This window comes from Phycodurus eques, chromosome 2 (genome assembly GCF_024500275.1).
Source record: "Phycodurus eques isolate BA_2022a chromosome 2, UOR_Pequ_1.1, whole genome shotgun sequence".
In the NCBI taxonomy this organism is placed as follows: Eukaryota; Metazoa; Chordata; class Actinopteri; order Syngnathiformes; family Syngnathidae; genus Phycodurus; species Phycodurus eques.
Window position 1 is genome coordinate 9,390,650 of NC_084526.1, and position 64,642 is coordinate 9,455,291.

At 40.3% G+C, this 64,642-nt stretch overlaps 3 protein-coding genes and 1 pseudogene across 7 annotated transcripts in view; 1 reads left to right on the forward strand and 3 right to left on the reverse strand.

Annotated features, from left to right (window-relative positions):
• Positions 1-929: 929 nt before the first annotated feature.
• Positions 930-10,316, reverse strand: eif3m (eukaryotic translation initiation factor 3, subunit M). The gene is made up of 11 exons (XM_061666224.1): positions 10,203-10,316; positions 8,802-8,934; positions 8,507-8,645; positions 7,522-7,645; positions 7,348-7,442; positions 7,056-7,139; positions 6,873-6,972; positions 4,181-4,262; positions 2,805-2,948; positions 2,478-2,538; positions 930-1,161 (listed from the first exon to the last, which is right to left on the reverse strand). The coding sequence occupies exons 1-11, from the start codon at positions 10,242-10,244 to the stop codon at positions 1,038-1,040; spliced, it is 1,128 nt and encodes a 375-aa protein (XP_061522208.1). The 5' UTR covers positions 10,245-10,316; the 3' UTR covers positions 930-1,037.
• A 3,075-nt stretch (positions 10,317-13,391) lies between these two features.
• Positions 13,392-14,220, reverse strand: LOC133399420 (solute carrier family 35 member D2-like protein; annotated as a pseudogene).
• A 15,127-nt stretch (positions 14,221-29,347) lies between these two features.
• On the forward strand, positions 29,348-47,779 carry wt1b (WT1 transcription factor b). Of its 5 annotated transcripts, none has more exons than XM_061666238.1 (9): positions 29,348-30,008; positions 31,985-32,125; positions 35,785-35,899; positions 38,595-38,675; positions 40,794-40,899; positions 40,983-41,130; positions 45,678-45,767; positions 46,920-47,012; positions 47,157-47,779. In XM_061666238.1, the coding sequence occupies exons 1-9, from the start codon at positions 29,609-29,611 to the stop codon at positions 47,276-47,278; spliced, it is 1,296 nt and encodes a 431-aa protein (XP_061522222.1). In that variant the 5' UTR covers positions 29,348-29,608; the 3' UTR covers positions 47,279-47,779. The 5 variants fall into 5 exon arrangements, with proteins under 5 accessions (XP_061522222.1, XP_061522231.1, XP_061522260.1 ...); XM_061666247.1 differs by having other exon boundaries at positions 46,920-47,003; XM_061666276.1 differs by having other exon boundaries at positions 40,794-40,848.
• Positions 47,780-63,440: 15,661 nt separating this feature from the next.
• rcn1 (reticulocalbin 1, EF-hand calcium binding domain) overlaps positions 63,441-64,642 on the reverse strand; it is a 5,118-nt gene continuing 3,916 nt past the window's right edge. Inside the window, 3 exon segments of the mRNA XM_061701349.1 lie at positions 63,441-64,312; positions 64,401-64,430; positions 64,432-64,601. Of these exon segments, the coding sequence (XP_061557333.1) occupies positions 64,205-64,312; positions 64,401-64,430; positions 64,432-64,601 (308 nt within the window). The 3' untranslated portion in view covers positions 63,441-64,204.

Sequence of the window (64,642 nt, forward strand, 5' to 3'; positions counted from 1 at the left end):
AAAATGTTTATTCGAAGAAATAATTCCTACTATTTTTTTTACATTTTATTAATAAAAGTAATACAGAATTGTATTTAAATGTATTATTTACAATCAATGGAGTTATGACAAGATACAAAATGTTATATATACAAAATTGTTTATTTTACTAATACTTAATTTTCAACAAATAAACTCTAAGAAACATACCTAATACAATATTTTATTTCACTTAAACAGATTAATACATTTGAACTAACCAATTTTTAGGGAAAAAAAACCCAACTAAATTAATGCAACAAATATTACACGACTAACTATTAAAGAACGCAGGTCCTACTTTTCCCACCCATGACCCATGTGTTTTAATTAAATGTGCAAATTATATTTAGTTTTAGTGGTCATATTTGTACAGTTCAGCCAAACCTTTTCCTGTTCTATAGTTTTCCTTTGGTGTCACAAAAAAGTAGAACATGTACTTCAGTTTTTTGAGTTTTGGTGTTCCGCATAGTTCACATCAGACCAGACGTTGAGAACATATTTTTGAAAGATTAAATCAAACATAGTGAATCACGCTGACCACAGTTGGACATTGCCGAGCAACTGTGTGAATCATCCCCCACAAGCTCCATGTGTAGATAATACAGTGATACACGCCACTGACCTTCAGGTTCATCGTAGTTCATATTAACGTCGACACCTCTCGCGTGGTTCCCCGACAAGTGACCTCATCATTACAGCCAATTTCTCAACGCAAGTCACAGGTCATATAATACTGGCATGTTGTCCTTTCACTGAAACCAGATGTCAGGAGATGCCTTAATGACGAAGCCCCCCCCAAAAGAGCCGCACTTAAAGGACGAAGACGCTGCCCATTTGGCAAGACTGATTAAAACAATTCAAAATAAACCTGTACAACACCTTAAAACAAATTTAAAAAAAGAATTGCATTGATCTCCACTGTACTTTTATTGGATGTGTATAAAAGCCACAGGAACAGTTGTTTAAAGAATAAAACCCAAGGGTCAGGCAGTTGATGGATGTGGCGAAGGTGGAATCTAGGCGGAAGGTGACAGAGTTTGCAGGCTGGATTTGACGGTCGCTAGGTTGGCTTTCCAGGATGTGAGGCTGTCGAACAGCTGCTGCCACTGCTGCTTGCCGAAGGTGCGGTGCGTGCTGTGGCTGATGGATGGGGAGGACGACGGAGAACATTTTTAAGTCATATAAAAAGAATTCAGCATATTGTTCATTTGCATATCATAAACATTACAAAAATATGGCCTCCAAAATTATGTTACGAAATAAAAACAATTGTTACAGTGGAGAGTGACATGAGTGATGCTTTTCATCAAGATTTGGGTATAAAAGCGGTTGAAACGGTAAACTATATTAAATGCTGATTATTGTTCTTATCAATGACAGTAAAAGTGTTGAGATGATTCACTTGTTAGATAAAAATCCTCAAGAAGGATTTTAAGGACTTTATCTAGTTCAGGAAATGGGAGAATTTTCTGAAATGCACACTTTTTATTGATGATAAACATGTAATACAATATTTATAACAACTCATAATTTATTAGTAGGCTACTTTAACCTGTAAGATAACTAACAGATTTCAAAAGCAGGACAAACTGTCTTAAATCACATAACTCACCTTTTGAAAATCGAACTAAAGTACTGGGGGCGGGGCTTGATTGTGTGGCCCTCAAAGGACTAGCTACGGGCCGCGGGCTGAGCCAGCGACGTCGCCCGCCAGCCCAACACAACCGAAGTGGGATGAGCGGCTCGTTCATTGATGAAGAAGGCAGCTAACTAGCTGCGAGAACTAACGTAAATTGCAGGTCACACTGAACAGCGAAACTTCAAACGTACGGCGCGGTAAAATGCTTCAATACAGCGCCAAGCGGCGGCTTGGCCGCTGCAGGCTGCGCAGAGACGCAGGATCCCCCAGTATCAGTTAGGGTTGGACATCGAGAATCAATTGGAACCGGGACTAACGTTCCGGTTCTCCTGGAATCGTTCAAATGGTTCCCAGTGTCGATGCCAAGACCACCGACCCAGTATAAGAAGTGGCGATAACCAATGAAGAACAACACGCACGAAGACGTGCTTGTGCCCAATGACGCCGAACAAAAGTGTGTCTTAACTTTGTTAAAATCAATGACCACTTACTGTGCGAAAATGCCGCGCACACACGCCAGAATGAGCGCGCACAGGCAAGGCTTTTTATGCAGGCGAACAACGCCGCGTCTGCAAATGGCGTGTTGCCAGCTATACATCTCAATTATCTAACAAAATTGTTTTGGGTTTTCAACCTGATTCAACAATGCAAGACGCAAAACTTTTTAAATATCCGGAACGACCAGTGTTACGGGTGTAATGAGTTAGCGTTCAGTGATTTCCTTACAAAATAGGGATGAGCTGTTATATTTGACTGCTCTATACACAGAGTTTATCAAACAACCTTTTACGGGCAATTATTATTATTTTTTTCTTACCTGACAACAACTTTTTGCTGTGTCTGGTCGATTTTGCAGTACACCATCTTTGTCCGAACGGCTACAAGGTAAAGGAGAAAATAAAATTAATTGCGAGCAAAAGTCAACAGTTTCATACTTGAATGACTTAACTCATTCACTGCCAGCCTTACCAGTTAACATGGATATTTGACTTCTAAAGCCGTCAATGGCAGTGAATGCGTTAATTAGAAAATTCACTCGACAATGCAGAAAGTTAATCAATGTCGGAGTCTACTCAGTCTCTCGTTGTTGTGAGACACATCATAGTGAATGAAAGCTGGCCTGTTCTATGTAAACGTTCTTTACCATCAATGACAAAAGCTTCGACATCATCAGCTCCAAGCAGCAGCTCCTGTTGCATGGTGTCAAAGGAGATCTCCTTGAATTCCACCGCCATGCCCATGAATGTGAGCAGCCGCATCTTGGCCATGTTTTGCTCGTGGGACAGGCCTGTGGGGAGTGACACGCAGGAATCATTAAGCCGTCGCAGACCATTACACTTCCCACGGGGACTTTCACCTGTGATCACGTTTACATTGAAGAGCAACACAGTTAGGGATTCCACTCATTAAAACTGCTACACACTAATTTTGGGGAGTCCATACTACATGTGTGTAATTACAACTGATCCTTTCGTTGTGAGGGACAACCCCAAAGCTGACACATGCACATTCCTCTTCTGAGGAGAGTACGCTCAAACGCTGGCTTTCAATGTCAACAAACCGCCCCTTATCAGATGTAATGCATTAGTTTGTAATTTGTATAAACAGTAATGGAATATTTAAATTTCAGTTGCTATGGGTTAATTAAACAGGCAACCACCATTCTCTCTTTAGTCATCTCTTAAAATGCTAACTTGGATCACCTCCCCTACAGCAGACTCTCCAGAGCAGTCGTTCTCAAACCTTTTACAAAAAATACCATCTTTAAAAATACTTAGCTCTTCAAGCATCATCGTAATGGCCAACATTAAAATACAGTTGTTTAGTAGGCCTAACTGTTCATAGGCTTTATCCAAAAATATGTATTTAAAATAGCCACTGTAACATTATGCAGTCAGAACATTAAGACTGCACTATAATTTTTTTAAAAAAAGTACTTATAATAATTACATTAAAATGTATTGTACATAACAATTAAATAAAAAAATGCACCAAAATAAATGTTTGAAAACAAACAGCTCTGAAAGATTAAATGCAAATGTACTGAACTTAAAATTTAAACAACTGAACTGTACTTAGGCAGTGATTCATTCGCATAGCAATAGAGGGAGCCAACGTACCACTGGTGGTACTTGTACCACACTGAGAATCTTTGCTCTAGAGGCCTGCTATATACTGTATTACCCGAGTAATATCATTAACTATTTCTTAAAAAACACTTCTGGTTGATAAGAGCAAAAAACTCAACGAAGAACACAATTTGTTTTCTTATATTCTCATATAATTATGAATTTTGTCTTGTAACATTTTGATTTTGTTGTAGTAATTCTATTAGTTTATTATTACAGTACAGTCGAACCTCGGTTCACAAACTTGATAGGTTTTCAGTCTATTTTGCAAACTAAAGCATACAGTAGTTTGTGAACTGAAGCAATTAAAATTTTGTCCGTAAACCGATTTGTTCGTGAGCGGAGGTTCCACTGTATTCTTCAGTGTGTATGACGTGTCAAATGTACTTACCGAGCGAGTCAATGAAGTCTTTGTTATTCTGGTAAAACTTGACATATGCAGCAAGCTTGGCACTCACAAAGATAGTTAACAGCTGTAAAATGCAGAGAAAAGAAGAGGCTTAATCTTGTTCAATGCTGCACAATTGCCTGTAATTTCTCGTGTATAATGCACACCCCCAAAGTTGACCTCAAAATTCTGGAAAACCCTTCTACCGATGTACAATGCATTTTTACACTGCATGATTTTGCTTCTACCCCTATGATCAAAACATGAAGTATTATCTGTATTTTGTTATTTTTTTCAAAGAATTATTCGGAAGTTAAACACCTTATTAGAACCCACAATACTTTCTTTGCATTTACTTGCTCTTATTTTGAAATTCACAGTTCTACTTTTATTCAGTAAATGAGAAAACACACAGTTGTGCTCATATGTTTGATTACCCAGGTAGGATTTGTAAGATGTGTACAATTCTTTTAAGAAAACATGAAGGACCAGGCGAAACACATTTCATTTTATTTGAATAGGATTCAAATTAAACTCAGGCATTTCAGAAAAGCATTATCATTAAACAAAACATAACCATAAAGAAATTAATGATGTTTTTTGTTAAGTCATCAGTCGTATTAAAAAAATATATATACCGTATTTTCACGACCATAGGGCTCACCGTATTAAAAGGCGCAGTCGCAGTTACGGGGTCTATTTCTTTATTTAACACATACATAAGGTGCACCGTATTATTGGGCGCAGGCATGGTAAAACATACGCTAGCTTAAAACATACGGTAGCCTGCATGCACGCTAACATTTTTTTTTAAAAAGGCAGCGGGAGCAAAGCTCAGTTCGGTTGTACTTTATTGAAGTATTTAACAATGTACTCACGTTATTTATTTTTAATCAATCCTCATCTACAAATCTATCAAAGTCCTCATCTTCTGTATCCAAAATGAACAGTCGGGCAAGTTCTCAATCAAACACGGCAGGTTCGAGTCAGTCTCGTTGCCGTGGGAAAGCTTGAACAACAGTGCAAGCAGATACCTTAGCCCAGCATCCACAATCCATTCACAAATTGTGGCGCAACTCGCCCGGCGCTGTCTCCTAGTCTTAGTAAAGCTGTGTTCGCCATCTGTCATCCACGGCTCCCACGCCCCTCACTTCACTTTGAACACCCTGTTTACACGGATGTCCAGCGGTTCGTCAAGCCTCCCGGAATGATGGCAAGCCCCGAATTATTGCACTATTATTGTTGAATGGTGACTTGAGACGCTTCTCCCGGCTGTTCTTTGCTGATAAATCCATTGCTCGAGTTGGTCTTCCAACTCGAGCCACCTCGCCTTGTTTCCGCGTTTTGTTTTTCTTTTTTTCCCTGCGGAAACTCAGCTTCGTCTTCTTGACTTGGCGAAGCTCGTTTTACTGCATCCTCCACTTGCGAACCATGGATTCGTTGATCTTGAATTCTCTCGTGGCTGCTCGATCCCCATGTTGCTCCGTGTAACTGATAGCTTGCAGTTTAAACTGTGCTTCGTAAGCGTGTCTCTTCGTAGGTGACATTTTCGGGGTCGTTAGCCAATATTTACCTACTGAGGGCGTGCCTTAAGCGTCCTCTTTCACACGCACCCGTCCCCCTTTAACGTCCGCATGCTGTCCTCAATTACGTCCGCCTTTCTTCTATATAAGCAGCGTGTCGGCAGGAAATGCTCCCAGTCAGTCAAGCGGAGCGCTCATCAAAGTCACACAACAACATTTACAGATTTTGGAACTCGGTGCACACATAAGGCGCGCATTATAAGTGCGCCTTTTGGTCGTGAAAATACAGTATGCTTTGACAGAAAGACGCCTTCTCTGTGATGTACCGATGACGCACTACCTTCTCTCGCTGTTTTTATTTGTAGAGCAGACAAGGTACATTTTGTACACTGTCATTATCTGACTTGAATGTTGAATATATGAATGTGGAAAAACAGCAGACCTTTGCAACACAATGTGACGGTGGATTATTATATTATTATATGGTGCATAAGGAAATGATCCCAGTCAGTCAAGCAGTAAAAAAAAAAACAAAAAAAAACAAAACAAAAAAAAAAACACACACCGGCGCGGGGCTTTAGCGTCCTACTTCACGCACCCTCCCCTGTCCTCAGCCACGTCCGCTTTTCCTCTGTGTAAGCAGCAGTCGGCAGGAAGTGTTCAAATTTAAGACTTTTAAGTGCGCTTTATGGTTGTGAAAATACAGTATATACATATATATATATATATATATACAAATTCTCCCTGGGTATGTAAACTTATGAGCACAATTGTACATATATGCAGTCATATGTACCCCTGTCATATTGGAATTAAAGTATAGTCTACACCTCTAGGTGGCATAGTAGAATGAAAGTGTACAACTTTTTCATAACCTCTAGGGGGCGGTGGCATAGTGGAATGAAAGTGTACAGCGTTTTCATAACCTCTAGATGGCGGCATACATTGATAAAATCTGAAAGTCTTTCATTTTCTCCTATACCTGTGTATAATGCGCACTATTGACTTTTGACTATTTTGGGGGTAAAAATTATACACGAGAAATTACGATAAGTCAAAAGTGTTTGTCGCAATCATCGATATGATGCAAGTTCACTTTAACAAGCTCTGTTTGAAGAGTACTTTGCAGACTACAGAAGGAAAGGCGACATTTTCCTCATCTCAACACTCACGTCATGGATGAGCTCTCCCTCCAGGAAGCGTACTGGTTTGAGAGTGAGCAGGTGATCAAACAGGAAGGTGTTGGGGTCTTTTAGAGCACGGACAATGCATCTAAACAGCAGAGAGGGAGCGCAATATGGAGGACGTGTAGTGAAGATGAATGCGACCGCAAGGAGGAAGTGCTGCAAGTTTACCTGTGTGCGTCAACGCGTGCTTGAGACGCATTGTCTTCTGTGTAACTTCCCAGTAACTCTACCATCACTTTTGCTGCAGCCTCACTGTCAAGTAAAACACAGAAATTAGTTTTTATATTGATAGCTCTTAATAGTGTCTAACTTAACATTATCTTTGTAACGCTTGATTTTTTTTTTTTGTATGCGTATAATGCATCTTATAAGCTTGTAGCGATGTACATAATAGAAAGTCTAGTGATTGAATATGGACAAAGTGACTTACTCTAATCTTTAAGGCTAAATACATAGGTACCTTTTCTTACAGTCCACCAGTGCTTCATACACCAGCCTCAAAAGAATGTGCTTCTTCTCTGTATTAAGGTTCCAATCAACAATCCACTTGGCTACCTAATCGACGTGATAAATAGGATTTGAAAGTCAGTTTTACCGAGATGGCAAATATATCGACGAGTCGGCTTGAATTTACCTGATCGAGGTCAGTCGGGATGAAGGTGATGGCGTTGCAGGCAGCTGCCACCTTGATGAGGCTGCATAAGACTGTGTATCTGACTGGAGCATTCTCATCCATGCCATGGAAGAGGTTACTCAGCCTAAAATATGGAAACAATATTTTAAATGCACTGGTGGCGGAAGCTAAGGTCTTATAGAGGACTATAGATGATTTTCAGAAGGCAGAGCAGAGAGTAGTGGAGGATCCAAAACAAGATGCCCTTCCGCACATTGGTTTAGTGCATTCCATTGCGTTAGATTATTAAAGTTGAATGCTGTATTTCCTCAAACAGTGTCCTCTGCTCTAGAAGACGCCGTGCCTCAATGTATCATTCGTCACTGGTACAAATAAACAACACCTCAAATAAACTCCCAGGAAAATAAATTACGGGTGGTGTCACGAGGTGGCTGTTAAGTATCTTTACTATGATTAATAAACCCATGTGTCACACTAGACATCTTCACCACAAAACAAAATGGGCCTGATTTACTATAGGTTTGCATGTGTATAAACTTGGTTGTGCACGAAAACAAACGTGGAAGCTGATCTACTACCCGGACGCAACCAAGATTGCATCTGTCAAATGCACTAAATTGCCACGGAATTCATTTTGTGGGAGGAGTATATTTAGTTAATTTAGCACACACAATGTATTTATCAACCCCGAGACAAATGGTGGTGGTTGATTTTGCGTCTTTAAATATTGTCTCTTCACCAATGCAATTTTGGAGCTTCTGAATGATCTAAGGGCTGACTTGGAGCCAGTCACAAGAAAGAGTCATGCCATATCATCTATGGCAAAACCTTTCAACTCTGCATTTCCATACAGCTGGGTAATTTCATGGCACTGTGACAATTGGTGCTGGTTTCTATACATCTAAGAATGATTGTTTTAGTTTTATGAAGCGGCTAAGAACATGAGAGTGTGATTTCAGTAAGAAAAGTCCAGAAAACGACTCACAACTGCATCCTGAGGGAAGGTCTCTCTCCTTCACGGAACTTGACTAGTTTCTCACAGAGGCTCTCGATGAGAGCTTCTTGCTTCTCTGTGTCCAAGATCAACATCAACGATACAATGCTGTTCATCACACTCTCCACATCTGAGGAAGATTACAGCGAGACTGTGCAATGAAAGAGGCTCTATACACCCGTACGTTACTTACTGCACGGTGATTTATTTTTTTATACAGGTTTTATCCGAACAGAAATTGTTGACCGTGTTTAAAAAGATTAATGTGGCTTGGACTGTTGCTTACCTTTATCGTCTTCTTTGAGACAAACATCACAAGCCTCAATGATCTGAGCCAGATCTACGTGAAGTCCACTTTCAGAATTCTCCTCAGAGATTTCAGCTCCTTTGGACTTGATGTAGGCTCTCAACTCGGACGCCTTTGAAAAGTAAATTAGCTCAAATTAACGACCGACATTTGAGTAGGATTTAAACTAAACTGTGTGTTCTGTGTGTATCCGCCGCTGACTGGCTGTCAAAAGTGGTCACTCAACGAGCGACACTCTTGATCGCATAATATGAGTAGCGATGGAACCGCTGTTTTTCGCGTTTCACTCAGTTCGGATTATTTACCTTACCATCATACACCACTACTGATGACATGGAACATGTCCTAGTTTAAATCACAATTAATTCACAACTTTGAAATTTCTCAAAAGATCAAGTAGACGAGTTGTAAGACTCGGACAACAATTCCTGAATTGATTGTTGACAAATCCCCCTCAAAAACTTTTAGGTGAGTAAGATAATTTTTCAAATCCTTAAGCGCATCTTTATGATACATTTTTCTATGCTTCTGCCAAATGTGATGTGAACTGGTTGCTCTGTACACACACTTTTTGGACCCACCGCTGGCCAGGTACCAAATTGTGATACTCTGACCCGCCATGATGGCTTATATTTTCCATTGCTTCGAATCCAAATTCAATACATATAAATTACAATTGCCTTTTAAATGTGCTGTATTAATTTCTTCCTATGTATTTCAACTTGTGGAGTGTTTGTTCATTCTCGACTCATATTTTTTCTTTGCATATTTGAGTGCCAAATTAAACCACACATAACCTGACTGCCATCCGCGAACTCTGTTTGGCTCGTCACCATTATTATTGTTGTTATATGTTATATAACCTGGGCCCTTGGCTTTCTGTAATTATTTTAAGTTGACCATTATTATATGTCGTCTGTTCCTGCGTTTAGCAAGCTTTTAATGAAAGCTTGCAACTCTGATTCAGCAAAAAAAAAGTCACACCTTTTCTTTTACATATATTTCATGATGCTGCTCTCATCTGGTATATCAATTAACCTTTGAAATTTTATACCTACATTTATTAGCTCACCCAACAACGTTGATATATGTGACAGAGCATGACAAAACTACAATATGACAAATGACAACGCTTGTATTTAAAGGCAATGGGATATAACGATAATGTAGCAATACTCCATCGAAACATTCATAAGCAGTTATGTGCTTCTTTTTGTGATGCTCCACGCTATTGTTGTGGTTATAACTACCAATCCGCTTGTACCGAGTTACAATGTTAGCTTAGCTTGATTGCTAACCTTTCCGGCTCAATAGTAGTAACGAACAAAGTCAGCGGCAGCCAGAACTACAGAAAAATGGAGTATGAAAATAAGGTGAGACCTGGTCTTCTTCCGTTATATCGATGAATGCCGGGACGCTCATTTTGGTTGTTTTAGTGCACCTCGGTGGTGAGATCCACGCTCCTCACAGGGAACACCGAACCGGAAAAGAAAAGGCAACAGTGCCAATGAGAGTCTTTACTTCCGGGTCGTGTTCTTAAAGCGACAGTGCTCTTAAAAGCGTCATGCCCAAAGCCTTCTCTTTCAGCCTTCAGCCTTGGCGTTTTAAATTATGTCCCGCTTTTATTGCAGCGAATTGTTTCCACTTAATTTCATCCTTCCAAATTTATGGCCAAATCCCCGCATATCTCTGCTGGATAGCTTCAGCTAATGTAGCCTTAGCCTCAAAGGTCAGCCAACCTCTTAAATTTGATGTCACCCAGACTTCCACCACTGCATCCCTATCTTTCATTCTCTCCTCTCCAGATATCCATCTACTCTCTGTGGGAGATTAACCCTGGATGACTTGGATGAGAGTTACTGAGGTGAAACTGATCCCTGGAAGAGGTTATCTTCTAGAGTTGCGGCCCATCTGCGTGGACCACCATCGCAGGCCCGTCCAACCCGGAAACGCCGTCAGTGTCAGAGGGCAAACACCCTCCACCGTAGCCCCGCTGACCTGTGGGCGCACGTGTTATGCCTCCGTGCCAAGCCCAATGCTGTCTGTGGCTACGTTGGCAGGTCAGAGGGTGATGGAAGTGAGTGGGGTGAAAAGGGTAAGTAGAGCAAGAGTTCACCCTAAAAACAATGGAGTCGTGTTACAAACATATGAAAGGTGCTGCGCAGGCTTCAGTCCCAGGGTGACGATACAGCAGTTGTTTTCACTTGCTTTGCTCACAGTTAATTTGTCAAAGCAATTGGGGTATTTTTAGGACTCTGAGACTACTGAGGTACTTCAAGCTCAGTCATTATTCCCTGAAAGGCTTCTTGCCACATATTTATCATTGTGCTTACAGTTAAGGAACTGAACTCACTGCAGTTAGACTAAAAAAAAAAAAATTAGAGGGGAAATGCCTGATGGAGTATTTCACCATCATGCTCGCGCGATGCGTCATCTTGTTGGGAAGGCAAGTGCCTGGTACCGAATCCCACCCTCACTCTGTGTTGCCCTTGTACGCTGTCACAGCAAATAATTTATAGATACTTCTCCACAAGTGTGCTAGTGTAACTCTGCGCCTTTCATTATCTGATTAACAACTGTTGTCAAGTCCCTGGCGTATTTCAAATCCCGAATCCTATTTTTTCAGGCTTTGAAGCTCCAGGTGCATTTAAGACTTTTTTTTCCTTTTTTTTGTCTTCTTTAAAATTCTGCTGCTGTAATGTCTTGAATACAAGATGCAATATTCATAACATTAAGTCAATATGTTAAAAAAAGAAAGAAGTACTTTTGTATTTTCAATATGCACAAGGGAACCTTTTAAGGTCATATTTGTTTGCATTACAACAGTTTTTCCCATTGGAAATAGAATTAAATGGTTCAAGGGTCAAACTGTTACCATCTTAAAGCCTTAATTAATTGTACATGGTGTTTAAAGTAACGTATTATCATTGTTAACATGCATACAAGTGTAAAAATAAGTTAATGTTAGTAAAAGGTCAAAACCACTCTTACATTCTTAATTTTAAAAGAAGTGTAAAAATATGTTAAACAGTTAATTGTAGTACATAAACAACAAAACACTACTCATGAATTTTAAAGTATGTTCTTATTGTCTCGCTGAGGCTGATCCTTTTATCTGACAGGGGGTGGGGTAGGGGTGGGGGGGGGATCACATAATTCACAAAAATCCCAAAACTCAAACGTCATGTCCCGAGTTATGTCTGCATGACTCATTTCCATAGGAAAATAAATTTTAATGCAAAAAAGCACAACAGACAGAGATTAGTGCAGTTTTCATTATACAGCCTACTTAACCGTAAATGTTTTTTTTTTTCTTATAAAAAAATCCTAGTGTATAACTTGCTTTTACTGTGATAAAACCTGACAAATGCAGTCCTCAGAGGACTGGTTGACAATTGCAGCAGCCCCCTGCTTTCAGTAATTGAAGTTTGTTGAAATATTTAAATTCAATCCAGTGGAAGAGTATTTGTCATTTGGCCTGTCTCAGGCAGTCTGCCTGATGATGTCAGTTTCCCATTTGATTGTAAAATAATGATTGTGAAACACAATGTTGCCAAAGACACATCTTTATAAAGGGACAGTATAATGTTAAATGAAATCCAATTTGGAGTATGTATCACATGGAGATGAAACATTTGAACATTTCATTTATCGTGAACTAAATTATCATGCTTGTCAGTGTTATTATGACATTACTGGAAAACAAATTATAGATACATGTACCTAAAGCAATGCAACAAGTTTTGTTTGGAATGAAAACAATATTAAAGTAGGAACCTTTTGCACTTTTTTTCTCATTCGAAATTGTAAACAGCAGCAACCAAAATTAATTTGTATGCCTGCAAGACCCCATGAAATGTAGGCGCTTTCATATGTGTTTGCTTTTGCTAGCCCCCATCAGTTCATATTGAATGAATGTTCAAATGGCTTGCCATATACATTAGTAATATATACAATACAGTGGTTCTAGTAATTTATACAATACAGTGGTTCTTACTTCTTAACCTTGTTGGAGGTACTGAGCCCCAAGTTTCATGCGATCACCAAACTCTTCATCATTGGCGAACAATTCTTTATCTGGACATAAAATCGATATGCTCAAAGAACAAAACCCACAAAACATGAATTCCACACACAAAAATACAACCTTTATTTACTTACTATGTTTATTTAACATGATCAGGCAATTTAGAACAGATTCTCATTTGCAATGCTGACCTCACTGAAGACAGCAGAGTACAACAAAAGTAATAGTGCATGTACAAAAATAAGGTAACCGACTAAAAGAGTGCACAGATAATGACATAACATTGAAGGCATCCATGTTACTGTACTCAGCTTAAAGGTCAGAAATTAACCGCTAGCTCTCTCGCTATAGTTCCTTCAATATTTTTTCCTTCTCAATGCTTAAAACAAATACTACCATCTTTTTAGAAAAAAAAAATATTGTAACCATTTTTGCGTAACCATTTAGACCACAATTATTTTTACCAGGTTCCTCCTTAGACAAAAATAAAAGTTAAAAAAAAAAAAGAATACGTACATGATCAAAACAAAGTCAATCCGGTGTCACGCAACCACCTTGTCCTTCGTTTCCATTTTGCTGCTTTCACTAGCCTTATTGGATTGCAGCTCTCGCAGAGTGATGTAGTAATTCACTAGGCTGGCTGCAATGGTGATGTTCAAACCGATAAAGTTGGTCCAGGAGAAGATGTAGTCTCCGATGTACGACATTCCAGAATATTCTTGATCCAGCCCACGATGTTGGTGGTCAATGCAAAATTGTACTGTATACACAACATGGTGGAGTACATGAGGACAAGCTACATAATACAGGACATAAAAAACTGGATGAGGATGAACACGTCTGACCAGCCAATGTAGTCCATGGCCTTCTGAATGTCTCTGGTAGCATGAGCCACCAGCAGAGTGGATAAGATTAGAAATAACATTATAATACAGTAATCCATATTTGCCCACCTCCTTGAGGTCCAATTTCTCCTTGATGTAAGTGTCGTCTTATTGAGTAGGAATCCCTCAGCCAACATTATGAACAAGCTGGAGAAGGTCCTGAACACCATAAACATTGGCAAGGTGAGCCTTTTGGTTCCATGCAGACTATTTCTTTGCTTGCCAACATAAAGGAGAGGTAGAAGAAAATTCTTGCAAGGTATTTCCATGGGTCTGGGAAGATGATCATCCTCGCAGCCTTGCCCACACACAGAAAAACCACTGTGGCGAAAATTTTCCCAATCCTGACACACACTGGCGAAGGGAACCTGCAATTGGTGAGCAGAATCTTGTTCACTATGACAAAGACAAAAGAGCTGAGTCTGTGAAAACCAACAGCGAATAGCTTCAAGAATACCATCGGAGGTTTGTCCGCCATCCTCAATGCTTTGCTAAAGCCAAACGATCCCACTGTACTGAATTGCATATCTCTTGCATCTGCATAAAATTTGCCATCGATATCTAGGGATTGCTGGCACGGTGACCGACTGGTTAGCACATCTGCCTCACAGTTTGGGACCGGGGTTCAAAGCCCGGCCCCACCTGTGTGGAGTTTGCATGTTCTCCCCGTGACTGGGTGGGTTTTCTCCAGGCACTGCGGTTTCCTCCCACATCCCATAAACATGTGTGGTAGGTTGATTGAAGACTCTAAATTGCCCATAGGTGCGAATGTGAGTGTGAATGGTTGTTTGTTTCTATGTGCCCTGGGATTGGCTGGCGACCGGTTCAGGGTGTACCCCGCCTCCCGCCCAAAGATAGCTGGGATAGGTTCCAGCAGCCCGCGACCCAAGTGACGATAAGCGGCAAAGAAAATTGATGGCTGCATGGATATCTAGGGATTATTAACTCAAAAATCAAACTCGTAATATGTTGAAAAAATACAGACAGTATGTCATCATAATCACAGTCATCCATCTGTTTGTGTTCATATGGTGATTCTGTTGCTTTGAATAATTTTTGCCACAAAGTCTATTCCTTTACTTTCTTCCTTTTATGTCCACCATCCTCGAAAAGGATTGGCTCACAAAGATTATGTAACGAACAGTTTCAGTATCTCTAGGGCTTTCATAGCAGTTAGAGGTGTGTGTCTTGACCTCCACTAAACCCCTGAGTCTGACTCACCGCGCCTGGGGTTTGATCAAACCCAGGTTAAGAACCACTGATATAATATATTGCTTTGGCTCATTCTTGGTGTTGGTGCAAAGGAACTATGTTAAAATCAGTTGAGGAGCTTCATTTAGTGCTTTGCTACCATCTTGTGGCATCTATGTCAATTATAAACCTTTGGGGGGTGTCAATATCGTGCAGATTTTTGCTATTAGCGGCAGGGCTTGGTCCCTATCCCCCGCAAATAACAGGGAAACCCTGTACCTGCCTAACGCGCTAGCTATTTGTAAACAAGTGTGTCTCAGCATTTGGCTAGTGGACGTCATACCGGGTAATATGCTTTTGGCAGTACGTCAAACTCATCTGAAACAGCGTTTAAAAACAACAGTTGAGAACCACATTCTTCCAGGATCCTCCGTAGCTCAGTTGTCATGGCCATCTTGATGTCGTCCACGTCTTCTAAATGGGTCGACTTGATGACACCCTTGAGGTTGGGAAAGAGGAAAAAAATCAAACTGAGCCAGGTTGGGTGAATAGAGATGTTACTCCAGCACGACTGTTGTTCTCGGTCAGGAACTGTCGGATGCTCAGGCCATTGTGAACAGGTGCGTATATTATTGGTAAACTGGTTTATCCCTGGTTCCACAATCATGACGTGGAAGGGTTATGTGTGTTTTTTAATTTTTAAATTTGTTTTAAATTTTTTTGGGACATTTTCAGTTTCAATTATATATTAAATCACAAATGATTTGCGTTGTTGGTGTGATTTGTAATATTGCATTTAAAATGACAACAGACAGCGTGTAATCAAAAGCATCACCAAAGCATGGGTAGTGACAGCGGGACGCTAGGGGCTGCTGTAACTCCCTAGAATACCAATAGCACCTCTGTAGTGGTGATTCTTTTGATGTTGATGGCAAATTGCCCACTCAGCCTCCTACAAGATAAATGGCTGTGTATTAAGAGTCAGTTGAGCCCAGGTGCGGCCTCTCTCGCTGTCTGCCGGCCAAGCGGTGAGTATCCATGTAAAGCAGCCTTATGGTCATCGTCCAACATGGCCGCCTACCTTCCACCCACTAATTGTCTGGTTCCCACAGTTCTGCCTGCCTTCACCAGCTCTGAAAAATCCCCCTCGCTCAGGCTCATCTATCAGTCAGTGACCTTGTCAGGATGCATTGCATGACTTGCTTCGCGCTTCCCAAAGTGAGGCCGATTGCTTGTTAATTACTTATAAACTGAGACCCCCGTCCTTTTTTTTTTTTGCATGCAATAAACAAACACTGTAGATGCCTTTTACTGCAGAGGATGAATTTATAGAAGCCCAAGCCAGTATAATCTTCATATTTTCAGACAAAACTGGCTTCTACAAGTCAAAAGGAATACCTTTTTTTTAGTTGCATTAGAATCAGAATCATCTTTATTTTGCCAAGTATGTCCAAAAAAAACCACACAAGGAATTTGTCTCCGGTAGTTGGAGCCGCTCTAGTACGACAACAGAAGTAGTCTCTCAAAAGTAGTACTACTTTTGAGACATAAAGACATTGAGAAAAACAGTCACTGAGCAATAAAAGGTTGCTAGTAATCTGGTAATGCTGGTACAATTATTTTTATTTATTTTGGATGATTGTGCAAAAAGATGCAGTGCTCTAGCAATTAGAGCAGTTTGAATGACTAATATAGCAATAATCCGGTGCATTGACCATTGTGCAGATGGGACTCTGGCATGAGTGGCCAGTATTGGTCAACAACAGATATGCAAATAGTGCAGGGTGGCGAGACTACTACAGTGAGTGCATGGGTAATGTATAATTGGCCCGACAGAAAGGTGACAACAAACTTGAGACAAAAAATTGGCAGCATGTTGCAATGGAATTGTAAGTTAGCTGTTTAAGAAGTTGATGGCAAGAGGGAAGAAGCTGTTGGAATGTCTGCTAGTTTTAGTTTGCATTGTTCGGTAGCGCCCACCTGAGGGAAGGACCTGGAAGAGCTGGTGAACAGGATTTATTGCCAAAAACACACATTTAGTTTGTTTGGTGAGATATCGGAATAGATTAGTACAGCATTTTACTTATACCATCGACTAGGGATGAGAATTAATAAGAATTTAGCGATTCCGATTCTATTACTGATACTGTTTATCAATCTGATTCCTTATCGATTCATTTATTGGTTCTCATTAGGTGAGGGAATGAGATATATCATTGATGTCATTATCATTATGTACTGTACATCATTATATGGTATGATAATACAAAATATGTTTAAATTCTGCATTTTCGAAGTATCATTCGTAGCATTTTTTTTTTTTTTTTAAATCATGCTCTATCACCAAAGTAGAAATGTAGCACCCACCTTTGGAACAAGTCAAGCACTTTGCAAACAAACAACTTGCATATTTAGCTCAAATACGTCATTGGTTATCTATCTGCATGTTCACTCTCAACCTGTAAACATGCAACACCAACAATCCCAAAGCTCAAATTTTTATTAAAATTAAAGCATATATTATACGTACAGTGGAACCGACAAAGTGTACAACCTGTTCCAAGATGCTGGTCCACCAGATTTAGATACGGTATGTTTATTATAGGAAATAATGGAAATAAAATGAGTCCCTTCCAGGGTTCAACTCAATAAAATTTTTACATGTTAACTCTCATAGAACTGTAAAAAGATAACTGCTATTTAAAATAGAATGTAAAAACAATAATACATGTCCATAATCATGGATTATTGCTTGGATGTAAAGTCTCATAAAGACACAATAAACAACCAAAAGCCACAGAACAAGCAAATCACCCTTGTTGACATAATCCTTTAGATTGCCACTGACCTGGAAACTCACAAGATGTGCGGAAGTATTGGTTGATTGCTTGTGTAAGTCCATGAATAATAGTAATTAGAATTTTTTGGGTGACATTATCGGTCTATTTTTCCCTAGAATTTGGGTCAAATTCTAATTGGGTTCCATTTTAGAGGATCACTTTGGGGGCAAATTCTGTTTACATTATTTCAGACAAAACCATTTCTTTTAAACCAGCCTCAGTCCTTATTTTCCATATCTGGCTAGTCCTTGTACCTTTGACCTTCTAATACTGAAGCTGAGACCTATCTATATTATTTACTCTTCTGATAGTTTCTAAGTCCTTGTGATTAATTATCTCCTTCACATCTACATATTCAGTCAAACAGAGTTTGTTATCATCAGAATCACCTACGATGTACTACAATTAATTGTCAATTAACGTCAGGCATTCAGCTATAATTGTATGACCCCACTAAGAACATTAGTACAATAACAACTGCTGCACTCAAGCCATATCGCTTAGCTTCATATCACTGAAAGCACCATGGTGATCAATCATGGCCACTTCAGGGTCGTTCATCCCCCGACGTGGAATGTGTGTGCTCTCGTTCAACCTCATGGCAGCTGCAAAAAAAAATAAAAAATTAGTCATTGCAGTACAACGGCGGCTCTCTCCATGATGGAGTGACCTCTTGTCATCGAAGGGTGTTTATATTACACACACGCACAGTCTTGTGCAAGTTTTAAGATGACATATTCAAACAAAAGTTAGCATCCAATTCATCTGGCTGGAAACGAAAGATGCCACTAATTAGAGGCATGTTACACTGCATGACCTTTCACTTTTGAGATAACAATACAGCCTATCTCATCCGTGTTGATGATGTAGAGCAGGTTCTCAATAGGTGGATTCCGGTCTGGCTCCAGAACCAGATGCCTTTGTATATGGATCAAGACATTGTTATTTTGATCAACTCTTATAATTTAAGACGTTCAACTTCTACACGCTATACAGTAGTCTTATTTAATCCATCGCAGGTGTCCATCAGCTTTTCTGGTCATTACAATAGTAAATGTAGGAAATGTACTGTGACTCCTCCCACGTGACACGACTCAGCCAATCAAATCTGCAATTCAGAATTGTGAGTGGAGGGAGTAGCTGTGTGTGAGGTAGGCAATACAAAAAAGTATGTATGTGTATGGCGGCTTTTGGGACACCCTGTAGTCATCTTTAAACCCACTTTATTTATTCTTAAAAGTGTTTCATTAGTCTTTCTGTTTCAGTGTGAAATCAATAATAAAATGTTATCTTTCTAAAATTGTGTATATAATTCTTGAACATTTAATTGAGGACCCCTCATGTAGAGTATCTTAGGTTAGAGAACATTAATTGTTTTGTGAGGAATGGATCAAAACTGGGTCAAAAGATCAGACTTATGGCATCAAACACATTTTCAGATATTTCTAGTGAAAGGTTTTTAGCCTGCTGGGATTGAGAATTTCAGGGGTAATATTCACCCCTGAAATTTTCAGTTCCATGCTGACAGTAGCCATTTTTACCCCCCCACCCCAATCATTGCACTCATGAATAAGTCATCGTGTGGATGTTAGCTTGTTGTTGTGGTGGATGACAACATATGCACAGTAACCGCTGGAGATATGTGCAATATTTTTTGTTGCCTGCTGACGCCCTGCTGGCCACAGCTGCTGCTGGGCGTGACAACACGGAAGAGGCCGCAGTTTACTGTAAAGCGCTGATAACGGGCCGGCCTTGAACGTGACACACATGCACCTGCTCGGATGAGACATTGGTTAACGAGCGCATTTATGCAAGTTTCTAACTGTATAAACCTTAAAGATATTTGAAGGAAGTTGTCGCAAAAAAAAAAAAAAAGTTTAATTTATGATACATAGGGACAGCAATCATTTATTGTTATTACTAGAGTGCTGTGTACTACAACCCCAATTCCAATGAAGTTGGGACCTTGTGTTAAACATAAAAACAGAATACAATTATTTGCAAATCATGTTCAACCTATATTTAATTGAACACACTACAAAGACAAGATATTTAATGTCCAAACTGATAAACTTTATTGTTTTTCGCAAATAATCATTAACTTAGAATTTTATGGCTGCAACACGTTCCATAAAAGCTGGGACTAGTGGCAAAAAAGACTGAGAAAGTTGAGGAATGCTCGTCAAACACCTGTTTGGAACATCCCACAAGTGAACAGGCTGATTGGGAACAGGTGGGTGCCATGATTGGGTATAAAAGGAGCTTCCCTGAATTGCTCAGTCATTCACAAGCAAAGATGGGGCGAGGCTCACCTCTTTGTGAACAAGTGCGTGAGAAAATAGTCGAACAGTTTAAGGACAATGTTCCTCAATTGTGTACAATTGCAAGGAATTTAGGGATTTCATCATATACCGTCCATAATATCATCAAAAGGTTCAGGGAATCTGGAGAAATCACTGCATGTAAGCGGCAAGGCCCAAAACCAACATTGAATGCCCATGACCTTCGATCCCTCAATGTCAGTAAATACAGTTCGGCGCTAGATCTGTAAGTGCAACTTGAAACTCTACTATGCAAAGCAAAAGCCATTTATCAACAACACCCAGAAACGCCCCCGGCTTCTCTGGGCCTGACCTCATCTAAGATGGACTGATGCAAAGTGTTCTGTGGTCGAACGAGTACACATTTCAAGTTGTTTTTGGAAATTGTGGACGTCGTGTCCTCCGGGTCAAAGAGGAAGAGAACCATCCAGACTGTTATGGACACAAAGTTCAAAAGCCAGCATCTGTGATGGTATGGGGCTGTGTTAGTGCCAATGGCATGGATAACTTACACATCTGTGAAGGCACAATTCATGCTGAAAGGTACATACAGGTTTTGGAGAAACATATGCTGCCATCCAAGCAACGTCTTTTTCATGGACGCCCCTGCTTATTTCAGAAAGACAATGCCAAACCACATTCTGCACGTTACAACAGCGTGGCTTCGTAGTAAAAGAGTGCTGGTACTAGACTGGCCTGCCTGCAGTCCAGACCTGTCTCCCATTGAAAATGTGTGGCGCATTATGAAGCGTAAAATACGACCCGGACTGTTGAACAGCGGAAGCTGTACATTCAGCAAGAATGGGAAAGAATTCCACCTACAGAGCTTCAATAATTGGTGTCCTCAGTTCCCAAATGTTTATTGAATGTTGTTAAAAGAAAAGGTGATGTAACACAGTGGTAAACATGACCCAGTCCCAGTTTTTTTTGGAACGTGTTGCAGCCGTAAAATTCTAATTTAATGATTATTTGCTAAAAACAATCAAGTTGATCAGTTTGAACATTAAATATGTTGTCTTTGTAGTGTATTCAATTAAATATAGGTTGAACATGATTTGCAAATCATTGTGATCTGTTTTTATGTTTCACACAACGTCGCAACTTCATTGGAATTGGGGTTGTAGATTGCAACTGTCCTCCTCTGTTGTTGTTGTTGTTGTAGTTTGCGGTGGTGTAGAACTGTACAGCATTGCAATGAGAGCTGTTTCTAGTATTTTTATTACTTTTTTGTTACATTAGAGAGACAAGATATTAGAGACACCTTTCAGTATGATGTAGTGTGGTTCTACACTAATCATGCAAAATAAGCAATTTGGTAAATACATACTTCTGACACTGGAAATCAAAATTGAGCATTATCTTTGTCAAAGCACTTTTTCAATACAACTGCTGCATTGGATCTCTTTAGATTGTGCTGGTAAATCCATTATGTTGTTCAGGTGTCTTCAAAGTGCCATTATATTCTTTTATTTAGTTTAATAAAAATGTCATGGTACCGATATGTAGTGTTCACCTTTGAAGGTTTTCTTTGGTAAACATTATTTATGAATTTTACCACAAATATTTTACCAGAACCAAAAGCTAAATAATGCACTAAATCACTAAAACGTTATTTATGTGTTTAAACTGGAGAGGGGAATATTGGGTTTAGTGGTTGAGGTTGGAGGTGAAGCTAAACACGCAAAAGAACTGCATGTGTTAAACATCAGTGGACAAGTGTTGTGTCTGACACACATATAGTGTGGAGATACTCACTCTCCCACAGATTGTTCTTCTCTTCGTCTTATCACAGCTTCTGATATGTGACTCTTTGAAGTGTGCTCACTGTTGATAGGAGGGAGTATTACAAAAATTCACGACCATTGCTTGTTCATTAAAGAAAATATGGAACAATGACTATCCTCTTTGGAAAAAGCACTTGAAAGGGTTTAAGCCCTCCTTAATATGCACCCAATTTCCCCAGATGTATTTGAACATGAACTAACCATACTATTAGGTACCCTGCACAATCTAATGAGATCCAGTATAAAAGCTGTATCAAAATTCTGCCCTCCCAATAATGAGATTTCAGTGGTACTGTACAAACATCTCATCCAGGTTCCCTCTAACTTTGTTGTTAAAGGTTGTGTATTTTGGCTATTTAGTTCTCCATAGAGTGACTCTCTCACATGGACTTAGTATAAAAGTGTCAAATTATGAAAAAAACAAAAAACACACACACCTTAGTTTTATCATACAAGTATCTAGAAAAGGCCCCTCTGACAGCTACTTCTGTTTGACCCAGTTTTGTATCCACTTTGTCCATATTTGGGTAAGACCACCCACTTTCCTCAAATTGGTTGGCTCCGTGTAGAGACCCACTTGTGAGAGCACACGTGTTTGTTATGTTGACAGTGCTGGCTCGGAAGCAGAAAGGGAAGGGGGAGATCTTTGCCAGTGACGTAGATAAGCTCGAGAAATTCGATTGACCTGACTTCAGGCCTCTCTGGAGAAAAATGTCTAGAATTATTCTTTTAATTCAAATTTCACATGTTTACTGAGGCACCGTAGAGACATTATTACTTCCCAAATTGTAGACAAAGTTGTTTTGACAAAATATGTTCCATTTGAATAACGTTTTTTACAGCAGTCATGTTGGCATGGTAAAACCGTAAATTCCAGTACATGTACAAACAGGACTACACACAAATAAATAAATAACTTTTTAGAGAGCTGGTGGATTGTTCAAAGTAACCATTAGGTTTAAAGAAGAATTGATTTTTGTAATAGCATCATTCAAACCGTCCAGCACCCAGAATAATAATGGGATCTACCACCACTCAATTAATCAGGACGTAGCATACTTCCTTGACAGAAAAACACAAATGTGGCCCACCAGTCTATTTGTAGTCATTACAGAATATAGTGTCTGGTGTGTGTCGAGGCGGAACTGGTGATGTGCTGCATGTTCCTCGTTGCTATCTCCTGTTGTTACAAAGTGTTAGTAAGTAGCAGTGCAATACATTAAGTTGTAACTACTTCCAAGAGGCCACAGATGAGAAAGTAAGTCGCTGCTGAAAAGCACAGTTGTTTAGTGTGTTATCTGCATATTTAATACAAAAATAACACCTGCAGAATTGCGTGAGAGCTGCGTCAATTTTAAAACTGATGAGTGGATTTTTTTAAAAAGACAGTCATGTTAAACCGCAAGTGTTTTTGCATTTAAAAAAAAAAACTGTCAAGAACAGCCCATCTATAGATACGTGCAAACAGATTTGTGTTCAAATACAGAAAAGTAATGTCTTTTTCACGTGTCCTGCTAGGTCACATATCTGCGTAGTTTATCATGTGGCTTTTTGGCTGAGACAAAGCCTTCTCCAATTCCCTCATGACGCTGGAGAAAGTTTGGCTCTTGTGTGTTTCTTGTTAAGGGTCACGGCTAGTAGTGACCGTTTGCCTTCCTCTCCGTTTTGATGTTGTTTTAAACCCAGAGTTAACCACAGAGTGATCTGAAGAAGAATGGGCGTGTTTGGGGACCGCCATCCGTCACGTGGACTGAAGGGCTTGTTTTCTCTTTGACCCGTCACCGCTGATGAATCCCCGCTAAAGACTCCGGTGGGGAAGGTACGGTCAGCGTTTGGCTTGGCTTAACAGCAAATATTTTGGCCAGATTTCCCCAATTGTGCCACAACCTTTTGCACTCATAGCACATTATTTATGGTCCTTGTTTGTTTATCATGGGTGGACCCCGGATGTTTTGGCAATTGTTGAGAGAGAAATAATTTTTCTCTGCTTCCATATTTAAGTTAGCTATGTGGACATTCTCTAAATGTACGGGTGTTCTTCTGGGATATGACTTTGCGTCTATACTAATTCCCAGAATAAGTCAGAGAGGATTTTGTCTTCTCTGGAATCGTAAAATACGCTATTACCCAATACCCAGGAAATAGACTGTAAATGTAAATTATGGACTGGAGGTTTTTGAGCCACGCCTCTTAGTGAATGAATCAATCAGGACTCTGGGAATCAATATATTGATCTTTTAGAATTCTGTAGATCGTGTACTACTTGGGTGTAACCAGGCTATGACAAGTTCAACTATAGCTGCAAAAATCCATTTTGGCACAGCTCCTTAAGAAGACATTATTCTCCTCAATTCAACAATCGCATGAAGACAGGAGTTCAGACATTCTGAGTGAGATTCTACATTGGGAAAAAAAAACTCTTGAGTCAACTGCATATCTCTAGTTCAACTATTCCCCTAATTTCCCCCTGAATCTTCCTCCTTGCTTCATATTTCCAAGATATTTTGGACAGTTCTATGTGATCGACATTGTGGGAACAGTTTGAGGAAGGTCCTTTCTGTTCCCAGTGCACAAAGCAAGGTCCTAGAATAGAATAGAGAGCCAACAGGCTTTCTCTCACTTCCACAAATGTTCTTCTGGATGAACGGACAAAAAAAATCCCCAAAGATACACTCCAACAACTGTTGTAACTGTAAAAGGGAACCTACTTCATATTGATACAAGGATTTAGCATGGATGTTGAACCAAGGACTTTAGTTTACTCAACAGCTACTCAACCACCAACTGGAATTTGCAAGGAGGCACCGTGTACAATTATTATGTCATGACAGTGTAATATTTGCAATTAGTGGTGGCCAGTTTGAGTCCCTAAGTGGCATTTTCTTCCTCCTCTCTGAATGCGTGTCCCCTGAATCCCAAATCAAGTCACTCACCACTTATGTTGAGGTCACAGACATTCACGGACGGAATTGTCGATGAATATTCCAGATGGTGATTCACACTCCATTCTTGTTGGTATCAAGAGTTGGTTTGTTTGCAGAGTTAATTTGCAGGGGGGGGGGGGGGGGATTTTCAAAATACATCTTGTAGTGTGACTAGTGAGGCGGACCTCTTTGGTGGAATGAGTCTGTGCCATTCCATATAAATCTTTCATTTATCCAAAGATGATGAAATCATGTCGACCAATCAAGCTCATTTATGTCTTTACATACAGTGGATATAAAAAAATACGGTGGCCTGGAAGTGCCAAACAATATAACAAATTGTGAAACACTAAAATTTCAGAAAACAAATTAACAAAACATTAAACCCTTTAACATTTCAGGAACCACAAAAACATCCATCCATCCATCCATCCATTTTCTGAGCCGCTTATTCTCACTAGGGTCGGGGGCGTGCTGGAGCCTATCCCAGCTGTCATCGGGCAGGAGGCGGGGTACACCCTGAACTGGTTGCCAGCCAATCGCAGGGCACATACAAACAGACAACCATTCGCACTCACAGTCACGCCTACGGGCAATTTAGAGTTTCCAATTAATGCATGTTTTTGGGATGTGGGAGGAAACCGGAGTGCCCGGAGAAAACCCACGCAGGCACGGGGAGAACATGCAAAGTCCACACAGTCGGGGCCCGGGGATTGAATCCGGGTCCTCAGAACTGTGAGGCTGACGCTCTAACCAGTCGTCCACCGTGCCGCCCGGAACCACAAAAACAAAACACAAAATGCTAACATTACAGAAAACAAATTAACAAAACACTAACATTTCAGGAACCACAAAACACTTTAACATTTCAGAAAACACAAAAACAAAACACTTTAACATTTCAGGAAACACTAAAACAAAAGCAGAAACACTTTTGCAACCCCAATTCCAATGAAGTTGGGACGTTGTGTTAAACATAAATAAAAACAGAATACAATGATTTGTTAATCATGTTCAACCTACAATACACTACAAAGACAAGATATTTAATGTTCAAACTGATAAACCTAAGCATTTCAGTGACGCTCCTTTTTATGCTCAATCATGGCACCCACCTGTTCCCAATTAGCCTGTTCGCCTGTGGGATGTTCCAAGCAGGTGTTTGATGAGCATTCCTCAACTTTCTCAGTCTTTTTTGCCACCTGTCCCAGCTTTTTTGGAATGTGTTGCAGCCATAAAATTCCAAGTTAATGATTATTTGCTAAAAACAATCAAGTTTATCAGTTTGAACATTAAATAGCTTAAATGTGGGTTTATGGGAGTTCAGTTCAATGTGGGTAAATGCCCCGCTTCAACATGATTGGCTCCTGCATTGCGGAAAGGGTAGGCTAGACACGTTCCCTTTAATTCTCGTCAGCATTCTCTCTCTCTTTCGCAACCTGCTTCTTCCTTAACTCTTAATCTATCTTTTTATGGTTTAAGAAATGTGATCAAGTACAATATATTGTATACACAGCATCAAACGCCTATACAGGCTCGCTGTTCAGGGCGTCAATATATACAATCGCTATTTGGGATGGACATGACGTTCTGTCTGTGTAGCCTACCCTTGCCGCGATGCAGGAGCCAATCATGTTGAAGCGGGGCGGATCTTGCCGAGAAAAGCCGTGGGATTTCCAAGAATGTCTGTGAAATGGGCCTCTCCCTTTCCGGGTGTCCGTAATTGTAATTTGGTTCGTCTTTTTGTAAAAGTGTTTCTGCTTTTGTTTTTGTGTTTTCTGAAATGTTAAAGTGTTTTGTTTTTGTGGTTCCTGAAATGTTAAAATGTTTTTTTAATTTGTTTTCTGAAATGTTAGTGTTCCACAATTTGTTATATTGTTTGGCACTTCCAGGCCACCGTAAAAATGTCTTCACATTCCTGTTGAAATGCCATATTTTAGTGACACAAAAAAATTAGACCAAGATCATTTCAAAACTTTTTCCAACATCAATGTGACCTACTTTCTCAAGAGGGGGCAAAAATAATAAACAACTTAGATAATGTGGTTGCACACCCTCTTTTAACAGGGATGTGACTGTGTTCAGAATTGTTTTGTTAGAATGACTTGGCAAAATTACTAATTTAAAATTACTGATTTCACATTTAAAATTGTTAAGTGGGAGTTTGCAAAACTACCACCATTTACAGTGCCTCTGATTTAACCCAAAATAAAGTTTAGATGTTGTAGTAGGCTTAAATTTATGTATTTATTTTTTTTTGCTTTCTAGCAGAAGCCTGAAGGTTTTGTGCTAACACTGACTGCTACTTGGAACTGTTCATAATTCACTTCACTTCAACAAAGGCCCCAGTTCCAGCTAAAGAAAAACAGCTCCAAGTCATAACGCTGCTTCCACCATGCTTCACTGTAAGTATGGTGTTTTAATTTTGATGCTGAGCAGCATTGTGTCTGCGCCAAACGTATCCTTTTGGAATTTTGGTTTCATTGGACCATAATATATTTTTCTGCATGCATTTGGGAGATTTCAAGTGTGTGTTTTGCAAAACGTAGCTGGGCTTGAATGTTTGTATTTGCAAGATGAGGCTCTTGAGTCTTGCCACCTTACCCCATATCCCAGACAATGAAGAAAACCGAGTTTGCTGTCACATGTACTAAACAATCAGTACTCGCCAGAAATTTCTGCAGCTCCTTTCGTGTTGCTGTCGACTTCTTGGCAACCTCCCTGAACGGTTTTCTTCTCATCAATTTTAGCAGGACTTCCAGTTAATGTCACAGTTGTGCCATATTTTCTCCACTTGATGATCATCACTAAATTCTCAAGTGCCCTTCTCTCGACTGAACAACGAGAGTCCTCTAATGCTGTGGATGCTCTCTTTGGACCATTCACTGAAAAAAATAATACTGCATACAGTAACTTGTAATGGCAGACACAGTTGCAATCAAATGTCTTTTTTAATTTATTTTATTTTTACAAACTAGTCCCTCACATTTAATATTTTAGCTTTGAGTCAATGAAAATGATTGATTGAGTGTATCCTGAAAGTGTTTTTCATGTAATCCATGTTTGAATGTTGGGACTATCCCAGCTGTCATCGGGCAGGAGGCAGGGTACACCCTGAACTGGTTGCCAGCCAATCGCAGGGCACATACAAACAAACAACCATTTGCACTCACATTCACACCTACGGGCAATTTAGAGGTGTCAATTAACCTACCATGCATGTTTTTGGGATGTGGGAGGAAACCGGAGTGCCCGGAGAAAACCCACGCAGGCACGGGGAGAACATGCAAACTCCACACAGGCGTGGCCCGGGATTGAACCCGGGTCCTCAGAACTGTGAGGCTGACGCTCTAACCAGTCGTCCACCGTGCCGCCCTAGTAGAACATATGAACTTTATTTTATGTTTAGACAATTTAAATGGCAGGTGTGCTTTAAATCCCATTAACATGAGCATCAATGTGATTTGTTAATTCTGAATACAGTCACATCCCCATTTATGAGAGGGTGTGCACACTTGTGCAACCACATCTCAGTTGTTTCTTTTTACTTACCCTCTCTATTTTTTTTTTCAATTGAGTTGTACAGGTTGTAGGTCACATTAACGTATTATTGTGATTTAATCTATTATGTGTTATTATTATATAGCCTTATACGAAGAAGGAAGTTGACAGTTATTAATTTCTGGAGAAAGGTTGGGAGTTATTAAGTTTGCACTCTCTTCCTCTCTGTTTTCATACATGTAAATTGCGTGATTGTATGTAATTTTAATGTTGAAAATAACTGATGACATCTGAGTTGCATTCCTGTGGAGCTGCATGTTGAGTTAACTCAACTTTATTTATAGAGCAGGTCAGAACATTATTAATTATCCTCATGTGTAAGCATTTTTGATTGCGCTCCAAAGCAATGCAGTTTGTATGTTTTTTCCAACATTTATGGTTTGCGTTATTTCCAAAAGTCAGTTTTTGAAACCCGTTTTCATATTCACAAAGCCTAAATTCTAAAAACATTGTGTTAGACTTACTGTTACTGACATGTCTTTCATCTTCTTACTTCATCCTATTATGAAACTATTACGAAAGTATGCTATGTTTCAGACTAATGGGATGAGTCAGAAGCATCACAGGCTTTAGGTCAGAGTATGTTAGAAAGTTCTGTAATTACTCTATTTTTTTTATTGTATGGATTCTTATTTGAACTGTATTTTTGTTTTTAAAATAATGAAATAGGATCATAAACAAGTTCCACAAAAATTAATCATGAAAGCAATTTATTTTGCTCAAGTTTAGGGAGGATTGTTAATTTTATACTTAGCTGTTATAGCTGTTTAAAACGTTTTCTTTTTCTTTTGAGAGAACCCTCTTATTTTTCATTTACACAAATGCACAATGTGAGTCACACTTAAACTTGGCCAAACCTAATACAAGTGTGTGGTTAGTCAGAGCCTGCTGAGAAGTCAGTGAGGGTCAGGGCAAGGCTTTCGAGTCACCAAAAACCTTCGTGGCTCCGCCCCCTGGCCTGTGACTATAACCAGTATTTGAGTCTTCGGGGGGCTAAAGACAAGCCAGACATTGTAGAGGCGCAGGAACAAGGCTGTGATACCCTCGCACACACTGCCACTTAACTGCACATACAGTGGGCGGCAGGCACACCTCCATTTTGGTCATCATCACATTCTTGATATGTTTCCCGACTTCAGGCTCGAATGATGGCTTGGTAGTTTGTGAGCTGTGACGTCTGTTTTGTTTGACTTTGTCATCTCCTTCACCGGAATTCCATCCTTCTTTTTTGGACGTCTCAACTCTCGTACCCCAATGCTGACCGAAGCGTGCGGCGCCATGTCGATGGGCTCGGATGTCCGAGATCTGACTCTCCTGACTCCAGGCCCCCAGGTGCCCCCCCTAGGTGGGGCAGGAGGCGGCTGCGGCCAGTGGACACAACTGTTGGACCTCCATCCCGGCTCTCCCTACAACACCCTGCCCTCCCACCACTCCCTCATCAAGCAGGAGCCGAGCTGGGGGACCGCTGACCCTATTGAGGATCCCCATTGTGGACTCGGGGCCTTCACGCTGCATTTCTCGGGCCAGTTTACAGGCTCGGGCCCATGTCGGGTGGGGGCCTTTGGAGATCCAGCACCAGGCCAACCCAGGGTTTTTCCCAATGGAACATACCTCCCCGGTTGTGTGGACAGTCCTCCTTCATCCAGGAACCAAGGTAAACATTGTCATTCCAATTTTATGCAGATTTGAACAATTCAAGGGATAAGTATCTTCTTGGAAACATCCCCTATTTGTTGAGTTTGTCAGCGGTGTTGTGTCTAGGCAGGATGTTATGTGCTTTACTAGGGCAACATGCCCTGTGTCAGGAGCCAACTTGACACTTTTCTGGAAGCACTCTGACAGACACACACATCCAACTATAGTCCTGCTGCACCTCAACCTGTTTTCTTACATGAAATAATTATGGGCACTTTTTTAAAGTGTTCCTCCAGAGCACGGTTTCCTTAAAATTGAATAACATATATTATGTATCTACAGACAAAGCCCATGAAAATCGACACACCAATGAAAATTGACCAGGGGCCCTAGGTTTGAGAAACCCTGATCTAGAGTTACAAATTTTATTAAATTCAATTCAAAACCAGTTTATTGTCTGTCACATAGTGCCCAAAAAAATTGTCTTTGGTCTGAGGCGCAGAGAACCCAATACATACACACTACAAATACATAAAGCCACATAATCCTAAGAAAAGGTAAACACACTTGTGATTACTTCACTCTATTACTTACAGTATTAATAGACAATTACTGTTTGTAGTTTGTAGTGGTGTAAAATTAGACTGCATCATACTGTGACCTTTTTCCAACATAGCGTACCTTTACCTTTCCATCTACACCACTGCAAACAATAATAAACATGTTACATTAATACCTCTCTGACAAAACTGAGTAAGGTTGTAACCCACTGAGATGCACTAGATTTATAATAGATAAAAGAGGTATATCATGAAACAGTTCAAATGTAACGAATATAGTTGCTTGTGCATGCGTCTGTTAAAAAATAATGATCATATAGTGTTTTTGTTATCTCCCTCATTTATCAGTACACTGTGTTGTTGCTATTGTAAAATACATGTCCTGACCACAATTGTCCAAATGCATTGTATTGGGTTTGTCGTGCAAAAAAATCCACTTGTATTTTAATAATGTTGACCTTCATATAGCAAGCAACCAACTTAGACCAAAATTGAGATAGAAGGCGTACGCCACAAAGCATTAAAACACTCAGCCAATCAATAATGACAGGTGATATGATCATTAAAAAGGTTATGCTTAACTATATATATATATATATATATATATATTAATGGAATTTAAGCCTATTATAGTAGATCATTATTATGAAATAATGTGATTTTTAATAAAATTAATGACTTAAAAGGTTTTTGTAACACTACAATACCACTACTTTTGTAATACTACAATAAATGTCATGACAATCAAATTGTTAGTTTCCAAAAAATTCCAAGTTGGGGTTAACAGTTGTAAGATTTGCATGTTTGTCTTATTTATATCATTTATAACTAATGATGGTCGTTTTGGAAAAAAAATCATTGTGGATTCTGCAATCTGGATTTGTCATCTGAATTTGAGACTTTCGTTTGCAACATAAATATGAATCTCCATCCTGCAAACAAAGCTCCGTCAAGTCTGCTGGGGCTCGTTACTTGGAGGTCAGAGGTTGAACTGTGGACGTGTGCGCTGATGTGACTTCCACATACACTGTGCAATGCACTCTTGTTCGCTCGCTAGTGAAGTACTTTTTGATGAAGTGATAAACTACTCTGCAAGCTGCGGGGATTTAAGTAAGAGATTGTGAGTCTTTTTTTTTTTTCAGGAGAAACCTCTCAACGGCCCTCCAAGGACTGACTTTTGAAAATACCTAACTTCTGCTTGAACTTGCATCTTTGAGAAAAACTATATTCCCATTTTAATAACTAAAATTCAGGTCGCATCATTGCGATTCGTTATCCTTGAACCTTGTTTTTCAGTTTTTCTCAATTTAAACATTACCACAAGGCCCACTGTGAATGGAGGGAAGAAAATAAGAAAAGTTTGTTTGCCAAGAACCAGAAACTATTTTTGCATTTAGTGGTTCACGTAGCACTTTGTCTCTGTCTTTTTCTTTAGGTTATGGTGCAATGGGCTTAGACGGGAACCCCAGTTACGCTCACACGGCGTCTCACCACACCCCTCAGCTCTCCAGCCTGTCCTTCAAGCATGAAGACACACTATCGCCGCCAAACAACATTGGTAACAGTCTACTTCCTGGCACGTTCTCGCTAAACTCACTAAATTACTGGAACACGGCTGCGTTCACAGCAAGGTCATAGACTTAGCCCATCATTCTTTCTTTTGTTTTTCCTGTCTCTTCCTCTCTCCCCCTCTCTCTTTGTGTCTCTAACTCTGTTATAGACCAAATTTAAGTCAGTCTTTTTCACACGGAGATCCCGCAAAATAGCCACAGCGTTTAACCGCCTTTGCGTTTTACACACCAGCCAGCGTATTCGCACAGCACACAGCATCCCACTGTCAGATAATTAGTAGCCTAGTGTCTGGCGTGTGATGCATGAAGTACTTGGTAGACAATTGCATTCTACAAACAGCGTGAGAAAGTGTTGAGGTTTAAACTTCACACCCCTGTCCCTTACACACAGGCAGCGTAGTGCCTCAGTTATGGTTTTGATACTCTAAACACAGAAGGCGGAATATTTGCGGAACTTCTCCCCCCACCTACCCATTTTCCCGCCTATTTTTCCGTGCCGCTGTTCTGTACTCGCGGCATGGTGGCCGACTGGTTAGAGCATCAGCCTCACAGTTCTGAGGACCCGGGTTCAATCCCCGGCACCGCCTGTGTGGAGTTTGCATGTTCTCCCCGTGCCTGCGTGGGTTTTCTCCAGGCACTCCGGTTTCCTCCTACATCCCAAAAACATGCATGAATTGGAGACTCTAAATTGCCCGTAGGCATGACTGTGAATGCGAATGGTTGTTTGTTCCTATGTGCCCTGCGATTGGCTGGCAACCAGTTCAGGGTGTACCCCGCCTCCTGCCCGATGACAGCTGGGATAGGCTCCAGCACGCCCGCGACCCTAGTGAGGAGAAGCGGCTCAGAAAATGGATGGATGGATGTTCTGTACTAAAAGCACTATGATGGAAAAATAGGCGGGAAAATGTCTTTTTCAGGCAGTGTGTCCTTCTGTCTGTCTTTATTGGGCAAGTAACCATATTTGGTAACAGTATGATTTCTCACAATCAAACTAACTCAAATTGTAATGTAATTTATCAAATATAGTATACAAAAAATAAATACAGGAATTGCCATTAATCCATACCAGCAAAGCCCCCCCCCAAAAAAAAACAACAAAAACACTTTTTTTAATACATAAAATAGCACTCCATAATGTACTTTATAAAAACATTATCAGATAATTAAATTGAATGTAAGCCCCCTCGCCCCCCCAAAAACAAAACAAAACAAAAACCTCTCTGTTTATAATGATTTACTGTGACTGTGCACCTCCTGGTGTTTGCACCTTGGCCACGTAGGGGTAGGATGATACAGACTTAAGGCTATACATAGAGACGATCACAACAAAGCCAAGCTGCAGGATTATTACCGGAATCATTTTTCACAGAGCATAAAGAAAATATGACTGGGAGTATTGTTATATTTGTCTGTCTACATGTTTCACTTCACTGTTTGTGTTCAAATATTCGTTGCTTAAAAAGATATGACACTGTGACACAGTACTATTCATTAGCTTGTCTTTGGCATTTTGCATTGTTTGCTAGGATTAAGCTAAGCAGACTTTCTTAAGGCAAGCTATGTGGTTGTTTGAAATACACAATGTGAAATACTCTGATTTATGTTTAGTTTGACAGTAAACATCAACTGGGAGTGCCATTAAGCCTGTTTTTTGAAGAATTGTTAACTATGTGCCAAACCGCTGCTTGTTGTGACGTGAGTTGAGTTCATTGCCATCATCCAGCGCTTTTATGTCAAATTTGCTCAAAGTCAAAGCAAAAAATCGGCCGAATAGCAGCTCATAAGTTGGGTCACTTATATTCCAAGGCACCACCGTATATAGTAATATCATGATTTTAATGTACAAATAATAATTAGAGTGACACTAAAAAAAAGAATATTACACGAAAAAAAACTTTTTGAGGACAAAATGAGAAAATATCATTCAAAAGCGTGAAGAGCATGGTTTGGAGTGAATCGAACGCACCCAATAAAAGGTGATTAGTTTGTGTACCATCAGTTAAGAATAATTTTACAACCCCTATTCCAATGAAGTTGGGACGCTGTGTTAAACATAAATGAAAACGCAATACACTGATTTGCAAATCATGTACAACCTATATTTAATTGAATACACTACAAAGACAAAATATTTAATCTTCAAACTGATAAACCTGATTGTTTTTAGCAAATAATCATTAACTTAGAATTTTATGGCTGCAACACGTTCCAAAAAAGCTGGGACAGGTGGCAAAAAAGACTGAGAAAGTTGAGGAATGCTCATCAAACACCTGTTTGGAACATTCCACAAGTGAACAGGCTGATTGGGAACAGGTGGGTGCCATGATTGGGTATAAAAGGAGCTTCCCTGAATTGCTCAGTCATTCACAAGCAAAGATGGGGCGAGGTTCACCTCTTTGTGAACAAGTGTGTGAGAAAATAGTCGAACAGTTTAAGGACAATGTTCCTCAACGTATAATTGCAAGGAATTTAGGGATTTCATCATATACCGTCCATAATATCATCAAAAGGTTAAGGAATCTGGAGAAATCACTGCATGTCAGCGGCAAGGCCCAAAACCAACATTGAATGCCCGTGACCTTCGATCCCTCAATGTCAGTAAATACAGTTCGGCGCTACTTCCGTAAGTGCGACTTGAAACTCTACTATGCAAAGCAAAAGCCATTTATCAACAACACCCAGAAATGCCGCCGGCTTTTCTGGGCCCAACCTCATCTAAGATGGACTGATGCAAAGTGGAAAAGTGTTCTGTGGTCCGACGAGTCCACATTTCAAATTGTTTTTGGAAATTGTGGACGTCGTGTCCTCCGGGCCAAAGAGGAAAAAACCATCCGGACTGTTATGGACGCAAAGTTCAAAAGCCAGCATGTGTGATGGAATGGGGCTCTGTTAGTGCCAATGGCATGAGTAACTTACACATCTGTGAAGGCACCATTCATGCTGAACGGTACATACAGCTTTTGGAGAAACATATGCTGCCTTCCAAGCAACGTCTTTTTTATGGACGCCCCTGCTTATTTCAGCAAGACCATGCCAAACCACATTCTGCACGTGTTACAACAGGGTGGCTTCGTAGTAAGAGTGTGGGTACTAGACTGGCCTGCCTATAGTCCAGACCTGTCTCCCATTGGAAATGTGTGGCGCATTATGAAGCGTAAAATACGACAACGGAGACCCCGGACTCTTGTATTCAATTCAATATAGGTTGAACATGATTTGAAAATCATTGTATTCTGTTTTTATTTATGTTTAACACAACGTCCCAACTTCATTGGAATTAGTGTTGTAGTACACAGCACTCTTTAAACTAATGCAGGTAGGCTGTAATAATTGCAAAATTTAGATTTTTATTCCCGGACACAAAGCAATCTCCATGAAGTTATGTTTGTATGAGTTTTGTGTCGAAGAACCCAATGACCTCCAAGAACTTCACACAGACAAAAAAGCAAGACTCTGGATCCTTATGCTCCATGTGCTGCGTCTTCTGTTTTCACTTCCTGTATTGACAATGTCCCATTACGTTTGCCCATATAGTATGCATTATGAACCTGAGACGCAGTGTTTCATTCATGAAAGTATATTTTTAAAATACTCAATTTAGTATAGCAGTTATTCTCCCACGACAATACATTGCATAAACAGAATACTTTTTTGTTATTTTCAGTTGAGCAGCAATACCCTCCTCCTCCTCATGCTCCTGCCCCTCCTGTGTTTGGGTGCCACAATCCTGCAGAATCCTGCCCGAGCAACCAAGCACTACTTTTGAGGAACTACAACAGGTACTTTGTTTTTGTTCCTCCCTCCTTATGCACACCGCCTCGAATCCCACTTAACCCAAAAGTTTCCAGGCGGTGAATGTTATAAATTTGGGGAACTGCCCACTGGTGTTCACCAGGCCAAAACAAAGATTTAGCCATCTACTGTTGATATGTATGATTTTACATTGTGAAAAAATGAGACATTAGTGACATTGAGTGGGTGGTGGGTAAATTAAGGAGGAGAATGCGCTTTTTAAATACCTGATTTAGTGTTCATCTTGATGTAAAACATTTCTTGGGGTGCATTGGGTTGGAATTCTTTGAATGCTTTGGGGGGAAAACAAAGAGGAGCATGTGCAACCCAAATACCATAGCAGCCGATGATAAGAGGAGACGAGAGACTTTGCTGTTTTTTGTTACAGCTTATGGCCTGAGCTGGAAAAAGTCAAACAAATGCGCACGCACACACACAATGAGTGTATATGTATGTCAGATAGCAGTGAGCCTTTCCACAGTTGTCCATAGTTCAGAGCTGATTATTCTCCTTCCCTCAAGGACGTCTCAAGGAATGAAAGCCAGAATCCCCCCCCCCACACACACACACAAACGTTCCCGCCTTTAATGATACCGAGGACAGAGTGATGTCATGCCATGGTTCGTGGCGTACAAGGCACCGAGTCACCCCCTCCCGCACCCCCCACAGGCAAACACAGTCCCATCTCCAAATGTGTGTGTACGTGTACTAGTGTGATATGCCAAGGTAAAGAATGGCTCGCAGCCCATGTTTTTTAATGAGGAACGCGGTGGGCGGACAGGATGTGTGTTAATAAGCAAACCATGGAATCCCCCTTCATTATCTGCACAAAGGGAGCGGAGGGACATGAAGAACCCTCGGTATCATAAATATTACCAGCATGCTCCTATTTAAGGAGCCACCCGCAATTTAAAAAAAAAAAAATAATAATAAAAAATAAAAACATTTTCAAGATGAAACACTCTTATCAATGCTGTCATTTTTCTAAAATGGGTAATTGTTCGCCCACTCTTATTGGTGAAATGTCAACAACAATACACTCTACTTTGACGGCAAGTGACGCTCGTGCTGAAAAACTTAATTTCCAGTTTGTATTGTTTTTCATCCCCTTTTTCTGTTGCAAAAAGAGCAAAAGAAAAATCAAAATACACACACTGACTTGTCACTGGCTGGCGGGAGCTATTGCAAGATACATCGCGTGATTGCAATTCAGGTTTTGGACTATTGTACTCGGCGTGTGGATTGTATGCCAAAGAAAACGCACTACGCGCCCTGACCTGAGGTCGTGTGATTCAAATTCAAAATACTTTATTAGTCCCAATAGGACAATTCAGTTTTAAAGTGACTAGATTAATAAGGACAATAGCTCCTTTATAAAAAACATATAGTAATAATTATTATATATTTAAATATTGTAATTAAATAGAATGTATAGAATTAAACAATTTGTGCATCATGTTTAATCCTCCTTCAGGTTTGTGTGAATTGGACACGGGGTGGGGTGCGGGGGCAGTATATTACAGTGATGCAGACACAAACAAAGAAGAGCTTCACAACTACTTTAAGTGGCTCAGTGAGCTGCAGGAATATATATGAATAATATAGTCCTGTGGGTATTGTTATATTGTCTGTCCATCACATAGTTGCTATTCGTTAGCTCGTCTATGGAGTTTTGGATTGTGTGTTAGCATTAAGCTAGTGGACATTCAAAGTGATGTGGTTGTTTTAAATATACAAGGTGTAATTAAACCTCAACTGGGACTGGCATTAAACATTTTGAAGCCTCTTTTTTGAAGAATTGTTCACAATCTGCCAAATGGCTGCTCGTTGTAAAGTGAGTCGAGTTAAATGCCAACATTCAGTGCTTGTATCTCAAATTTTTGCTTGCAAAGCAAAACAGAAAATCGGCCAAATGACGGCTCGTTACTTGAAAAACTCTGTATTCACAAGGCACAACTGTATATACAGTATAATACAGTTAAGGAAAGTAAATGTATTAAATTATAAAAAATACATCATTAAATCAACAGCAACCAAAATCAGTGACCGTACAGTAGAACTAGATGCAGAATTATTCTCGGTTTATTTAGCATTTTATGCATTTAGTAGCTTTATGGCAGAAGGGATGAATTTTTTCTGTGCTCACACATAATGCTGCCCACCTGAGGGCATGAATGCAAATTCACTTCATGTGATGAGGTTGGGATTTGCTGCCTTTAGAGGCACCATTTTTTTCCCCAGCATGATGTGTTGTGGGTAACACGTCTGCCTCACAGTCTGAGGTTCGAATCTCGGCTCAGAGTTTGCATGTTCTCCCCGAGCTTGCATGGGTTTTCGCAGGCTCCCTCCCACATTCCAAAAACATGCACGTTGGGTTAACTGAAGTCTCTAAATTGTGCATTGGTGCAAATGTGCGTGTGAATGGTTGTTTGTCTGTATGTACCCTGTGAATGACTGGCAACCAGTCCACTGTGTACCCCACCTCATGCCCGAAGTCAGATGGAATTTGCTCCAACTCACACGCAACCCTAATGAGGACAAGTGCTGTAGAAAATGAATGGATGGATTTTGTTTGAATTGAAATTTTTGACCTTGTGGGCCTTTAACTGTTCTATAGCACAATTGTCCAATATGTCATCACAAAATTAAAGTGTTAATCACTGTGCTATTGCTTCTTATCAGTGATAACCTGTACCAAATGGCGTCTCAGCTGGAATGCGTCACGTGGAACCAGATGAACACGCTGGCATCTTCCATGAAGAGGTAAAAACCTATTGCTGTTTTCTTAAAAGTCTTAATGAGGGGGGGGGGGGGAAGCCAGATGGCTGCTGGCAGGCTGCCGAGCAAATTCAGAAAGTGGAGATAAGGATGATATTGTTTGAATGTTTCACTGTGCAGGCTTGTACGAGTCTTTGGGAAAAATAAAGAATGATACACACTTCTTCAAGGACTCATTTATCGGTCATATATTGGTCAGCATGTTTATGTGAGCTATTTTGGTACACCTGCACAGTCTCATAACATCCAATACAATAACTCTATCCAAAATGTTTCTTTTACAAAGATGATAATGTTCACTTTAGGTATTAATTTAAAAACATGTCTATGACAGTGGTTGTGGTTACTTTATTGAGATATACAGTAGCTGAGTGAGACCAATCATGAGGAACATCTCTTGGTAAACTTTTTATTCACTTGCCCACCAAGTAGAGCAACATTGCTGTTTTTTTTGTTTTTTTTTTAAGATTGTGCAGGTGTACCTAAACAAGTCAAATAGTATCTTCATAGTCTGCAGTGGAACCAACGTTGATTTGGTTATATAATTTGTTATAATTAAACATATTGTCTATTGTATAATAACACGAAAGAAATGTGCTTGAAATTAATTTGGATGTGTAATTGATACTTGGGTGACTTGGCATTTCTCATATAGTTTGCTCACGCAGACAGATTCCCTGTTTATCCATAAAGCACTGCTCACCATACATACCACCATCCGCACTCTCCCTTCCAGTTCTTTCTTTAACCTCTTCATTCAAGTATGCACCTCTTTTGTCCGCTTTTCTTTTAAATTTTCTGCCCCAAATGTCTGGAACACCCTGCAACAAACAATAAAACTCACCTCCATCATCCTAATATCATAATTTAAAAAGGTTAATGAGAGGAAACTGTACACTATTGCGGCAGCTGTTTTGAGCCTTTTATTCACCATGTACCAGGATGTAACTATATTACACTGTACAGTTTGAGGTCTATTCATTTGTATTTGCTTTTACTTTGCAATAAGTGTGACACTTTTGTCGTGGCATCACAAGAAAAAACAGAGCCAAAACTCAAAACTTAGTTTTAGTAGTTGTGTACACCACGCAGGATGGTTTGAAATACTAGTTTTATTAGAATTTTTTTCAATAATTTAGTTTGAACTCCAAATTGTACAAATTTGGGTCATTGGACTAGAGATTTCACTGCACATAGATGATCCTAACAAACACCGTAATTTCCCGTGTATAATGCGCACCCCCAAAGTTGACCTCAAAATTGCAGGAAACCCTTACACCTATGTATAATGTATTTTTACAATGCATGATTTTGCTTCTACCCATATGATTAAAACATGAAGTATTATCTGTATTTTGTAAGTTTTTTCAAATAATTATTCTGAAGTTAAATACCTCATTTGAACACAATACTTTATTTTTATTTACTTACTCTTATTTTGAAATTCACAGCCCTATTTTTATTTAGTAAATGAGAAAACACACAGTTGTGCTTATATGTTTTATTACCCAGGCAGGATTTGTAAAATGTGCACACTTCTTTTAAGGATACATGAAGGACCAGACGAAACACATTTAATTTTATTTGAATGGGATTCAAATTAAACTGTCAAGCATTTAAGAGAAGCATCATTATTAAACAAAACATAACTGTAAAGAAATTAATTATGGTTGTTGTTAGTCATCAGTTGTATTACAAAAAAATATATATATTTCACAAATTCTCCCTGGGTATGTAAACATGAGCACAATTGTACATATAGGCAATCATATGTACCCCTGTCCTATTGGAATGAAAATTCCGTCTACACCTTTTTCATAACCTCTAGGTGGCATACTAGAATGAAAGTGAACAACTTTTTCAAAACCTCTAGGGGGCGGTGGCTGAATGAAAGTGTACAGCCTTTTTATAACCTCTAGATGGCGGCATACATTGATAAAATGTGAAAGTCTTTTTAATTTTTTCCTATACCTATGTATAATACGCACTATTGGCTTTTGACAATTTCTTTGGGTACAAAATGTGCATTATACACGAGAAATTACAGTACATCATAATCTTTGCTTTGGAGGCCTAATTTCATTTTTTGTATTTTCTTTGTAGCGGCCACACGACCAGCTATGACAGCGATCCCATAGCCCCGGCCCCACCCATGCTGGTGAGCGCCCAGTACCACATCCACACACATGGTGTCTTTAGGGGGCTTCAGGTCAGTCAAATAAATGCACATACATGCACGAAGGAGGTCAAAACAGGTAATGAATGAAAAAAGTGTGCTCTTCTTCCAAAAAGGATGTAAGACGGGTTCCTAGTCTTGCTCCTCCAGTGATGAAGTCATCTGAACCCGGTGAGAAGCGCCCATTTGTGTGCGCCCACCCCGGCTGCAGCAAGAGGTACTTCAAACTCTCACATCTGCAGACGCATGGACGGAAACACACAGGTGAGTTTATCTCTGAATGTATCATGCATACATGTTATTGTTGAATGAAAATGCCTGTGTGAAAGGGAGAAATATAACAAATGAGGTGGGCAAACGTTTGTGTTCAGGAGCCACTTTTTTGTTTAAATGGCCATATGAGGTAAAAACATTTTCATTTGTATGTAAGGCCCACTGCACACCACGAGATGCGGCCAAACACGATTTAGGCTGGACCATTTTTTTTTTTAAATGACAGTCGGCGACTCACAGCCGCACATTGAGCGACTTAAAGGTCAGATGACAAAGATATTATTGGGTCAGTTAAAATTCATATTTGCATTGTTTATATGTTATGTAATACATGCACGTAACTTCCAGCAAGTTTTCAAACATTGTTTAGCTACAAATTTGGTTTTTATGACACATATTGAGTCCTCCCCGAACATACCAGAAGTTACTCTATCCACCACAAGGGCTACCAGAAGTGACGTTGCAATTGACAAACACAGCGCTACACTCTATACGCAATGGCGAGCAACGTGTTGGAATATGAGGAGGAGGAGGATTTCGACGTACAGGAGCACTCAACTGAACTTGGCATCGTCAAACCGTACATGTTTGAGCCGATCAGGAGGTCAAAACCTGACAGTGACGACGACGAACAGCCAAGTAGCAGCTGTACAACAGAAAAAGAGAGTGGCTACTGGCTCAATGTGGCGGTATGTCAAAAGCATGTCTGTTTCTACAGTCATGGCTAGAAATAATGGGACGCCAGGGGTGCCAATATTTTTTAGCACGACTATACGTATTATATATTCATATATGTTTCAGTGACACGGCACAAGCTTTTACATAGGATGCAGTATTCCTATATATTGTGTGCCCCTTGTTCGAGTTGCGTTATAACACGCCGCACAGAACGTCTGTTGGCTTGTCACATAGGCAAAAGTACAGACGACATTACTGAAAAGTACTGCGTGGGTCTTTTTTTTTCCTACTCCCCAGTGCATAATAACCATAATAGAGTCGTAGGTGTATACAAGGAAATGCTCACCTCTTGTCTGCGCCGCTTCGCTGCTGCACCGTGGCGGCTGCGAGATTTAGTTCTCTTGCTTGAGGTCCCGAAAATAGTTTGCACCGCAGCTAGTTTCAGCCTCTACCTCTGTATCCAATGTTTTCTGCTAAGTCTTTCTCAAAACATGCTGGTTCGAAGTGATCAGCACAGTTTGGAATGCTTGCTAGGCACCCATTGACCGTCCCTATCCACTAGTCACATATTCCTTTTTCACTTGGAAAGCCAAAAAAAACTCTTGCCACTGCCTGAACCATTTGTACAACCAAATGCCACACAATAAACCATCGTGACATCGCTAAATTATGAGACAACAAATATACAAAGGACGGGAACAATAGCATGGAACAATAGCACACAACGCCGAAGCCTGTTTGGCTTGTGTGATGTCACAGCGCTGAAAAGAGACGAAGACCGGAAGGCGCTGGATGCAAAAAGTTAATCATATTTATATAATCATATTTTATAAAAGTTCTGAATCATATTTATCGATTTAACTGCTGTATATCTGCTATATAATCACTTCAAAATGGCAGATGTGGTTTGTAAAGGGCTTCGAGAGCTATCAAGAAGATTTTCTAAAATCTCTGTCCTATGACCTTTAATCTGTGGACGCCTTGAACAGCGAGCATGTGGCTTTTGAGGCTGCACGTACAATGTATTGTACTTTGTCACTTTTATTAAACCATAAAAAAGGTAGAGTGAGAGTTAAGGAAGAAGCGGGTTGCTACAGAGAGATGACTTAGGCCAGAATAAGAGAAGAGTGAGGATATATTGAAGGGGTCAACTTGTTCCCATTCACTTGACTGTATCGGCGCGGTACGTCCATTTTGGTGACAGAGACTGCAAGCTTCGCTTTTCCATCCATAGGTACATATGAAATTCCCAAGTTTGTATCAGTACAGTTAAGTATTGTTGTAAAACTCAATGTGCAATATGTATACTTTATATATTGTATTTGTATGGCTTGGCGGCGGCCGGCTGGGTCTCGCTAGCTTAAAACCCAGAAATGTATTTTTAGTGTGCATTGAAGCTCATGTGCGATTTGATTGGCTGTAATCTACGAATTGCTACATCGTGCAACTGTGAATCGTCACAAAACAAGTGGCCTAGTGATCAGTCACTCATCAAAACTGTTGCCGAACACCACACATTGCGTGAGTGTTCAGTTGGGTTGGGCTGCATCGCTTGGTGTGCGGCAGGCAGGCAGGGCGCTGTGGCCTATAGGGGGTGCCACAAATCAAGTGAAAATGAAAAAAAACTAACTTTTTTTTTTAAATAATTGGGAAACATTTTTTTTTGGGGGGGGGGGAATTCACCTTCAATATAATTATATTAAAATGAAATTAATATAAACAATTAAATAAATGAAGAGCGAGGTGAACTATGTAAAGTACTTTGAAATCAGCTCATCTCGAGGCTCTCTCGCTTCAGTATTCCCCTCAATGTGCATAGTGATGCTTTCAAAGCCCCTCAGAATCAACAGTGTTCAGCACAACAGAACACTTGCTCACACAATCCCTCCCTCGCAACACCAACACACATAACAGTGCGTCACAATATTAAAGGGCAATAACAACATGTAAATACATTGATTGATCTTTATCTTGAACAATCAAAACATATAAAAACTGAATAAAAATAAAGATCTCTGGACAGAAGAATATCACCTATTACAATTAAACATGCAAATGAATGAATTCGAGAAGGGTTACAAGGAAGCAAAAGCTTAATTATTTAATGTTAAACTAAAAAGTTAAAACAACTGACAGACTTGTTTGTTGTGGAGAAAATTTAAAAATGTGTGAATTATTTGTCTCTCTTACTACTTATTCACAATGACATATTTTCTCTTACTGTGTTTGTAGATATTTATCAGAATTCTTATTATAATTAAAATGCAGATCCCAATGCACTTCAAGCACCTCATTGCGAGAGACAAATGTAATGAATTAAACTGTCAAACTACTGAATGTTAAAATAAATAATATTGTCAAGTTATTTGCAATAACTTGACAACTAACTTTTAATATGGAAAACATAGACAACATAGATTAAAATTAAAAAAAATCCCCATTAATCTTTTGACAAATGACATAGCAAATACTCCCTCCTCTAACTGATTGGTATACTGCTCGTTCTCTGTTAGGGTAGGGGTAAGTTTATTGATGTGACCCCAGAGAACTCCGGAAACAAACAAAAGCTGTCCGGAACAGAGGGAAAAAAGAAAAGAAGAGGGAAAACGGGAGAATGAGAGCTCAAGTTGTTGCTACTTTTGGTTTGTCCCATTAGATGTCAGAACAGCAAGTGCCGCATGATTCTTTTTTGGGCATTGACGATACAGTCATGAAATGAAATGTTCTATTTTACGTTTTAAATTGCGTGGCATATTTTATTGGAAATGAAAGGCCCTGCTAAAAACTATTGGTGTTTGACTTTTTTTGTAAGCTTATGTAAATCATTAATGGATGGGGGCGCCGTATGAACACATGCCTCGGGTGCCACATTAGCGAGGGCCGGGCCCCGGCGGCAGGCTTAAGATAGACAGTAAATGTAAACAAGTCTACACACCCCTTTTCAAATGCCAGGTTTTTGTGATATAAAGAAATGAGACCAAGCTAAATCATCTCATAACTTTTTTTCACCATTAATGTGCCACTATTTAAAGTGCCTTTGAGTAACCTCGAATAAATTTCAGCGCTTCTAGCAGACGTGTCATGACATTTTTGTTGCTTACTAGCAGAAGCCTGAATGTTTTGTGTTTACACTGACTGGTGTTTGCAGCTATTTATAATCTCTTCCACATTGACAAAGGCCCTAGTTCCTGCCGAAGAAGAATTCAAATGTTTTTGCAAAATGTAACCAGGTGTTTACGTTTTTCTTTGCAAGAGAAGGCTTCCATCTTACCACCCTAACGGACAACCTAGACACTGAAGAAGAAAGGAGATTGTTGTTATATGTCCTAAATACAATCCTTGCCAGAAATTCTGCAGCTCCTTCAGTGTTGCTGTTGGCCTCTTGGCAACCTCCTTGACCAGTTTTCCTCTCATCTTTTCATCAATTTTGCAGGGGCGTCCAATTATTGGTAATGTCATTGTTGTGTCATTGCGCCACTTGATGATGACTGTCTTCATTGTGTTCCATGGTATATGTAATGCTTTGGAAATTCATTTGTACCCTTCTCCTAACTGATACCTTTGAACAATGGGAGCCGTCTGATACTGTGGAAGCGCTCTGCGGATGGCTTGTGCTGGAAGGTGTGACTACTAAAATGTCAGGAAAAGCCTACTAGACCATCTGAACATTACATGGGGTTAATCAGAGGCACTTCAAATGATGGCAGTTTTGTGCTGACACCCATTTAACATGGGTTTTAATATGATTGCTTCATTCTGAACAAGAATGCCTGGCTTTTGTCTTCAGCACTCATATGTTCACTTATAGGTTAAGGAAAATGGAATAAAATCATACAAAAATGCGGTGGTTTACGTTGCAGGAGAGAAGCCGTACCAGTGTGATTTTACAGACTGCGGCCGTGGGTTCTCGCGCTCAGACCAGCTGAAGAGACACCAGCGCAGACACACAGGTACTGTAAAGTCACACTTTTTTTTCTTTTTAAATTTTTTTTTTTTTTTTAACCCATGCACCAATACGCTCACTCAGTTTCATGCTTCACCATCAGGATAGTGCATTATTAGTCATGTAACAAGCAGTGGAACATAACCACATCGATTGAGATACCAGACATTACCTCTTCAGTAGAACCCTCCTTGGTCCATAAACCATCACACACTTTGTATTGGACATGTTTATATACATTGTGGAATTCAGGTTATTGTAGACTATGTTTGTCCAGTGTGTCTACTTAAAATGTTTTTAATGTAGCATGCAGGTCACATGTTTCTTAGGAACTACAATGAAGGCGTGATTCAGATTCACTGGAGTTTACCATCTGTTTTTTAGATGACTTTCTAGTTCTTTTGTGTCGATAACGAACTTTGAATCATATTAAGTAATGCGTTACACTTATATGGTGCTTTTTTTAAACGCTCAAAGATGCTTTAGAATTGCACACATTATTCATTCACTCCCCAGTCACACCTGGTGGTAGTAAGCTACGTGTGTAACCACAACTGCCCTTGGGCAGTGGCTGCCATTCTGCGCCTGGGGCCCCTCCGCCTACCACCACACATCCAACCACATCCATTCATGAGCAATGTGGGTTAAGTGTCTTGCCCACGGACACAGCGACGACATGCGCACGGGCGGGGATACGAACCGGCGACGCTCCGGTTTCAGGGCGTACTCTTATACTCCGCGCCACACCATTCACAAGTACATAATTAAACATACATACGCAATTCAGTTTTCAGTTTTAAACCCAAGGTATGAGTTAATAGAATAGAACAAATGTTAAGTAAAAGACAAAGAGAACAAAATTACATGAATCCTTATCATCCATATCCAGGTACAGTACCATATGGTAAGCAATTAGATGTCCAGGGGGACCATATATTTTTTATTTAAAAAATTTTCAACAGCTTAATGCACAAGTTTTGTCATTTTTGTGTGCGTGAATTAAAAGTCATTTGTAATGCAACACAATTATCCTCTATTACTTATGATACAATGATGTGAACTGTGTAATATTTTCCATTACATGAACGTGACTGCACTGTCGAGTCATCCGGTACTAATTTGAAACCAAAGTAACAATTTTAAAAACATGTTCGTGCAGGAGTGAAGCCCTTTGAGTGCGAGACGTGTCAGCGAAAGTTTTCACGGTCAGACCATCTTAAGACTCACACTCGGACTCATACAGGTAAAACAAGTGCGTATACCTTTTGATCTTCCTCCACCGCATTCCTCTCCTGGTCGGTCTTTATGAGCCTGGAGATGGTCCGCTTGATCATTACACTGAACATTTGAACGCACGCTCTCATTCAATGGGCCTTTCCCCCCGCTTCCTATTCAGGCGAGAAGCCGTTCACGTGCCGCTGGTCCAACTGTCAGAAGAAGTTTGCCCGCTCCGACGAGCTGGTGCGCCACCACAGCATGCACCAGAGGAACCTGACCAAGCTGCAGCCTGCCATCTGAGCCAGGAAGGTGGCGATGCAGTGTGCCAGCCAGTAGCGAGAGAGCCAGGTCAGAGGTCGCGGTGCCTTGCCAAATGTGCATAAGTGGAGGTCACAGCTGATGCCAACCCACCTCGACCACGTGGCATTCGCAAAGTTCACAAGATGCACCTCAGCCAGCATTTTTATTGGGTCAATTCCACTGAGAGGTTTTTACCACCTTATAACTGAGCCCAGAATTGAAAGAAAAAAGACCACACAAGGAAACAGTTGATGCTTTATTTTATATTTGACATAATAGCACACTTGCACTGTTGTTTGGTTTTCTCGTACAAAATGTGCTGGATCGTGTAAACTGGATTTAGGAAATGGACAAGGGGTGATCTGTTGCTTTGGAGAGTGTAAATACACACAATGCACACCGAATAACTTTGTACATATGTGATGTATATGCTTACTTTTACAGACATTCCTTTTGTCTTATGTATGTTTTGTAAGTCTATAAATGCCGACCTACATCATTCTCCAGTTTTTGTGTGCGCGCGCTGTCAGGTTGAGAGGCCACCTATGATAGAGGTGTTTGGGGAGTGACACGTAGTAAAGCAGCACCCCACCGACACTCTGACAGGGTGCAGGTCTCACCCTCCTAAATCTCTACTGCACATCTTCATAACTGGAAACATCTGGTGTTCAATAAATCTCATTAAAAAAAGAGACATACCAAAGTGACACTACCTCACTGAGTAACACCCCCTTCCTGCAGGGCCCCACCCAACATGCACTATTAAAGTCCTTATAAGTATTAAAATTATTTTGAGACGTGGCCACTATAGCCACCGGAAGCAAAAGTGTGTGTGTGTGTGTGTGTGTGTGTGTGTGTTTACTGCCATGTAACATAAATGTCATTGGTTAATTATGCCTGGCACGGTGGGCGACTGGTTAGCACATCTGCTTCACAGTTCTGGGGACCGGAGTTCAAATCCCGGCCCCGCCTGTGTGGAGTTTGCATATTCTCAACGTGCCCGGGTGTGTTTTCTCCAGACACTCCGGTTTCCTCCCACATCCCATCCACATGCGTGGTAGGCTGATTGATTGAAGACTCTAAATTGCCAGTAGGTGTGAATGTGAGTGCGAATGGTTGTTTGTTTCTATGTGCCCTGCGATTGGCTGGCGACCGGTTCAGGGTATAGCCCGCCTCCCATCCGAAGATAGCTGTGACAGGCTCCAGCAGCCTTGTGAGTATAAGCTGTAATGAAAATGGATGGATGAATGGTTAATTATGAACAGCCACATCATTCCCAGTTATAAGGGTGTGCACATTTATGCAACCACATCTGCTATTTTTACTTCCTATGTTGAAAATATTTAATATTTTTTACCAATTGAGTTGTACAGGTTATAGGTCACATTAATGGTGGAAAACGTTTTTAAATGTTTTTTTTCCATGTTTTTCATATCACAATTTTATATCCACTGCATAAGATGACCAATGGGTTTGGGGAGCGCATGAGCCATAATTAGATGTCTTGAGGAAATTCACCTTCACTTACAATGCTAACTTGACTTACTCTTTATTTATTATTTTTATTTTATTGTTTTTCAAGTTCCTTCGTGTTGCCAGTCAAAATTTGAGTTCCGAGCAAAACACAAAAACAAAATGAGAAAAAAATCCACACAGCCACAGAAGGCCAGAACTCAAATCCAGAAGCTCACGCGAAGGCTCACGAGCTTCCTGATGTCACGCACTTGGCCACGCCCCTTAAAGACAAATCACACATACAACAGTTGACTAGATTTTTCCCCTGACATACAGTAATTGCACTTTAGTTTATTCCTTTAATCTTTTATGTTTTTGTACAATAATACATTGCGATCTGTCTTTCTTTAAAAAAAAACATTTTTTAATCGATCTGTTGATTATTTTTTCAGTTAATGAATCGGATAAAAAAACACTTTGCCTATCCCTTTATTCAAAAACGATATTTCAATTTGACAGTACAGAAAAGGCACAAACATAAACTGGTTATGATTCAGTTGCTGCTTTGGTCCGTAACCTCAGAAAATAGTCAAAAATTGGGATCCTTGTTTTCCAAAGTAAAAGCAGATTTTTGCAGGAGTCTTATTTTGAATAAAGACTGCTTTTCATGGAGGACTACAGAAATCTGTTAAGAGTTAAGAGTCGTAAATTCTAAGGATTTGGACAATTTCAAGTTAAACGGGGTCGTTGAACGATTATTGTCAAAATAGCTGTCGATTAATGTGATCATTGATTAGTTGTCGATTAATTCATTGTTGCAACTTTTGGGTTAATGATTTGCATATATTCAGTAACGCTGTAAGGTTTAGTGGTCAGCAGATGTGCCTGACAGTTGTACAATTTGGGGTTTAAATCTCGGCTCAGGCCTTCCTGTGTTTGTTTGCATGTTTCACTCATGCTTGCGTGCGATTTCTACATGTCCTCTGGATTCCTCCCATGACACTGACGAGGGCAAGCGGTGTAGAAAATGGATGGATTTAATGGCTCCCTTTATATTGAGCAGTGCAGTTTTGTCCATATGAGGTCAAGAAAGACATTTAACACAGGAAACCACATGATGGCAGTGTCAGCATTCACACCTTTAGTGCACCATATTCTACTTGTGTGTGTGTGTGAGAAGCTTGCGTTCCCTCCACTCAACCTCAGTGCTACAAAGTGGCCAGAATAAATATGCTAATGCAGACGGAAGTGAGAACCAGGAAAGAGGCTCTCAGAGTGTGCATCATCATCATCATCATCATCATCATCAAATATGCATCATCTGGACGGAGTTGTGCGACAGCTCGTGCCAGGCGGTCGCCCTTTACGAGATCAGGTGACTCGGCTGCAGCAGGTGTGTTAATAAAATATGAGCCAATGCGGGCACTAAGCGGGCTACTGGTGTCACGTAGCCGGAAGGCGAATTTAACTGGCGATATAGAAAGCCGTTTGAGCATGTATTCAGTATCCTTGATAGAGTCGATCTGCTCGTATGCGCTGTGTCCTCACTAATAAGACAATGCGCTAGGAGAGTGACTGTGCCTTACGAGTAGTGCTACCAACGAATCAGTGGTGATTCAGATTGACTCACGAATCAGAATTTTCGAATCAAGCCGAGTCAAAGAATCAAATGCTTATATTTAAAATACTTTATTCTGACAAGCTCTGCAATGCTGCCCATGGTTGCTGACATTTTGACTTAGTGCGCATCACCTCTGCGTATGTACGCATTGGAGCTTGAGGGACGTCTTCATGAAGTTTGTTTTAAAACAAACAAACAAACAAAAAACAAACACTGATGTCCGCACTGAAGGAGGCTTGCATTTAGCCGGGCTCTCCAATGAGCTGCATGGATTACATGGAAGCCGAAAGGGAGTCATCGCTGGAGAAGGCAACTGCGGCACGCCGGACACTGAACTGCAGCCACAATACAGAAAACTCATTTTTGTCTCTTCACTCGACCGGGGGCGTAAAATGGGGCACTAGTAAGTACAGAAACATGGCATAATTAGATGGTGAATACATTTGCACACCCTTAAGTGAATTAAACTTTTCCTCTGCAAGCCTGGACACAATCGAGCAGATTGAAACGACTTTGGGGTCACGGGTTCTTCATTTGAAGGTGGCGATCCTGTTTGTTTTCCCCTCCACGTAATGGCTGCGAGGTAGCATGTCCTTCATGTGTTTTTTTCTGCTTCTTAATCCAGAGCACTTTGATTAAAACGCGCCTTTGCCTTTGTTCTCCCTCCACAGGGGGCTGCCGGCAAGCGGAGGAAGATCACAGGGACGACCGACTTGAACATTTTACTCACTCTGCTTCACTCTTAACCGCAGGCTGCCAAGGCCGTGTCGAGCACAAAGACCTCGTGCCTTTATATCGTCAGTCATTACCGCCGTCATTATGGCACACATTCAAAGAGATGCTAACCTCTGCATTGATCTCGCAGCCTCCGTCGGAATCTGCTTGATTGAAAAAGTTTCCGCGTAAGAGTGAGTGAACCAAATGTAAACTGAGAAGTTTTGCAAATGTGCAATAAAAAAATAAATACAATAAAACATGGAAAACACTGGGATTTGCATGCCAGGCCAGTAGTTGGAGATGTTACGTTGAAGACTGTCTCTCCATCCATCAATTTTCTCTTTTAGTGGTTCTCAAACTGGGGTTCGCTGTACTTTGGGGGCCACGAAATAATTTGCAATAAATTATTTTGTATAATTAAAAAAACAAAGGCATACCTACATGGGGACCAGTGTGGCAGTGTATTTGAGAATATAGTCCTATTTTTTTTTTAATTTTTTTTTTACACTTTCACGTTAAAATGTTACTTTCGTCATTCATTCAACTTGAACTTTAAAATAATATTATGACAATATCTTGGAAAAATAACTTTATTCTCAATAGAATAGCCCTTTGCACAATGGTCATTGCACCGGACTATTGCAATATGAGTCATTCGCACTGCTGTAAGTGCTAGAGGACTCTGCATCTTTTTGCACAATTGTTTTTTGTCAATGTCTTTATGTCTCCATCCATCCATTTTCAACACCGCTTATCCTGGTTAGGGTCACGGGACGCTGGAGCCAATCCCAGCTGACTTCGGGCGAAAGGCGGACTACACCCCGAACTGGTCGACAGTCAGTCGCAGGGCACATATAGACACGGACAACCATTCGCACTCACATTCACAACGTCACTGAGTGGGAACTGAACCCACGCTGCCTGCACCAAAGTCAGGCGAGTGTACCACTACACCTTCAGTGACTTATGTCTCCAAAGTGTTCTGTAAATTGACTGTCTGTTGTACTAGAGCGGCTCCAACTACCGGAGACAAATTCCTTGTGTGTTTTGGACATACTTGGCAAATAAAGATGATTCTGATTCTGGTTCTGATCATATTATTACAATGTTTTTCTCACCAAAAAAGGCAGATTTTTTTTCTCCATTCCTATGGCATTGTAGTTATGTTTAATTGGCATTAGGATTACGAGGGGGTTCTTGAAAATAATTTCCCCCCGTAAGTAGTACCTGGATGGACCTAAAAAGTTTAAAGAAACCCTGTTTTTGCGCTTTTCCTCCCTCGGGTCGCTGGTGAGCCGGAGCCTATCTTAGCAGACTGTGGGCGAGAGAAAGGGTACACACTGTAATGGTTGCCAGCCAATTGCAGGGCATAAATAAACAAACAACCATCGTAGTTATGGTTTCTTCTTGGTGCCAGTTCTAATGGTGAAACCACATAAATGTATACTCGTGTAACAGTGGCTGCTCGTCAATAGTGGGCGCTAGGGTGCCGTCCCACTCCACACGGTGGTCACGTTACTTTCCTTGCAGACAAAATGTAATCAAAATTATCGATAGTAAAATGTGAATCTTTCAAAATATATGTCTATTTATTTTTGGATGAGCAGGATTAATAGTACAGGGAGTAATGAGTAAAGTTGTTGCGCTTGTGTGCGTTGTCTGATTAGTGACGCACTTCTGGTTTGGGGCGCACAAATCTTTACCCTTTGACTCGTTAAAAGTTTGACATGCGCAGTAACTCCTCTTCAAGGCAAGCGGCTCCAACTACCGGCGACAAATTCCTTGCATGTTTTTTTTTTTTTTTTTTTTTTGGGACATACTCAGTGATGATTCTGATTCTAATTTTGATTCTGATTCTGCTCACTCATGAGAGACCAGTGTGCATGCATGTGTGAGTGGCTCTTTCGCTCATCACTACTGCTAAGGTAATTACAAAACATTCTAAATACGACTAAAATGTTACCAATTTCTTTCTCTGTGTGACTGTTTCGTGTGAAACACATATAACTGATGCCAGCGAGTGTGCGACAATAGGCTACGTTAGTGGAACTAACTCGCTAGGCCTTAATAGTGTGAGGCTATGCAGAAAAGGAAAAAAAAGAAATCACAGATGCAAACTGAACCATTGTTTTGTAAACATCGCCTGTAATCACATTTTCAAATGTTGCCAGCTCTTTACAGGTTCCAAAGTCCTGTTCTTGTGTAAACAGGCCCAGACCACATTGTTTTGTTTGTGTGTAAACAGCCTTGAAGTGTGAGGAAGACGCGCGTACACACACACACACGCACACACACACACACACACACCACCCCACCAGATGCCCCCTCAGATGTAATGCTGGCCGCCTGCCTTCGAGGTGTGTCGGCGTGGGTAATCTCAGGTGACATACACCTGGTAAGGCTCTGCTCCACGCGTCTGGAAGACAGCACGCCTGCTTGTGTCATGTGTGAACCTTGAAAGATCTCTTTTTTAATATATATATATATATATATATATATATATATATATATATCAAACACTGTCTATAACAGGGGTGGGTAAAGTTTGGGCCCCCCTCTCCCAGCCACATACGGCCCAAAACCTTCTTAAATAGGGCCCATTGAACATTTACATCATTAAAGTCAATATCAGAAACCGCCCCTTGTATGTATATATAAATAAACATATATATATATAAATATATATATACATATATATATATGTATATATATATATGTCATGTTGTAATGTTGGTTTGACCTGACTAATTAGAATACATGACCTGAATAGAGAATACTTTTGAAGATACTCTGTATACAGTACACAATTATATACACTAAATGAACAACTCATTTAAATAGACACATTGCTCCATCTTGTGATCGGATCAGTGATCGTTTTTTTAAACTCTGTGATCGGCCCCAAAAATCCTGATCGTGTAAAGCATAATTGGGACACCTGGTAATTGCACCTACAAGAACTACCGTTAATCTTTTTTTTTTTTTTTTTTTCAGAGCTCAGAGGTCACTGATTTTGGAACTGGGAGAGGGCCTGTCATCAGCGGGTTAAAGGTCATGTCCAACCATGCCATTTGGGACCCTGGAAGCATTAAATGTATTTTGATACTTTTGGCCACATTTAACTTGACATATTTTAAACAGTGCTCTTTATATATATATATATATATATATATAAAGAGCACTCCCTTGTTATTATGGGAATATTATTTTCCATATGTCATTCGGTGAAGTCCCAGGTGCATCCAACATTATCATCCAGCTTCTGTTGTGAGGCCTTATGCCAAAAAGACATTAGTTATCCTCCGTGGGCTGGAAAGGTCAGTGCGCATATAGCTCAGGGGGACTGATGGGGCCTCCGCGGACCCCAAGGGACCAGGCCCCAGAGAGAGAAAACTTACTTGGAGGCCTGCGTGCAAGGACCGTACTGCAACAACAGGAGGCGCTGTTAGGGTTTGTTGGCATGCTAAGTCGGGCATGTTGTTTTCCCAGACAGCCTCGTTCCCATCCCGCTCCCCTCAGGCTCTTGCGCGGAGCTCTGTACAGTCTAAGGGGCTGAGGGGGTCTTGGGGCAGGGGGGTTGGAATTCCCTGTGGTGTAGCATGGAGCCTGAGGGGCTCCGGTGTGCCGGAGCACGGGGAATGCTTTGGCCTAGAGGGGCCTGGAGCTCAGATGGAACCGAGAGGGTCATTTTTCTCACTCAGGGAGCAGATAGAGGAAGACAGCGAGGGGAAAACACTTTAAGAGGAGGCTCCCGTGAGGATAAATACACACAAATGTACACACCAATGTAATGATGATTTTTGAAATTCCATTCTCTTCTTCGTCGTCTTTCATCTCCTCGTGTATTCCGCTGGAAGATGTTCACCTCTAACAGGATTAGATACATCTCCATCATGTGAGATACAAGATCACAAAGCAAACCAAGACCCCCTGGGAAAGAGGGGGAATGAAGCACAGTCTTCTCCTGCTCCTCTTCCTCCTCTTCCCCTCCATCCCACAAGATTCCAGATGCTGGGAAGAGAGGAGCAGAGGAAGGAGGGAGACAAATGTGGACAAATGGAGCGAGAGAAGCATTTTGTCCAAAGATATCAGTCTCAATGGGATAACATTGACTCCACTCGTACTGTAAGTGGAAAACAACTACAGTATGGCTCACGGTTAATATTACATATGACGTTTTCATCATGGTTTGGATGACGAAGGCGGCAAAGCACTGACCCAAAACATCCACACACTGGACCTTTTACGAGGCACACCTCTTACAGTTCAACATAAGATGAGTGCTGCGTTGAGATACCAGTGACCCGACTTCAAGGTTTTACAAGATTGGAGCACTCATTCAGCCATTTATTTGACTTTGAATGGAGTGCAATATTTTTGTGATAAGACATAGATACTTGAGATATTCAGCTCACTTCACAACAAGCAGCAGTTTGCCAGATAGTGAACAATTCTTCAAAAAAGAGGCTTCAGTCTTTCTAAACATTTCATGTTTAATCAAGCTAAACATGAAACAAAGACAATTGCACATTGTGTATTGAAACAAACCACGCATACATTCGTGATCATCTGTGAAGAATGACTCATATTAGTCTTACTGAGGAGGTTTTCTTTTGGGACCAGATCCATATATATCGGTTTCTCTGCACCCAGGTGGCCAAGACGTGCACTCCATAAGGAGCAGCACAATATCCATTGAATTGAAGCAAAATAAAATGTGGGAAAACCAATTAAAAACATTTTTACATTCTAGTTATATCATTACTGTATGATTTCTTTCAATAGAATACAATATATTATTGAGTGGTATTTAAATTTTTAAAAAACATTACAAAAATATGGGTTGTTTTTTGGGAGGCTGGAAGAGATTCATGGTATTTCCATTCATTTCAATCTCTTTGTATTTTGAGTTACGAGCATGGTCATGGAACGAATTAAACTCCTATCTCAAGGCACCACTGCATTAAATACAAATAATTATCCGTGCGCGCAGATTAATGATGCTCAATTTTGACGAACACTGTCAGAGAGTGATCATTTGAATAATACACAATTTATTGTGGTGGAACTGCATCATGCTGACAGGTGTTTCTAATCATTTTCCTTAGCTACATGACAGGGCATAATATTCAAACTAAACAGTTCTCACTATGATGCAGTGCAGTTCACTCATCACTCTGAACCACAACCATAATAATAACAATTTCTGCTCGTGCGCTGAATTGTATGACTAGTGAGGACAAACACTGTACTAGGGCATGGATTTAAAGCTGGGTCTCAAAGATATCGAATAAACGCTCAAACAGCTTTACAGTGTATTATGAGCCATTCTAATCCGCATATGCAGTTACAATTGGTCAGAAATTGAAAACCCTAACTCCACTAGAGGGAGTAGAGCGCTGTGATGGGAGAGAGGAGGGAGGAGCACTAACCTCAGCGATGGCCATCAAAGATTGATGGACTCCTTCAAGCTTCATTGTCAAGGCAGTGAAAACATGGACACTGCTGAATTAGCCCACATCGCTACGGCACGCACATACTACAGTCGCACATATTGTTCGGCACATTTTATTCTCCGCTGTGGCCAGCCAGCACTGTCGAGACAAATGTTTAAATAAATAGTCAGGTCAGTTTACATTAGAAAAATACAAATGTCACAAAACGTATACACAGTATTCTGAAATAATAATTATCTCATCTCAATGTACACACAAATTCACTTTGTGTGAAATCTGGGCCTATTTAGCTATTACAGTCATCCTTGGTTTATCACGGGGGTTTGGCTCCGGACCACCCCTCCCATAGGTGAAAACCACATATTTGACCACATATTTTTTTTTTATTATTCATACATACTGTATTTTAAAACTGTATGAACCTCCCCAGACTATTATTAATCTTCCTCACACTCTTATTGACCTCTACTATACTCGTATGAACATTTTTTAAACTCTTAAACACAGACCAATGCACAGTAGTACTGTACACTATGTATATTGTATTCCTTGAAATATGTGTTTTTAATACAATAATACACATTTTTAATACAATAATACACATATTTTTTTAGTTTTAATTTTTCAGGCTAGGAAGCGTTTATTTTACCACAAAAAAAAAAAATAATGCAGCAAACACCGGCGATGTGGCGAATTATGTGTGATACGAATATGAAAACAAATGTGCAATACACTAAATCAGCAGTAGGTGAACCGCGAAATATACAGGTTAAATGTATCTTCTGCCATCTAGTGGAAGAGCGTTTAATTTTTCTGCCTGTCACTATGTCCAGGTATATGTCGCTGGCATAGATAGATTAACGGAGACGCATATGTTGTTTGTTGTAAATAAATTGATGTTATATTAATATTAATAAATTGTTTTAGACCAATTCAGTGAAATTGGACCATTTTCTGTGGCACAGTAGTTGGCAATTACTGTGGTACTGTATTTCCTCCAATAGTGGCCTCCACTCTAATTGACAGTACCTCAATCAGAATCAGAATCATCTTTATTTGCCAAGTATGTCCAAAAAACACACAAGGAATTTGTCTCCGGTAGTCGGAGCCGCTCTGGTAAGACAACAGACAGTCAATTGACAGAGAACACTTTGGAGACATAAAGACATTGACAAAAAACAGTCACTGAGCAATAAAGGGTTGCTAGTTATCTGGTAATGCCGGTACATTTTTTTTTTTTTTTACAATTATGCAAAGAGATGCAGAGTCCTTTAGCACTTAGAGCAGTTCCAAAGACTAATATTGAACGAAAAACACAAAAACTAAAACAATACTACAGAGCGCGTAACCGAGGCGACCACAAACACTGCACCTCAATGCCTCTTCCCCCCTCCCTCAACTTAACAGCTATCCATCCATCCATCCATTTTCTGAGCCGCTTCTCCTCACTAGGGTCGCGGGCGTGCTGGAGCCTATCCCAGCTGTCATCGGGCAGGAGGCGGGGTACACCCTGAACTGGTTGCCAGCCAATCGCAGGGCACATAGAAACAAACAACCAGTCGCACTCACAGTCATGCCTACGGGCAATTTAGAGTCTCCAATTCATGCATGTTTTTGGGATGTGGGAGGAAACCGGAGTGCCCGGAGAAAACCCACGCAGGCACGGGGAGAACATGCAAACTCCACACAGGCAGGGCCGGGGATTGAACCCCGGTCCTCAGAACTGTGTGGCTGACGCTCTAACCAGTCGTCCACCGTGCCGCCACTTAACAGCTACAACTACCTTTAATTTTACTGATAGCACCTTATTTCACCTGCCAAGTAGACATGGGATCTGTAAAGCCCAAGGATACGGTGGAGTTTAAAAAAAATAAAAAAAATAAATAAAAGAAGTGTGGCGCCCAGCATTCTGGTGCAAAAGCTGCTAAATATTGCAACGTTATTGACCCGAAATTCCATTACAGTTTATAAATATCTATAAATTATGCAGTAAATATTTAATACAAATATCTTTCCAGTCATTTATTATACCACTTATCCTGCTGAGGGTGGTGGGGAGTTGTAGCCTTTCCCAGCTGATTTTGGGTGATAGGCACACTACTTCTAGGACTGGTTGCCTGTCCATCCATCACAGGGCACATATAGAGATTCTCACTGTCACTGAATGGGAACTGAAGTCAGGCAATTGTCTGAGGCTCCAGGATCAGTGACCTGACTGAAATATATATATTACTGGATTTAAAATAAATAAATGAACATTTGAACAAATGCTGGCTTACCACTGATAAGCGCCTGGTTTAGTGCTTGTTGATGGCCACGATGTGAAGAACTATGGTATTGTCACTTATTATACCTATTAACATTATTATGTACACAGATGTATTACCATATAAAGGGCAGAAGTCCAGCCCATCCGTGGCTTCAATCCAACAAGTCCCGAGGGTGGAAAGAATTATAAACTCAAATTATAAAGACATGAAGTACTAAGATATTCATACGAAACTCGAGCCAGGTTGCGATGAAGAGCTCCAAAAGGAGCAGGGGGAGATGTAGTTACAGTTGTCTTTTCTGCTTTTAATGAGTACAAATAGCTGTGTAGTATGACAAAAAGGCGCTTTAGTATGTGAAAAGACGAAGTGAAAATTACAGCGGATGGGGCCGATGGTCTCATGAGTCCATCCTCACCCAGAGGGCTCATTATGATCCGCATAGAGGGCCTGATGTAGGCAGACGCTCATACGAGAGCCGTCTGAAGGCATTACCTCACACACACGTACACACACACACACACACACTGACACATGACAAATCTCATATCCTATTTACAGAAAGTCTATTAGTGTCTTGGGTCAACTATTTTTTCAAATGGAGGATGCAAGAATGGACACTCAACTCGAGCTTTGGAGGTACTAGCTCAGTAGTCTGTGTGTGTAGTGGTGGTTTGTGCGTGTGCGTGTGTGTGTGTGTGTGGGGGGGGGGGGGGTAAACAGGGTGATGGCTGCAAAGCTCGTTTCTATTTGACCAGGCCATGTCCTGACTAAATCAAAGTCCTCCCCTCACTTCAACATACAGTTCTGCTTTGGGATACGAGTTTAATTCATTTTGTGGCCGCGCTTGTACCTCAAATCATTGTTCCCCTTTGAAATGAATGGGAATGCCATTAATCTGTTCCAGCCTCCCACAGAAACAAATAAAATGCTTGAGATATGTTTACTTGTATGAAAAATAAAATGCTATAATATTGCACTTTATTAAAATGTACAGAAATGATATTAAATAAAATGTAATTGAATGGCCATTGTGCTGTTCTTTCTGGTGTGGACGCCTTTGGCCACCTGGGGGCAATATAATCCATATTTAGGGATAATACAGTACACGGAGAAATCTCAGCTCCTCTGTAAACTGCAGTAATGTTGGTCGAGATAAAGAATTTATGCGCGTTTGTATTTTTAAGTTATTTGTCTACATATTTAGCTCCACCATTTGTGCTCAAATAGCTGTTGCGACACCGATGCTATTTATTAGCCCTACTATCGGTGTTTTCCATGATGTGTTAGCATTAAGCTCCCACACTAAGGCAAAGTTATGTAGTTGTTTAAAATACACGTGTAATTCTCTGTTGTTGTTTTTTTATATTTAGTTTGACAGTAAACTTCAGCTGGGAGTGGCAAAAATCAGCAATTGACGAGCGCCTATCCTGGCATAGCAACCGAGTGACTGCCGGTCGTTAATTGTTTACATTATATTAACGCTATGTTAACTGGGATCTTAACTGTTGACTTGAAATCTCATCATGATGACTTTCATTTCATCCAGATGACTTTATGACAACTTGAAATCATGTCTCGGCGTTTTTTGTTTTTTTCCCCTTCTTCCCTCAACTAGATGACCCTTATACGCGGTCGTAGTAAACATTCTGAAACCTCTTTTTCTGAAAAACTGTTACTATCTGCTAGTTGTGAAGTGAGTTGAATTCGCCGGTACAGTATCTCAAATTTTTGCTCGGAAGACAAATTAAAAAAAATAATGAATAAATAAATCTGAAAGATGCCTTGTATCTCCAAAAACGTGTAAGAAGATTCACTCGTATCTCAAGGCACCACTGTATTTGTCAGGAGGGGAAGAAATAAACATTCTCAAATGGGATCCATCCCTGGAGCTCAGAATACAGTGCTCACAATATGATTAAGAAACCAACTTTACGCTGTTAATGTTAAGTATTCTTCTTCTCTTTTGCTGTCGAACTCATTTGCATTCAAATGCATGCCATGGGCAACATCGCCCCCTGGGGTCACGCATTCTGATGGGGTTAAAGATTTTTCCTTAACATCGGCAAAATACACTAGACTAGCTCACATTTATGTCTTATCTCGGATGTCGGGCAACTGCAAGTTGGTGTGCATTTCTATAAAGCAATCATTGTTGTTTACGCATAGTCTTCTATATTCACTCCTGCAAAATGTCTTATTAATTCAGCAAAGACCTAAGAAAAACAAGCTTTCCAGACATTGCTCATAGTGTGCTGGCACAGGGTCGTACATTGCAACAGAACAACACATGCATCGTGCTGTCCCCTTGTTCCTAATGAGCTTTATCGCATTGGTCCCGCTTGACTTGTCCTGTTAAGTGGCACACATATATCCATATGTTCCACATGAGCAGGCAGAGGGGACACCCTGGGTGGCGGAGACGCTTTCTCAGTTACATCGCACTGTTTTGAACGGCAACAGCCAGCAGCCAGAGCCAGTCAGCTCCACTCTGCATCTCTACTGTTGTAACGTGTGGCGAGGAGTGCGTAGATGCCAATCGGTCGTGAAGCTGACGACAGGGTCCATTTGTTCTTGATGTTTAAGGAGTTAAGAAGTCACATTGGAAACCGCGGCAAATTGTGAAGTAGGCTCGAGAGGCCCACCAACATGGTTCTATTGGATCATACTCAGAAGAGGTTCTAATTCTGGCTACCTGATCATATTGTTACAGACAGCTCATTATAATGCAGTATCGTGAAACCCCACATATTCACAGATCGGCATTTGAGAATTTACAGAATTTCTTCAGAATCATCTTTATTTGCCAAGTATGCCGGAACCTATCCTCCGTTATTCAAAAAAATTCTCAGCTATTCACTGTTTTTGTATGTTCTCAAGCCAAAGAAATTAAAGTGGCACGAGGCAGATATCCATGTTTTGTTTCTAAATACATTAAATATGTTTGAAGTGCTGAAAACATGTAAAGACATAACAATATACTGCTGAATTGTTGAGATACAGATTAAGCATCTTTTTCACTGTTTGAATTTTCCTAATTTTGTGGGAAGGGCTAAAACATGGCATGACACCACAGTGCTGGGGCGTATACTTTCTAGCGCGAGTTCCCTCCCCTACTATATAAGGACAAAGTGACGTTCTTTGGTTTGGCTATGCTGCTCAGTTGTGAGTTAGCTGTGCTTAGCTTCCGTAACAAGGCCCATTTACCCCTCTAACGTGCAGTTCGCAAGCTAACGATGGCTATATGCCAAAAGTGCATCTTCTCTGGATGCCTCAATTTTACAGAACATCTCAGTAATGTTAAAGTCCCAAAAAATTAGGAAATAAAAATGCGATGGATTGGCTTTTTGAAGACACGCACAGATGGCGAGCTGAACATCAACAACACCACCCGACTCTGCATTGCGTATTTTACAATGGAAATTTTTGTAAACTTCCACCAGAGACAATATGGTTTTGTGGTTAACGAGGCCAGCCTGGCTAGGCTGACGCAATGTTTAGAAGCCATCATCTGTGAAGGCACCATTAACGCTCAAAGGTACATACAGGTTTTGAAGTGGCATATGCTGCCATCCAAGCATTGTCTTTTTCAGGGACATCCCTGCTTATTCCAGACAATGCCAAGCTACATTCTGCACATGTTGCAACAGCGTGGCTTCATAGTAAAAGAACTACACTGGCCTGCCAGCATTCCCGACCTGTCTCCTATTAACAATGTGTGGCACATAATGAAGCGTGAAATACAACACATTGTACTGTTGAGCAACTGAAATTATAATTTAAGCAAGAATGGGAAGGAATTGCACCTACAAAGCTTCAACAGTGTTCTCAGTTCCCAAATGCTTAATGAGTGTAAAAGGAAAGGTGACAACACAGTGGTAAACAGGCCCCTGTCACAGATTTTTGGGAACGTGTTACAGCATCAAATTTAAAATGTGTGAATATTTGCAAAAAAAATCAAGTTTATCAGTTTGAACGTTAATTCTTGTCTTTGTAATGTATTAAATTGAAGATATGTTAAAGAGGATTTGCAAAACATTGTATGTCTGTTTTTATTTGTTTTACACAACGTCCCAACTTCATCGGAATTGGCGTCTGTACAACCACAATAATAAACATTTGTTATATGATGGAGGGCAGTAAAGTGGACAAAAGATTAACACGCCTGCCTCACATTTCTCAGGTTTGGGGTTGGAATCTCTCCAGCCTTCCTGTATAGTATTTGCCTGTGCGTATGTGGGGTTTCTCCAGGTTTACTCCTACATTCCAAAAGCATGCTTTAAGGTTATTTACAACTATCCATAGGTGTGAATGGTTGTTTGTTTTTACGATTGCCTGGCGACCAGTCCACGGTGGCCTCTCCTCCCATGTAATCTGGGATAGGCTCCAACTCAACCACAACCCTAATGAGGAAAAGCGCTATAGAAAATTGATGGTTGGTTGTACAGTAGACACTACCATAGTTGAATGTCCCCCAAAAAACAAAATTAGCAACTGGATGAAGGCAACATTATCTCATCTCTAAAGACATCAGATCACCATTTCCTATGGTAAATTATTAAAAAAATTATATATTATAGTGATATAAAAATGTAGAAGTCAGCCCCCGCAGGAGAGAATCAATGGAGACCTAAAGGATACTCTTTTTTTGTTTATTTATTTGTACACAATTTAGTTTTTTTTTTTTCAATGTGGAAAAACAAGACTGTTAATGCTTTCCACTCCTTAACAATGGGCCAGTAAAGGTGATGTATGGAAACAATGAAACACAAACAATAAAAGTGTGTGGGGAAGAGGGGAGGGGAGATATTTGGGCCCCTTCAGACAAATAAACAAATACACTTAAAAACTATTTTTGAAACACTTAAAGTCTTTCACTGTCTAAACTAAAAAGATATTTTGCGCAGACACTGCGGTTAAAACGTCACTGTCTTAACTTCATGTCAGAGAAAGAGTTAAAGAAACATTAAAAACTTTTTTTTAATGCCTGACCAGATAAGAGATAAAAAAAACTAAATAAATAAAAGTTCAGTTCTTTGATCTGCAGCTTCACATTAATGTTATCAAAAAGTTACCCATAAAGCGCTGCATTCAATGAACAGTTGTAAGGAAGCAAAGCCAACATGGTGGCGGAAGGCACCGCCGATGGGAAGAACATCTTTCTGCTCCTGAATATCAGAAACAGAACAATACGTTGAAACACTTTGACCTTTAAGTGTTAGTGGTAGGACCGACAGATCAACAAATCTTCCAACTTGTTCCTTATCTGCAGTAACGGTTCTTAAACCAATATTCCAACATGGAGAGCTGGCCAAACAAGACTCCTGTCATACAACAAATCAATTCAACCTCTTACTTACTTACACACACAAACACACACACACACACACACGTGAGGTTAAAGTGAAACTCAAAGCTCATCATGATTCCGGGTGAGGTCCTCTCCATAGTTGGTGGCCTGACTTCCTACAAACATGTTCCAGTTCTCCAGGATCTCTTCTTTAGTCAACATCTGGTCCTGAGAAATAATACAATATAATGTCAATTCATGTAGCCCTAGCTACATATTTTGTGTCAACATGACTTCAAAACACAAAATGTCTTACCTTGTCCTGGTCAGACTCGTAGACCAGGTGTCCGCGCCTCCGCCTGGGCATGGTCGTAGTTTTGCGGCATAATCCATTGGCGGATTTCATCCCGGTCCATTTTACCATCTTTGTTCAAGTCTCTGAAGTCAGAGAACTGATCCCTCTCGGTTCTGAGCCAGTCCGGCTCTGGGCCGCCATCCTCGTGAGCAAACATGTCGGCTGAAAGCAGAGAAGCACAATTACAATTACAATATGTTCTA

What these genes read in the sequence shown, in the direction of transcription:
- eif3m (XM_061666224.1), bottom strand. Translation starts at nt 10,244, where the DNA reads ATGAGCGTCCCGGCATTCATCGATATAACGGAAGAAGACCAG. An exon ending in ATATAACGGAAGAAGACCAG is followed by an intron (nt 8,935 to 10,202) that starts GTCTCACCTTAT and finishes TACTTTTCAAAG; the next exon opens with GCGTCCGAGTTGAGAGCCTA. An exon ending in CGAAGCTTTTGTCATTGATG is followed by an intron (nt 2,539 to 2,804) that starts GTAAAGAACGTT and finishes TTTACCTTGTAG; the next exon opens with CCGTTCGGACAAAGATGGTG.
- wt1b (XM_061666238.1), top strand. Translation starts at nt 29,609, where the DNA reads ATGCTGACCGAAGCGTGCGGCGCCATGTCGATGGGCTCGGATGTCCGA. An exon ending in GTGTCTTTAGGGGGCTTCAG is followed by an intron (nt 40,900 to 40,982) that starts GTCAGTCAAATA and finishes TCTTCCAAAAAG; the next exon opens with GATGTAAGACGGGTTCCTAG. An exon ending in GACTCATACAGGTAAAACAA is followed by an intron (nt 47,013 to 47,156) that starts GTGCGTATACCT and finishes CTTCCTATTCAG; the next exon opens with GCGAGAAGCCGTTCACGTGC.